Source organism: Dipteris shenzhenensis, chromosome 13 (genome assembly GCF_047967505.1).
Source record: "Dipteris shenzhenensis isolate YYH24624 ecotype China chromosome 13, Dip_SZ_1.0, whole genome shotgun sequence".
NCBI lineage: Eukaryota > Viridiplantae > Streptophyta > Polypodiopsida > Gleicheniales > Dipteridaceae > Dipteris > Dipteris shenzhenensis.
Genome location: NC_141608.1, coordinates 24050321 through 24122409, shown reverse-complemented (window position 1 = coordinate 24122409; position 72089 = coordinate 24050321).

The following is a 72089-nucleotide window of genomic DNA, read 5'->3' as shown; positions in this document are numbered from 1 at the left end:
CAATGTCACGTGCAAGTAACTTACTCTTCACCTAATATTATGTATAATGTAAATGCTAATTTTCCAATTAGTATCTAAGTGCGAGTGGATTTTGACTAGCAAACGCGAGCCCACCACTGGCACTAGATACTTTTTTTAACTTAGGAGGACTAACAAAACTTACAAATTTCTTTGTATCTTTGTTTATCCTCTTTCTTATGCTTCTTGTCTTTCCCAAGACTCCACAACATTCTAGGAATCTCAAATTTTGTGAATAATACAAGCATGGTGCAGGTATATATAACATTAACAACACCAGCCGGTGTCACTAAACACTAGTCGGTGTTGCTAGTTATACCGGTCGATGTATAGAAACACTGGTCGATGCAGGGAAAAACCAATTGGTGTACCTCAAACTAGTTTGTACTATGAAATACCGGTCGGTGTTCTGTGAAGATACTGGCCAGTGTGTAGGTATACCGTGAGCAAGAGCTGGTCCTCGATAAAAATTGCTACTGGGGCATTTGAAAATGCCCCAGAGCAACTTTAAAAATGTTTTAAATGTTTTAATATAGTGTTTTAAAATTGATGTTTTAATACCGTTGCAAATCCCTGTTTGTTCTCAGATAACCAGTCCATTCCAATTATGGCATCACACCTCCCCATGTCTATGGCATAAAAGTGTTCCTTGCACATCATTTGTACTCAGGTAAATTGTAGATCATTAAAAAGACATTTGGTATAATGTATTTTTCCATTAGCTATTTGGACATGTTTTCTTACCTCATTCACAACTTCTAAGTGTAGTGCCCATACGAGTTTGGGAGAGATAAAACAATGTATGCTACCTGAATCAATTAGGAAATTTATGTCATGAGATCCAATCCTTCCTTTTACTCTAATGACAATAGCATGTGCATGAGATGTAGAAGGAATGCATTTCATTGTAGGTTTAGATGGATTACCTCCTTCCTCTGCTTCATCAATGGATGGATTCATCTCGCCCATTTGAACTTTCATCATTGATTCTTTGAAAAAAATTAATTTTTATTTGGTTGGACACGATGCCCTTTTCTTAGATATTTGAAAAAAAATCCAAGGATTCGTGCTTGTTCAAGCAGGGTCATTCTTCCAAGGATCTACTTGTTGACCTCTCTGGTTTTTGACAGCTTTATTAGCTTGATCTTTGTTCTGGCCACCTTGTTGACTATAAGGAGCAAACCTTCTTTGGTTTCTAAAATTTTTGCCATCTTTCTTTTCATTATTCCCTTGAAATTTATTAGTACTAGAAAACTATGGCATATGTTGGCGTAGTGCATCTGACCACATGTCATCGCCCATCCTTTTGCAGCAACTTTGCCCATGTAGATCAGGAAAATTCAAGCTTGGCCTTGAGAGACCACCATGCTGGTTCTTGGAGTTATGACTCCATTACCTATTTTTACTTACTACAGAAGGAGATCTATGATGACCACCGCACTAGCAAACAAAAGGAGATCTTTGACAACCAAGGAAAATGCAAATCTTGGAGTAATATACATAAGTGGACCAAGGAAAATGCATTTCCTTCTGGAACCAAGGAAAATGCAATTGACGATATAGCCCTTGAGGGGTTCCCTTTGGGGATAAGGGCCATATAGACATGCCATATCTATCCAGTGGCATCTTGGATATTGTACAATGCATGTTGATCTGGCTCTTGCACCTAGAGGGCACCCCTAAAGGGCCATATTCTAAATTTCTTTTCTAAAAGTTTAATTATAGTTTCCTAGATGTATCTCCATGCAACCACCATGGTGGGTTGTTGGAGCAATTTTAGTGCTATTTTGGTCCCAAACCAAGGAAATTGTAGTCCTACTTTACTAGTGTTTGAGTCCTTGTTGCAATTGCATACTCAGAGCCTCAAATTGAACAAAAGAGATTACAAAAATGTAAAAACTCAAAAATTGTCGAGAACCTTAGAGACCCAAAGATTACATCTAGTGAGCCAAAAGATCACTGAGAACCTTATAGGCCAAAATATTACACCCATTCATTATACTGAGTGGTTATGAGCCTCGTTAAGCAAGAGGATATTTATACAACTCGGTATTGCCACCAGCCCAGCTTGTTTCATTCGAATTTTTTAGGGAGTCAATGGAGAGGCCGAAGACCATGCACATTGCCAGGACTCAGATTACGACCCCCGCTCTGCTGTGAAAATCCTGAGCACTTTACTAACATCTAGGGGGAATCCATACGATATCTAGCCATATAGAGGCCCTCTGTGGACATGTCATCCAAACTTGTGACATGCAAAGGTGGGGGGTATTGACCAAAGGAGCAAAGGGAATTCAAAAGAGCTAGCATTTCCAATCCTACAGAGTGCAACAAAATCACCTTATATGAGAAAGTAGATAGCATTGGGATCACTGTGCATCAACGGGTGGTAGTAGTTACAATAGACATGTTGAAGACGAGTGGGTGAGCAATGGAGAGTATGAGCAAGGGAGCAAATGGGAGATGAGATTTGGAGGAGGGAGAATGGAGCAAACTAGAGCAGGGGTGGAAGAGAGCTGGAGGATGGTGTGTGGAGGAGAAAATTAGCAAAGCAAGGGCAGATAAAGAAGGGACACCTCATGCTTGCATTGCTTCTGCCAGGGAAGTACAAGGCCAAAAATATGGATGTGTACATGGCACCTTTGATAGAGGAGTTACAGATCTTATGGATTGGAGAGGAGTGTGGGCGAGAGCTCCTAGACATACCAATGACATTTTGGTCAGGGGAATCTTGATGTGGACCATGCATGACTACCCAAGATATGGAGAGTGCGTAGGTACATGGTTGTGTCTTTATAGGTATAATATAGGATGATGCTTTTATGACTCTCTTTTGCATGCATCTCTTATATCAACACATTCACGCACACGTGCAAGATTTTTTACAAGTGGGTACCATGCTTGTCTTGTTTGTGGATCGGGTTTGAAACCACTTGCACGATACTCCAAACATATGAGGAAAAATGTTTATGAAGGTCATGCTCGATATCTTTCACTGGACTATCTCACGCGTGGAGTTCAGCTTAATCCACCACCACCATATTTGAAGGCAAGTGACTAGATTCATGCTTGGAGGGAAAATGGAGAGGAGCCTCCTCATGGTATGAAGAGGCTATCCATCCTTCACAAGCTTCCTTATTGGGGTCAGTTGCAAATCAATCATCTCTTGGATCCCATGCATATGTTCAAGAATGTGGGGGCTACTATTTGGGCACACTTGGTGGGTTCCAAAGACTCGATAGGAGTGTGAGAAGACTTGCGGGCTATGAATAGGATGGCTCATTTGTGGCCCCAAGTGCCTGCTTGCAAGGTTGTCCTCTCGAAAGCAACATGGATCCTCTCCAAGAGAGAGGAGGCAATGGTCAAGTGGAAATTTCCTCTTTTCGAACACTGACAAGGTACATGCATTGCTTGATTTTCAAAGGACAATAAGCTGAGTGGGATCAAGTCCCATGATTGACACAAGGTCTTACAAGTATTCTAAGCTGTAGGATTAGTGTACCGATAATCGTGATGTGTTAGTGTAATTATGTTATTGACATGACTTCTTTGTTGCTTTGATAGTTCATCCTCCGAATTACAGTGAAGGGTGCTTACAAGAAGATGTTAGAAATGCTATATTCAAGATTAGTGGTATTGTGAGGTATGCTTACTATCAAATTGCATTGATTGCATTTTCTTCAATTTAAGTTGAATAATCTATCACACTACTAGCTAGGCTACATGCAAGTGCGGGAAGGCATCCCATGACTGACCGCACTGAGGGTAGACAGAGCATTTTTCGGGGCAGCCCACTCTCAGGTTGCGGGGCCCGTTTGGAGCCCCAGATGATCCCGAATGGCTCTGGGCCAGAACGGAGCCTATAGGTCAGTTGCTCTATTTTGCGCCACGGTTCTAACATGTGGTTGCTAGCCTATTTCGGGATTGACCTCCAGTCGGCCATTTTGGGCCAACTGGGTCGGTCTCCGAATTGGGTCGGTCTCCGAATTGGGTCTAACTGACTACGACTAGTGGCTATATAAGAGCAAGCCCGTGAAGCCCATATTCATCACTGGCTACAACAACCCTGATTCCTTAGCATCCAGCCTCCGTCCTCTACTGTTTCCAGCATGCCATCGAAGCTTCTCACATAAGAGCGCCATCCATTGTATCAGTTTTACAGTAATCAAATTTTTGATTCTCCATACAATCTGCTTTTCTCTCTTGCATACGAGATCCTATTATCTGTTGAGCACAGACGTTGTATTGTTTTCTTACATGGTATCAGAGCTTGGGCTCTAACAAGAAGATCTAGTAGTGTGTTTCTGTTTGTGAGTAGATTGTGAGAGATGGCCCACCCCGCAAGACTACGAATCCCATCGTTCGGTGAAAGCAAAAAGTTGGACGGCACTAACTATCCACTCTGGAAGTTCAAGATGAAGACCATCCTAAGCGCATAGATCTTTGGGATACTTCTACTGGGGTGGACGTGAAGCTGGTTGCGAGACCGGATCCAACCAATGCAGGACAACAGATAGTACCAACTGCGAATCAAATTCTCGCATGGACAAGAAGAAATGCAGATGCGCTGTGTTCTATTGTCTGCAGTGTAAGTGATTCTATCATGGCGTTAATTCAATATGTCACCACAGTAGAGGAGGCATGGACGGTCTTGAAAAATCACTACGAGACCACGAATCAAATGCGAATTCAAAATCTGGAGACTTAACTCGTGAACAAGAAACTGTCTGAGTCTGAAATGGTAGAGAAGTTCATCACCAGGGTGAAGAATCTACACGATCAGATGACTGCAATTGGTATCACCATCACCAGCCAGAATCTAGCATGAAGGTGCATACGGATTCTCCCACCAAAGTACGATGGTCTTGTTATGGCACTGAATACATAGAACATAAATTTGCCCAACTTTGAGGATTTCAGCGTGATGCTTCTGGAGGAGAAGATGCATCAAAAGACGAGGACTAGAGAAGATTCGGCTTTCTCGGCTGGATCAAAGAAAGGTAAGGGTAAGGACTCTAGTAACCCATCTTCTTGTGATGATAAAAAGAGAAAGAAGAAGATCAAGTGCTTCTATTGCAACAAGGCAGGGCACAAGTAGAATGAGTGCCGAAAGAAGATTACAGATGAGAACGGAGTAAAGGAAGAGTCCAATAATAGTGCACAGGCAGTACTAATAGAGCTGTTTGTAGCAATTGGGGAGATTGGCACGGAGGCAATTCATGTACTTGCAGATGAACCTTGGATTATTGACAGTGGTGCATCGCACCACATGACCAGTCATAAGGATTGGTATACCTCTCTACATCCGATAGGGAATGACATCTTGGTAGCAGTCAGCAATGATGCAAAATGTCCAACAAAAGGAAAAGGTACGATTGCTCTCAAGTCAGATGGAGTTGTAAAACAGTTGTCCGATGTTCTTTATGTGCCAGATATCAAGAGAAACTTGTCCGTTTCTGCGATCACGGATCGGGACCTCAAAGCTCACTTCGATAAGAATGGCGCACAGATTTTGGATCTTCACGAGAAGGTCATTGGTAAAGGAGCACGACGCAACAACATCTATGAACTCTCAGCTTTCAGTGCTCGAGCCAATATGAGCAACACTAAGCTGTGGCATGAGAGGTTTGGTCATCTAAACCTTAGTTCTTTAAAGGAGATGCATAAAAGTGGAATGATTGCAGACCTACTAGAAATTACAGATCTGCCCAATGTATGTGAAGCTTGCATGATGGGCATGGAGCATCGGCAACCCTTTTCTAAAGAGGCCAGTAGGGCAAAGGCTCCTCTAGAGCTCGTTCACACGGACCTTTGTGGAAAGATGGAGACAGAAGATTTGGGTGGTTCCTACTACATGACGCTGATCGATGACTACAGTAGAAGGATATGGATATACTTCCTGAAGATGAAAGATGAGGCTTTTAGTAAGTTCAAAGAATGGCATGTAATGGTTGAGAAAGAAACGGGGAGGAAGGTGAAAAAGTTGAGATTAGACAGAGGTGGTGAGTTCACATCAAGTGAATTCAAAAGTTCCTACAAAAGTCACGGGATCAAGAGGCAGAAACCTCCGCCACATACATCACAGCAAAATGGAGTAGCAGAGCGTAAGATGTGCGTCATCTACAAAATGGGCAAGAGTATGATGAAAGGGAAAGATTTGCCAAAGACTTTCTAGGCTGAAGCATGTAACACGACAATTTACATTCTGAATCGTAGCTACACAAAGGCTATGAACGGGATGACTTCACTGTAGGCCTTTTCTAGTAAGAAACCTTCAGCTGCACATTTCAAAGTTTTTGGATGTGACTGTTTTGTGCACGTCCCTGTTGCTAACAGGACCAAATGGGAACCGAAGAGCCGAAAGTGTATTTTCTTGGGCTACAGTACTGAAGAGGCGAAGGGTTACCATCTCTATAATCATGTTACCAAGAAGGTAATAGTAAGTCACGATGTGGTCTTCTCAAAACAGCCACATCAATTGGAGAAGGATGCTTCCTTCCCAGACAACCAGGACTAGGATATCCATCCAGTACAACCACCAACAGCAGACTGAACTCCCCCAACGGTGCTTGGGAGGATTCAAGATAAAGAAGAGGAAGAAGAGCCTGCAGAACCACAATGGAAATGGCCATTCCCGAAGTGGGTAAAGCAGCTTTTGGATGGTAGAGAACCTCCAACCATTGAGGAGGAATCATCGGAACACCGTCGGTCCAAGAGATTAGAGGAGCAAAGAAGGGCGCAGGAACACTTAGTCAACTACGCTTTGATGACAGAGGTGATCCATTCTGAAGAACCCAAGTGTCTTGAAGAGGCACAGGGTGATGATAGATGGATGGAGGCTATGTAGTCGGAGTATGGCTCCATAATGAAGAACAACACTTGGGACCTTGTGGATCGACCACCAAAATGCAAGGTAATCGGCACCAAGTGGGTGTACAAGACCAAGTACAAGTCCGACAGCATGGTGGATAAGTACAAGGCTCGGCTCGTGGCAAACGGATTTGCACAGGTACATGGTTTTGATTATTAGGATACTTTTGCTCCCACAGCTCGACTAACCACAATTCACAGTGTTTTGGCTTTAGCAACATAGGAAAGTTGGCCCGTGTTTCAAATGGATGTAAAATCCACCTTTCTGAATGGAGATCTCAAGGAGGAGGAGGTATACGTGGAACAACCACTAGGTTTTGTGATCCTTGGTTTAAAAGGTAAAGTCTATAAATTGAAGAAGGCACTTTACGGGCTGAAACAGGCCCCACGAGCATGGTACCAGTGGATTGATGCCTACTTTCTGCAAAACGGGTTTAGGAGGAGCCCATATGCAAATTTGTATATCTACAGAGAAGGAGGCAGGTGTATGATCATGTTCCTTTATGTGGATGACCTTGTCATAATAGGGAACCATGAAGAAAAGATCTCGCAGACAAAGCAGTTGCTAGGAAGAGAGTTTGAAATGATAGACCTTGGACTGATGCAATTCTGTTTGGAGATTGAAGTTTGGCAAGAGCCAAAACAGATCTTCATCTCACAGTTAAAGTATGCCGGAGAGATACTGAAGGCATTTGGCATGGCTGAGTGCAAGACAGTTGGCACTCCTATGGAGGTTGACATGAAGCTCTCAAACGAGGATTCATCACCACTGGTGGATGTACAAAAGGCTTGTGGGTAGTTTGATTTACTTGTTCAACACGCGACCGGACATCAGCTTTGTGACTGGTGTACTAAGCAGGTTTTCCAATAAGCCCCAGGAGTACCATTGGAGGGCAGGGATGCGGGTGCTGAAATACATCAAAGGCACACTTGATTATGGCATCACCTATACCAAGGGCAACATCTTGACCAGATTCTATGACTCAGATTGGGCAAGAGATGTGGACAATAGGAGATCAGTGACAGGTTACTGTTTCTCACTTAGATTTGGAGCTGTGTCATGGGTCAGCAAGAAGCAACCTACAGTTGCTCTTTCTTCTACCGAGGCTAAGTACAAAAAATCAGCATGTTTTTCTTCTTGTGAGGTAGTGGTTGAGGAGGATTTTAGGGGACATGGGTGCAGTGCAGAATAAGCCTACACAGTTATCATGTGATAATCAAAGTTGCATGGCAATTGCAAAGAACCCTATGTTCCATGCTCGCACAAAACACATTGAGATCCATTATCACTTTGTACGCAAGCTCATCATGGATGGAGAGGTCGAGTTGGTGTATTGTTCGACTACAGAGAATGCTGCGGACATCTTCACGAAGGCTCTTGGAAGCGACTTGCTGGAGAGGCATCTTCATCGACTTGGCATTGGGCCGAAAAAGTAAGTTCACTTGCAGGTGGACATTGAGGGAGGGTGTTAGATATCAATGCTCCACTCTCGTGCAACTACGCGGGAACCAGCTAACTCTACTTGTAAGCCCCCCATATGAGGAGAAGGCAATTGAGTAGCTTGGTTATCCGGTAGGTCCTGGTTTGGATGCCATGTGTGGCCTGATGGCTGGACAGTTTTAGATAGAGTTGGCACACTGCCAACTAGGCTACATGCAAGTGCAGGAAGGCATCCCATGATTGACCGCACTGAGGGTAGATGGAGCATTTCTCAGGGCAGCCCACTCTCGGGTTGCGGGGCCCGTTTGGAGCCCCAGATGATCCCGGATGGTGGCTCTAGGCCAAATGGTGATTGTAGGTCAGTTGCTCTATTCCACGCCATGGTTCTAACGTGTGGTCGGTGGCCTATTTTGAGACTGCCGACCTCCATCGACCGTTTTGGGCTGACTGGGTCGGTCTCCCAATTGGGTCTAATTGACTATGATTAGTGGCTATATAAGAGCAAGCCCGTGAAGCCCATATTCATCACTGGCTACAGCAACCCTGATTCCTTAGCATCCAGCCTTCGTCCTCTACTGTTTCCATCATGCCATCGAAGCTTCTCACACAGGAGCGCACGGCTGAGAGGCAGTGCCATATATTCTATCAGTTTTACAGTAATCAAATTTTTGATTCTCCATACTATCTGCTTTTCTTTCTTCCATACGAGATCCTATTATCTGTTGAGCACAGACGTTGTATTGTTTTCTTACAGTTTTTTCTCGAGCAATTTATGAAAACTTTGAAGGGATTTGTAAGGCAAAGGGCAAGGCTAGAAGCAATCATGGTAGAGGGATGGCTTGTGCAAGAGTCATTAGTATATATCACAGAGTTTCTTGCATCCATGGATCCGGAAATGTCATACGCTTGGCATAACAAGGATGATGATTGCATCATTGGAGAGGTTCCCCAAGGAAAAGGATTGAAAGAAAGATGAGCGAAGAGAAAATGGAGAAATTCAATAAGCTTTGTATCCTCAATTGCAAGGAGATGCAGAAGTGGATTGAGAGATATGAAGTGGCCAAAGCAGAAAGAATAGTTGCAAGAAAGAGATTCATAGTAATGTACAAGTGATCGCAACCAAAACCATGGGATCTCACCCTTCTCCCCACTCACATGTCACTTGATTGGCTACAACTGGCTCTATGTAAAGCCGAACATGATGGAGAGACAATAAACGAGTGCGAGTGAGAGTTATCATCTGGATGTATGATGCATGTAAGTTTCTTACCTCTTAAAGTAATTAAGTAATTATTTGTGGCAATATATGCTATAAAATAGATGCATCCTCATTGTTTTAATGATGCTCTTTTGCAGTACAAAAGGTACAGTGCATTATGATCATATGGACGACATTTTCACGTGGAATGCATCGATTCAAAGAGAGTCATGTGTGATTTTGGAGTCATGGCTAACTTCACACAAGATAGCTGAGCAAGTGCTTCGAATACCAATCTTCGCTCCTCGCAGTTGGATTATTGTGGGACCATACAAAAAATCTATGAAAATGATTTCAAATGATTTAGTATTTTCATTCTTGATGTAAAATGGTTAAGAACTATTTACAACGGTTCCCATGCGACAATGAGGAAAGACAGTAGCGGTTTCTTTGCAATAGATTCCACCAAATTTTGAACCGATGAAAGTGATACTTTTGTTCTTCTCAAGCATGTGAGCAGGTGCATACTAATGATTTAATTAATTGAAGATTTTGCTTTTAAAGATACATTGGTACACGTACTTAAGCATAATCTCATATATATAATTGATGGCATTTGGCACCCATCTTCAATATAGGTCTGGATCATTCTGATCCAAGATGGTGGTATGTGATCCAAGTTGCACCACAAAGTAAGTAAATTTTTGAAGATAGAGCTGTGGATATGGAGATGCCACTACCACTATCGGATCGAGTTGATCTAGATGGATCCAGCAAAGAAAATGAAGATCACAATATGAGTCAAGAGGAAGATGCATATAATGACATCATACGGGAGGAAGATGGAGATCACGATATTGAGGAAGAAGATGACGATCATCAAGAATCACCACACTTTATTGAAGAAGATCATCAAGTCTTAGGTGAATGTATGATGCCATAGTACGATGATGATATAGGAGATCAACTTGGTATAGAGTTAGAGATAGAGTTGTTTGGTGCGCTAGACTTGGCTTAGGATGAATTTGTTGATGTAAATGCTCTTCATTGATTTTTTTCATCTCAAACTTGGACATGAATATATGAGCTTCAAACTTAATGTACATGCTCTTGTACTTTTATTCTTTCAAAGGATCAAACATGTATGGAACAAAAAAAAAAAAAGTCACTGGGAAAAACTATCTTTAAAGGTCGGTATGGGGAAAAACACTCTCTGTAAAACATCACTATAGGAAACTATCTTAGTGTCGCTATATAATGACCTTCTATAGGTTTGGTAATTATCACTATATATCGACTCTGTATAAACGTCGCTATATAGCGACACTTGTCTAGAGTCGCTATATAGCGACACTTGACTAAACCCACTTTGCTTACCGACAATTAGTGCTCCGCGTGTGCTAAACTTCAGCACATAAGCATTGGAATAGGACCCGTGTGTAGTAGTGATCTCCTCCACTCTTTGCTCACTCCCTGCAATAGCTTCATCTGATTCCCTTAGCATCTCTTGAAGCTATGTAAATTGCTTAAACACATCAACATGGGCCATTTCCAAGACTTCCACTCTAGTTTGAAAATCTCTCATGATAATGGACTCCTTTCTAAAACTTTTGAAAGCCACTGCAAGCTTGTGCACAACCCTATCATAAGATTATTGCAGGGTCTTGTAGTTTAATCTATGAACTTGCAAAAGTGGTTCTAGATAGCAACCCCCACTATGGCAACTACAACGTGCTACACCATGGCTAATCTCTCACAATAACACAAAGCAACTATAGACACGCTTCATAGATGTGCAAAATAACGGGCGCGTCTATAGGTGTTGTTCAAATAAAGAAATTATGGGTGTGTCTAATAGCACTTCTATTGGCACATCTATTAGCATGTCTATTAGCGTGTCTAATAGCATGTCTAATAGCACATCTATTAGCACGTTTATTAGCGCATCTACCAATGCATCTGTATTGTGAATTGGACATGGATTTAGATGCGGATTTAGATGCAAAATAGAGAATACAAAAAGTGAGATTTTGGGGTAGCCTGATAAATGTACATCACTGCTTTCCAAACATTGCCCATGATTACCAAAGCATGTAATTTTAACAAAAGTATCAATGCTTTTTTGCAAACCCATGCCACATATACAGAAATTAAGTGAGGTGAGGAGAATGAGACAATATGTAAAATAGTTTTGCCAATATCAATGATGGGCTACGGTTCAATCTCATCCTCAATGAGATCAGCCCTTGCCAAACTATCTACTTCAAAATCCAAACCAGTGTTGAGATCTACAAATACATTCAACCCACTACTACTTGTGCTACTCATGTGCTTATCGAAATCAGCATCACCAATGGTAGGCTCGTCCTCATGGGTAATGGCCTCAATATCTACATCTCCTATCTCATGATCATCCTCCTCTCTCGTATCATGGTCATCATCACCTCCATGGCCATGATCATCCTCCATACGCTCCATATTAGTAAATGTACTATATATCACTTTAAACATGGCGTAATAGGTATGACATGCCACCATCTATTATTATCCACCATTGGTTGATAGACAACCTAATTCAAACACAAATACAATCATGTTATTTTCCTTGCATCGAAGGTATCAAATATTTAAAAGTCAGTATTTTTATATGTGTGTACAATACATGTTCAGATTGTTATGGTAGTACTAGTGTGTCCTTCTTACTTTGCCGAAACTTTGTGGAGTCAATAGTTACAAAGCCACTTGCATGGCGTTTGATTATTGCATTAGGGCCTCTTTCCACCACATCCTTAAACCACTTTACATCCAAAACATACACAAAGAAGCATCGAAAATCAAGCTTAATGATATCTTGGGTTATGCCACAATAATCATCCATGGCTCCATTGGCCCCCTCAAAGCTAGCAATGATGCCACAATCTTGTGTGTTTCTCTGATCATCAATTTGTTGTGTTCGAAAATGCTTGCCCTCACACCATGTAACATTGAACATAGTACACTACATCAAGACAAAATCAATTAAATAAGCAATCTAAATTATTGAAAGCTTCTAAACTATGCATAACATTCTATATACCGACCTTGCTCATGCATCCCCTAGCATACTCCCATTCTTCCATTGTGATATGCATCCCCTCGTCTCTCTCTGCTCTCTCCATTTTGTCAAGTAGCCAATCCACATGAATATCCTTTGGAAGTGCTCTTAGATACTGAGGGTATGGCACATGAGATTTGTGGTATGTATGAAAGAGGGCCCTTTCTTCTTGTCTTCTTGCCTTTGCATCCTCATATCTTGTCACCCATCTTTTCATCACATCACTATTAAGCATGCAGTAGAGGTTGATATTATTAAGCAACTCCGTGTCTATTACTTTGCTATGTCCTTTCCCTTGAGGAACAATAGAGGTCATCCTTAGGTCTTCATCATCTCTCCATAGTCATGGGAGAGAGCTATCCACATTAACAAGAAACTCAGAAATATATACAAGTGATTCTTGTACCAACCAACCCTCAGCTATGCTACCTTCGAGTCTTGCATTTTGTCTCACAAAACCCTTCAAGGTCTTCATGAAGCACTCAAAAAAGAACAACCATTGTGCATGTATAGTACTGCATATAGCAATCTCATCCACCAAATGCACTATGAGATGTAGTTGGCTTGTGAGAATAGAACGTGGAAATGTCTCTTCCACTAAACAAACCTCCTCCACTGACATAACTCGAGCATTCTCAAGCGTGGTGGGATCTATTTCCTTTGAGCTCACATACCTAGAAAGGAAAAAGTATGCAATACTAGCAATATGAACACCTTGCTCGCCTATCTTGTAAATACAATATTCACATTTTGTATCTTGTAAAGTACCTCATAAGCTCGCCCATCTTGTAAATACAATATTCACATTTTGTATCCTATAAAGTACCTCACAAGCTCACCCATCTTGTAAATACAATCCTTCATGTCCTTCGATGCACTGCAAGAAATGCTAGTAGGTAGTATGAACTGAACACACGAGGAATGGTTGATTAGTTGCTTTTAATTCACTCACAAATTTGGAAGGAAAAATATATTATGCACATAAAATACTTACTTGGAGCATCTTGTGCCAATCATGAGATTTCAAGCCATATAATTGCTCTACACCTATTTTATTGCTCTTTGTGAAGGCCCCCTTCAAACACCTCATGCATCCAATGGGAGTATGAATGATAGAGCGTGCTTCACTGCCACCATCTCTAGCTTTGATAATCTCCACGGTGCACGAGGTAAAGAAACACGCCCATTTGGTCTCTCTTGTGGCCAAGCTTCACGCATCCTCCCTGTGGTGCATAGATCCTCCCTTATGCCTGCGGAATCTCGTGTCCCATTCAAATGTTCCCAAATGTTAGACGCCACATTCTTAAAGATATGGATGGGATCAAGCAAGTGATTGATCTTGAGGTGGGACCAATATGGTAAATGATAAAAGATGGAGTATCTAAATAAATGAAAATGTTAGCGAGCAATCTTTGAGATGTGATTGAGTGTAATTCTGCGTGCACGATACATGTTTCCTCGACATCAATCACACATATATTTGATTTTTTGCTCCAACCATATGTCGCGATGGTGGATACGGAGGGATTCATCCTCACTGGAGCTACTTGTTGAAGATGAAGACATCCTAAAAATAAACAACCCAAAAAATTTGCTCTTGCATGAGTTGTAAATGTTAAAATCTTTGTGGTGTGTCTATACTGTGGTACTCCTTTATAGGCGCATCTAAAACATACTACTGTAGACGTGCTGATAGATGTGCATCTAGACGTGCATATAGATGCTCTTTTAGACACGTAGACTGCGACCTGATTTTTGAACCTACTTTTAGTGCACTTGCTTTTCTTCACATACTTTTAATGTCGTGCGGCTTGCTTTGCTATTCACAGACATAGCTTCGGGCATCCACACTTATCTCCAAGCACCCACACTCATCTCCAAGCTTACACAATCATCCCCAACCCAAGCACACAAGAGACGAGGGTGAATAAGGAAGAGAAGAAAGAGAAGCAGAGGGTGAACAAAGAAGAGAAGAAAGAGAAGCAGCTTTGAAGAAGGACAAGAAGCTTCCATACCTCTATCCAAGGTAAGTCTCTTAATGGTTGATCTTCTTTGGAAGTTCCTCTCTTTGGATTTGTCTTTGTCGTATGCAGGGAACGAATGTTTTTGGTACTAGTGTTGTTTTTTTGTGTTGGGCACATGTCCTTTTCAGGTTCTAAAAAAAGTGTATGTCGGAGCGTGTCTATAGATGCGAGTGCATCTAACAACGTGTCTATAGACACGTCTGTATTTGGAAATAGACATCCACACCTATAGATGTAGTGTTAGACACAGATATAGATGCATTCTGACAGTCTTAGTTTTCTTCATTTTCCTTCCCTTCCCCTTCTCCTTCCACTTCCAAGAAAAGGATTGCATATTGAATGATGGAAATAAGTGATTGCATGAATGAAGAAAAGTGATTCCCCTTCCTTCCCTTCCACTTCCCCTTCTCTTTTCGTCTCTCTTTTTCTCTCTTATCTCCTATCTTTCCTTCTCTTTTCGTCTCCTTTCTCATCTCTTTCCTTCTTTCTTTTTCTCTCTTTCATCTCTTTTCCTCTCCTTTCTCCTCTCTTTCTTTCTCTCTTTTTCTCTCTTTTATCCTCACCTTTTCTCTCTTTTTCCTTCTCTCTTTTCTTCTCTTTTCGTGGTAATTTTCCTCTCTTATCTCCTCTCTTTTTCTCTCTTTTTTTCTTGTCTATTTTCCTCTCTTTTCTCCTCTCTTTCCTTCTCTCTTTTTCTCTCTATTATCCCCACTTTTTCTTTCTTTTTTTCCTCTCTTTTCCTCTCCTTTCCCGTCTCTTTTATCCCCACTTTTTCTCTCTTTTTTTCTCCTCTCTTTTCCTCTCTTTTTCTCTTTTTTTCCTCTCTTTTCTTCTCCTTTCTCCTCTCTTTCCTTCTTTATTTTTCTCTCTTTTATCCTCACCTTTTCTCTCTTTTTCCTTCTCTCTTTTATCCTCTATTTTCCTCTCTTTTCTCCTCTTTTTTCCTCTATTTTCCTCTCTTTTCTCCCCAAATTTTCTCTCTTTCTTTCTCCTCTCTTTTTCCTCTCTTTTCCTCTCTTTTCCTCTCTTTTTTTCCTGTCTTTTCCTCTCCTTTCTGCTCTCTTTTCTTCTCTCTTTTTCTCTCTTTTATCCTCACCTTTTCTCTCTTTTTCCTTCTCTCTTTTATCCTCTCTTTCCTTCTCTTTTCGTGGTAATTTTCCTATCTTTTTCTCTCTTTTTTTCTCCTCTCTTTTTCTCTATTTTCCTCTCTTTTCTCCTCTCTTTCCTTCTCTCTTTTTCTCTCTTTCATCCCCACTTTTTCTCTCTTTTTTCTTCTTTTTTCAGTTCATCAGTAATCTTCTTTTTTTCTTTTCTTTAGCTCATCATGTGGTTAGGAAGCTCTTCAGCCTCACCTGATCTTCGGGAGGCCATCTTTCGGGAGTTATATAACCTTTTTGGGCACCCTCCCAGTCCTAGGGAGTTATACGGCTACATGACGGGTACTCTAAACACCCCCCAAGAGTCGGCACTACAGACTCCAAATCACCCCAACCCCACATCAGCTGAGATTACCCCAGTGGAGTCGAGACAGCCTAGCCGGCTACAGAGCCTAGCACATATGTATTATTTATTAAGTACTCGTTTGGACGTGGCACATATGCATTACTATTGAGTACTTGTTTGGACATGATCATTGTTCCTCGATGTCCATTTTCTTGGTTACATCTGGATGTTCTTTGTAATCTCGGATGCTCATCTTCCCAGTTGTTCGGTACTTTTGGATGCAAAGAGATTGTTATTTCATTCCCGCTATGATTAGGTAAGCTGTGTCTAATCCACACAAGCTTGCCTCTTGTCGTACATGCGTGGCTTATTCTCGTTGTATTTTTGGTTGTTCGATACTTCTGACTCATGCCCAGTTGTTTAGTACCTCTGGGATGCCCAATTGTTCGTATTTTCGATACTTCTAGCTGCTCAGTTGCTCGGTACTTCTGGGATGCTCATATTTCCAGTTGTTCAGTACTTTCGGTTGCCCAGTTGTTTGGTACTTTTGGATGCTCAATTGTTTAGTACTTTCGAATGTCCGAATGCTCGTTATGTTTCTAGATTATTGGTTCCTGATTTGCAGGATCATTATGGGCCTTTCTATTCTGTTGCTATGGCTTTCTTACACTACGCAAGCGACATTTCAGCCTTGGCTTTATGGACATATCAAATCCGATACTTCAGGACGCCTGAATGCTTGTTATATTTTTGGATTATTGGTTCTTGATTTGTAGGAACTTTATGGGCCTTCCTATTGTGTTGCTACGGCTTTCTTACACGACCCAAGAGACATTTCAGCCCTCGCTTTGTGGACATCTCAAATCGTGACCGAAGCAATTTCCTCATACATTCATCTTTGGTACAATAGAAACGGACGCTTGAATATTTGTTGTGTTCATATACACTGCATGAAATCGGTCATTTTATGTGGATGAATTGTGCAAAACATGAAGGCATGATTATAAAGGTTTGGGGAGGTTTGACTAGATTGAACTCAGAGACAACAAGCTCTACTATTTAGATGAAGAGCTCAAACATCGAACTCAAAGATCTCATGCCCTGATTATGCATTACCACTATGTTAAACAAGTTGAGATTTCTAGGAAGATTTTTCTATTTTTCACACATACTTTGCACTGTATCATGCACCAAACATAGTGCATATACTTTGCATTGTACTATGGACAAGTGCTTGTCTTATGCCCTTGTACTAACCATATGTAATTTGCACTGTATCATCCAACATTACACTGTATCATTCAAATTGGCATATGGTCATTCTTTGTATATATTTTTTCACATAGATATATATAGTGGCTCGGTTTTTCCCCTTGTACTCCCCAAGGGTTTTTTTTCATCCTTAGCTAGAGGACCTAATTTGAGTGGGGGTGTTAGAGCTATATATAGCTTGCCCTAACTCAACCTATTCCTCAACTATATATATGCCTATGATCTATGAATAGAATCACTTTCTTGGGAGCAACTCTTGTGTCAGTCTCTCTCCTCTTTCTCTTCCTCTCAACACAACTCTTGTGTTCATGTCTCTCCTCTTTCTCTTTCTCTCAACAACTCAGATGTTGTGGTATTCTAGATGTGTGCTCCATTTGTCTAATTCCTGCAGGGTTGCAGATTTAGATCATGATAATTGCTACAACACTATGGCTACCACGACACTATTGGATTTGGAGGGCAACACTTTGTAATGATTCCATGAGGTAATTTTAGTATTGATCATAGTATTCTTATCTTTATTTATTATTGACACCTTATAATATCATGATGAAGGCATCTTGACCGCACAAGACTTGACATGGTAGTGACCACAAGCACCCCTTTCACTTTCTATTAGGCCATTTCTCAAGTTAGAGAGCATTGCCTCTTGGGCATACATCTCCTGAGATGTTGGCAGGGTTGTTGCTCTACAAACTTTAGGGTGTAGGCTAAAGCTTGTGAAGATTCGAGACTGGTATTCACCTGAATGGTCAGATGTTGCTACCTTGAATGCTCCCACAACTTGGGTTCTTTGCTCCAATGGCAATGATCCAATGCATGCATCTGCAAAACAACTCCTTCGTGCTGCTTCCTACCAGGAGTCTTCTATCTTCTCATTGTTTCTCCCTTCTCAAATGTTGCAAAACTATCTTCCATTGCCATTTCGATACCGTGCCATTGCTTTCCTCAATCCATAATCTATTCCTTGTGTCTTGATCAAGCTTTTTAGCTTCCCTATTTTGCAGCCTCTGTCTACTTCTCTTGCAACCCATAGCGAGTTGCATGTTTTCATTTATGCCATGGCCACGATCAGTCTAAAATAGACCTAGAGAAGCTAGCTTGTGAGGTGAGCAAAGAATAGAAGACCATTTACCCGAAAGAACAAAATGCTAAACCAAATTCTACGCAAGGTCATGTCGAGGTGCATGTGGGTTGCATGGTGTTTGCAGGGTGGGGGCAGGTTGCAAGTACTTAATATTCAAAGATTCGATGGGAGGGATGTGTGAAAATTTAAAATTTGCGGAGTAGAATAATTTTTAGCCGTCAGGTTTCCTCCCTTCCGTGATACACGTCAAAAGAATTAGATATCCCAAACAAGTGTAATATGGCCTAAAATGCTTTAAAACACAAATAGGTCAAAGGGCACACTATCGAGTTTAATACCGTGTATTATGAAATGCAATGAACGTTGGCATGCTTATCATCCATATAGCTGTGGGGGTTAAAGGTCACTGTGCCTTAACCCCAGTTATGTACAATACTCAAACACATATATAAATGAATGAAAAAGAAGATTAGGGTGGTTCTGCACCCACCAAAACTTGTGTGGCTCTCTGTCTCTCTCTCTCGCTCTCTCTCCTTCTTCCATTCTTGCTTCCATTGAGAGCACTCTCAACTGGTATCAGAGCCCGGGTGATCTAGCTGAGCGTGCGTGAATGCTTGGAAGCTCAGCAGCTTTGTGGGAGGAAGGAGAAGCTCTGTGGGAAGCTTTGTGGGTGACTTTACTTGCATCCGAGTGTGCAGAGACCTTGGAGGAACCTTTGGAAAAGTCACTTTGGCTTTGCGAAGTGGTTTTGAGAGCCTGTTAAGAGCTTTCAAAGAAAAAGTCGTTTTTTGAGCTTTTCCCTGTTCCGTTCGATGACAGAGACTCCGTATTGACTTGTAGAGGCAACTATTGCTTGCTTTTGGTATCCACATTACTTCAGGAGCCTGGAAACACCTTCATTCCTGAATCTGGGATCATTTCATTGGATTTCTGAGTCACTGTGTCAGTTCCTGCGTTTTTTGCCCGGGTGTTGGAACTCAAGTTTGGAGCAACCATTTGCAGATCTGTTAGTTCCGGTGGACTCAGGAGGTCCTAAAACTTCTATGTTGCTCATCATTCGCACTCCGGTGGAGTTTACAGATAGCTCTGTTTCCAAAAACGTTTTTCAGTCCGTGTGTTGGACCCAGTGATTGAGACCACGGTTTCCAAAACCGTCTGTCCCATTGCATTCCGGACGCCCAAAAACCCCTACCTATTAGTTCTTACGTGATTCGGTGGAGGATTTTCAGAGTTATAAATCTCTGTGTATTCGATTTCGTCTCTCTGTTATGCATTTTTCATGCTAAGGTTTTGAAACCTTAGATTTATGCCACATGGCAGTGGATAAGTGTTGACTCCCATTTCTCACTCATCGGTTGGGATTTTGGAGTTCTGGCAGAAGAGAGATATTTGCAGATTTTCTTGCTGAGTCCGATTATGCAATGGCGCCCATGTTTTAAAGCATCTCAGGTTCTATTTTCAATAGCGCTCATTACCGTGGGACTATGCTTTCTTGAGCATACCTTATGCAGATCACTCTGGTTGCAGTTTGAGCAGTGTGCGCTCATTCATGGTATGCATTGGGTTGCAGTGGATGATTTATAGGCCATTTGGATGCATTGCGGTCCTTGTTGGATGCGCTGATAGGCCCAAATTGCCTTGTGGGATGCTATTTTTTATGGACGCTTTGCACATGGATGCTATTTTAAGCTGAGGGACAGCTTTGAAACATTGCAGGTGATGCACTGATAGTGCTATGCTCTCTTGGATGAGACATTATTGATGCATATGCCAGTGGACAGTGTTTATGCTTGAGTCATTTGGCACTTATTGGCATTTTCTTTTGGGCCATATGGATGCATAGTATATGCACATGAGTCAGATGCATCTTTTTTGATGCTTTGAGCTTTGAGTCTTTTGTGATATTTCAGTCTATTGTGGCATACACATTTGGGTGCACCTGGTATTTGCTGTGATTCTCTCTTGCAGGCACTAGCATTTGGGATTTTGCTTTATTTGCATCATGGCATCCTCTTCCATGTCTGAAAAGGAGTTTTTCAGCATTAAAAAGTTTGATGGGACAAACTTTTCGTTGTGGAAAGAACAAATAAGGGATGTGCTTATTCAAAAGAAGCAGATTAAACCCTTGGCAGGGATTGAAGCTAAGCCTGCAAATATGTCTGAGGATGATTGGAATGAGTTGGATGCATTAGCAAAGTCTACTATTAGACTTCATCTTGCAGAGTCAGTTTATTTCACAGTAGTAAATGAGCAGACTACGGAAGATTTGTGGAAGAAACTGTGTGCCACTTATGAGAAGGAAACTGCCTCTAATAAAGTTTACCTCATGAAGAGGTTGTTTGAGCTGCAGATGAAGGAAGGGGTCTCCATTGCTTCTCACTTGAATGAATTCAATATTATTTTCAGCCAGCTTCAGGCTCAGAAGATGAATTTTGATGCGGAGACTAAGGCAATATTTCTCTTATGTTCATTGCCATCCTCATGGGATACGTTCCGTACAGCTGTCAGTAACTCTGCACCTGGTGGAGTACTGAAATTTGATGATGTTGTGGGTAGCTTGTTGGCCGAGGAGATTAGACGGAAGTCTATGGATGGCAACAAGCAGGATGCAGCCTTAAATGTGCAAAGGGGCAGATCACAGTTTAGGGGGAAGTCCCAAGAAAGAGGGAAGTCACGTAGCAAATCCAGGGCACGGAACATTGAGTGTTACCATTGTGGCAAGAAGGGCCATATGAAAAAGGATTGCTACAAGCTGAAAAGAGAGCAAAAGGATGAGAAAAAGAATGCAAATTGGGATGCAAATCAAAAGGAAGAGAGTCCAAGGGAGGACAAAGGAAAAGTGAAGATCGAGGAGATCAATGCAGTCACACATGATAGTGACAATGATGTTCTCTTCATGTCTAGTTTATCTGCAGAGTTGCTTGCCACTTCAGATGATGCATATTTCCAGGATTGGATTTTGGATTTTGGTGCTTCATTTCATGTTACTCCCCATAGGGAATGGTTCTCCACTTATGATAGTGGAAAGACAGGTTGTGTGCATCTTGGAAATGACTATGCATGTGACATAGTGGGAGCAGGTGACAAAGTTTTCTTTTGCAAATGGGTCTGCATTTGTTTTGAAACATGTGAGACATGTGCCTAAGCTGACCAAGAGTCTTATTTCAGTGGGTCAGCTAGATGATGCTGGTTTTCACACCACTTTTGGCTTTCAAATTTGGAAAATTCAAAAGGGCTCTATGCTTTTGGCCAGGGGTGCCAAGTGTGGGACTTTGTATCCCTTACATGTATCAGGGGTATTTGATCAATTTGTTGCAATAACCGAGCAGCCAAGCACTTCTTTGTGGCATTGTAGGTTGGGGCACATGAGCCAGAATGGAATGAAACTCTTATGCCGTTTGGGTTATGTACCGCATTTGAGTTTCTCTGATTTTGAATTTTGTGAGCATTGTCTCTATCGGAAGCAGACTAAATCAGCCCATAAAAGAAGGGGAAAGAAAGAGTTTGAAATGCTTGATTTGGTGCATTCAGACGTATGTGGTCCCATGCCTACACGGTCATTAGGCGGGGCCGAATACTATGTGACATTCATTGATGATGCAACTAGGAAAGTGTGGGCTTATGCTATAGCTCGGAAGAGTGATGTATTCCAGGTATTTCAGAAATGGCTGGCCTTGGTTGAGAATCAGTCAGGTAGAATGCTTAAATGCCTATGGATTGACAATGGTGGAGAGTATCTCTCTCATGACTTTCAGCATTTCTGTGATACACGTGGGATTAAGAGGGAGCTCACATCCCCTCGTACTCCAGAGCAAAATCCAGTTGCAGAAAAGATGAATCGTACCATTCAAGAAAGGCTGCAATGCATGCTTTCCAATGCAAGTCTTTCTCGTGGTTTTGGGGCTGAGGCAATGAAGACTGCAGTGCATGTGATCAATAGATCACCTAGTAAGAGTTTGGATGGTGGTATTCCTGAAGAGGCATGGAGTGGCAAGAAGCCCTCTTACTCTCATTTGCGTATATTTGGGTGTGAGGCATATGCACATGTGCCAAAAGAGCTTCGAAAGAAGCTAGATCCTAAGTCTAGGAAATGCATCTTTCTAGGTTATGGTGAAAGTGGAGAGATGGGCTATCGTCTCTGGGATCCAGAAGCAAAGAAGATCATACGCAGCCATGATGTGGTCTTCAATGAGAAGAAGATGCATAAGGCACCCATGAGGGATGTGGAAATGAGGAGAATCACTTTCCAGGATGTGAATCCACCTGCCTATGTTGATAGATAGCAAGCTGTCCATGCACCAAATGTGCAAGAAATGGTACAACCAAGTACTCCCACAGCTATACAATCAAGGGTAGATGATGGATCATCTATTGGTGGAAATGATGAGCCAAATGTGGCTGATATGCAAGTGGGACAGCAAGCTGAAATGCCCTTGAGAAGATCATCTAGAGTGTCTAGACCGCCTGATAGGTTTGTTCCAGGGGTAGATTATGTGATGCTTACTGATTGCGGGGAGCCTTCTTGCTACAAAGAGGCTATGATGCGTGAGGATCAACGCAAGTGGGAGTATGCTATATGCAATCAGAGATGAGTTCACTTATGAAGAATAAGACTTGGGACTTGGTTTCTTTGCCACATGGAAAGAAAGCATTGCCATGTAAATGGGTCTACAAAATGAAGGTCACAGGTGATGATGTGCCTAGGTACAAGGCCCGTTTGGTTGCTAAAGGGTTCAAGCAAGAGAAGGGTGTGGACTTTGATGAGATATTCTCTCCGGTTGTGAAGATGACCACGCTTAGATGCATGCTTGGACTAGTGGCATCAGAGGATATGGAGCTTATGCAGATGGATGTCAAGACAGCTTTCTTGCATGGGGATTTGCATGAGGAAATTTACATGGTTCAGCCGGAAGGCTTTGAAGAAAAGGGCAAAGAGCATTTAGTTTGCAAGCTAAAAAAGAGTCTCTATGGTCTTAAGCAAGCACCTAGAGAATGGTATCAGAAGTTTGATGCTTTCATTCGGTCCCAGGGTTTTAGGAGTGAAATTGATCACTGCCTCTACACTAAAAGGGCTAAGGATAATAGCCTAATAATCCTGGCACTATATGTGGATGATATGCTATTGGCTAGCAAGAATACTTATGAGCTAGATGCATTAAAGGCCAAGTTGCATGAGGCCTTTGATATGAAGGATTTGGGATTTGCAGGTCATATTCTTGGTATGCGCATCACGCGTGATCGGAGTAGGAAACTCCTTTGGCTTTCACAAAAAGAGTATGTTACAAAAGTATTACAGCGTTTCAATATGGAGGGGGGGAAGGCAGTGAGTACTCCATTGCCTCCATATGTGAAACTGAGTCATACAGATAGTCCCAAATCAGATGAGGAGAGGGCCATGATGGCCAAGGTTCCTTATGCATCAGCAGTTGGGAGTCTTATGTATGCTATGATAGCTACTAGACCAGACATTGCATTTGCAGTGGGAGTTGTTAGCCGGTATATGGCTAATCTAGGAAAGAGGCATTGGGAGGCAGTTAAGTGCATCATGAGGTACATGAAGGGTACCAAGGAGATGTGCATCTGCTTTGGTAAAGGAGACATGCGTGTACTTGGGTACACAGATTCAGACTATGCAGGGCATGTGGATAGTAGGAGATCCACTTCTGGTTATGTGTTCACCTTTGCAGGTGGTGCAGTGTCGTGGATGTCTCGTGCACAGAAGTGTGTTGCTTTGTCTACCACAGAGGCTGAGTATGTTGCAGCCACAGAGGGTTGCAAGGAGGCTATATGGCTTGATCGGCTAGTGGGAGATTTGGGGATTCATACAGGTGTACCGACATTGCATAGTGATTCCATGAGTGCTATTCAGCTAGCACGGAATCCGGTCTTTCATGCAAAGACCAAACACATTGAGGTCAGGTACCATTTCATCAGGGAGGTACTTGAGGACAAGCGCATAGAGCTTGTCAAGGTTCATACAGATGATAACCCTGCAGATATGCTGACGAAGAGTCTACCTAGTCAGCGGTTTGAGTATTGTCGTGTATTGATGGGCATTGGATAGTATGCTCACCGGTTGTTCTCCCTTAAAGGCACATTGTCCTTTAAGTGGGAGGTTGTGGGGATTAAAGGTCACTGTGCCTTAACCCCAGTTATGTACAATACTCAAACACATATATAAATGAATGAAAAAGAAGATTAGGGTGGTTCTGCACCCATCAAAACTTGTGTGGCTCTCTGTCTCTCTCTCTCGCTCTCTCTCCTTCTTCCATTCTTGCTTCCGTTGAGAGCACTCTCAATAGCAAGCAAGTGCATAGAAAAAGAAACAATTCAAAATTCTAAATAGTGTTGGATTTATTAAAAGATCTTTGAACATGCACAAATTGCACATTTTTAACTTCTTCCATTTTAGGGTGAATGTGAATACCAATATCAACAATTATTAATGTTTGAAGTAGACCACCATGTAGTAGTCGCACTGGTTTGGATTGCAAATTTTCAATCCATTTTGGTTTTCAACAAATCAAAAAAATGTTATGGAGCATGCCCTCAAATGGTTGTGCATCACTTTAGCACAACAATGGAGGCCTGTTAACCTATGCCTGATGTTCTCACACAACAACACAATGCATCCATAGATGCATTTTTAGACATGTTTATTGAATTAAAAAAAAAGTGATGGGTGCGTCTATAAGCCCACGTCTATAGGCGCATTTATATCATAGAGAGGTGCATATAGACACGCTATTAGAAACTCAAATAGACGCTATATAGAAAATTAAATTAAAACAAAAAGACATGCTAATAGACGCGGTTATAGACACTGCATAATTTATTTTTAAAAAAACAGAATGATGTGTGGTTGTACAGAATGTTGTGTATGCTGTGTGGTTGCAAGAATCCCATTTCTATAGTGTACAATATTGCAATTGTTACAACCAACATCATTTTAACTTATATGATTCGACGCACGTGTATAGTTGATGATTATAATTTTGAATAAAACATTATAACTCGAAAACATTTACATCACAAAGCATTCATTGATAAAACATTGCACGAGGAAATTGAATGCCAAAAAAATAAGCGGAGCATTTATTAATTCATAGTCCCAAAAATACTTGTATATACATATAGCACAAAGCCAAGCCACTTGTGGCTTCAAGTACAAAAAATAAGAGTGTATATTAATTTATAGCCCAAAAAGTGCTTGTCTTTAAATATAGCACAAAGCCAAACCACGTGTGGCTTCAAGTACAAAAAAGATTAGCTAGCACTACTTCTAGCACTACTTACATGACTAATCAGAGGCATCCTTGTCCTCGCTCCCATCATTAGAGCCTTCTTAATTGGCTTCTTCATTGCCTTCTTCCTCCTCAGTATCTTGACCTTCTTCCTCCTCAATATCCCCAGGAGCCTGTAAACTAGGGACAACATGTATCCATGTATGAAAAACTTGCAACATTGACATTTTTTAAGTACTTTTAAATACCTGCAAGGGCTCTGTAGTAGCCTTGATATACTACTCCTCAATAATCAACCCCCCCTTATCATAGAAGTACCTCCAAGTATGTTGCTAGCGATGTCCACGATGGTAGGTTGTCTCGGTAGGACTAAGGTATCTGCCCATGATAGCAAGTTGCAAGATGACACAATTTGCAGAGGGGTTAGTAGAAAGGAACAACCTCCTCATAAACCACATAAACACAATTTAATTTGAGATTGATGCTTACAAATTGGGCCTCCCATTATGCAATACCCCCTACTCAAAATTGCAAGCACTAACATTTTGGACTTTCATTTTGAGTTGTTATATTTATTTGTAGGATGTGTTCATCTTCAACAAGTACCTCCAGTTAGGATGAGTCTCTCCATTTCCACCATCGAGAAATGTGGTTAGAGCAAAAAATAAAATGTATGTGTGGTCTATGTTGTAGGAACATGTATCATGCATGTAGAATTACACTCAGTCACATCTCAAATGGGGTGCGACGGTATCCATGGTAAATGTTAAAGTGTTGAGTTTAATCGAGATACGTATGGGTGTTCAAGTGTTTGATATATTATCCCTTTATAATTTGATACAGGATGTAGTGCCATACCCACATATGTTGTCCTATGCTCATCGTGAGGAGGCGAAGCATCGGTAATATGAGGTGGGATCTTAAGGAGGGACTGTTATGGATGCATGGAGTGATGGTGATAGTAGACCTCCACAATTACCTCATGAGGCCATGGAGGAGGAGTTGTTCGATGAGAAGGTGCGAGATTCATTTACCCATCACTCCTCAGCTTGGGATGATAACATGGAGCAGGACGATATTTTTACTACAACATCGACACCTGTATTTGAGGGGTGCACATTCTCTATTCTACGTGACTCCTTTGAGTTACTAAACTTGCAAACCATTAATGGATAGAGCAATGTAAGTTTGAATACATTACTCAAGTAAGATTTTTGTTTTACAAACATGGTGACTTATGCTAATGAATCAATTATTGAAATACTTTTTCTCATTTATGGTCTTCACATGTAGGCTATTGTCTAAAATGCTTCCTAGGGAGAATAAATTACCGACCTCAAGAGATATGGTAAGGCAGCATGTGACATCTCTTGGAGGGTTGGATTACAAGAGCATCCATATTGCATGCATCAATGGAGCCATGGATCATGATTATTGTGGCATAATCCAAGATATTATTAAGCTTGACTTTTGACGCTTCTTTGTGTATGTTTTGGATGTCAAGTGGTTTAAGGACGTGGTGAAAAGAGACCCTAATGCAACAATCAAACGCCATGGAAGTGGCTTTGTAACGATTGACTCCACAAAGTTTTGGAAAAGCAAGGACACACTAGTACTACTGCAACAATGTGAATAGGTACTGTACACATATATAAAAATACTCATTCATATTTGATACCTTCAATGCAAGAAAAATAACATGTTTGTATTTGTGTTTGAATAGGTCGTGTATCAACCAACGGTGGATAATAATAGGTGGTGGCACGTCATACCTATTACGTCACATTCCAAAGTCATGTATAATACATTTACTAATATGGAGTGTATGGAGGATCATCATAGCCATGGAGGTGACGATGATCATGATACAAGAGAGGAGGATGATCATGAGATAGGAGATACATATCTCATACATATATTCAAGCCATTGTTGATGAGGACGATCGTACCATTGGTGATGCTGATTTCGATGAGCACAACAGCATAAGTAGTAGTGGGCAAAATGTATTTGTAGATCTCCACATTGGTTTGGATATTGAAGTAGATAGTTTGGCAAGGGTTGATCTCATTGAGGATGAGATTGAACCGTAGCCCATCATTGTATCATCCACATTTCTTACATTTGGCAGAACTATTTTATATTTTGTCTCATTCTCCTTACCTCACCTAATTTTTGTATATGTGTGTTTGGCAAAAACCATATTATCGTGTGTGACACGTGCACAACATTTATATTTTTATTTTGCACATTTATAAATGCATCTAAATGCACGTCTATTATACAGTGTAGACAGCTATTAACCGCATGTATAACTGTGCTGATAGACGCGTTAATAGCAGTGCTAATAGATGCACCCGTATTTTCATTAGTTTTATCAGCACTTATAGATGCACTCGCTATTTTGCGCATCTATTAAACTCATCTATGAATGCTTTTTGTTGTTCTGTCATTTAGGTGTGTCCTTGGGTTGAGGAGAAGCTCACATAGTGTAATTTTGAATGATTACTTGGTTGCATGTATGTACAGAATAAAATTTTAATGTTTTTGAATAAATAGCTATATCTCGTAGTCTTCAAGATGCATGCTTCACATGCAATATAGCACTTATAATGCTTTAACGGTCTCATTCCAAATCCTTATTCCATATTTTTTTGGTCTCATGTTAAAGTTTGGAATGTTTACTACAACTTGGAGACAAAGTTTGCTGAATTCCATTGAGCAATGCATAAGCTACAGGTGATCATGCAAGATACCTATATAGAGAAATTTTCCTAAACATCACCAAAAATGGCTAGACACAAGCAAACAATGACCCAACAACGCAAAAATGCAACGCAATACCAACTCAAAGATAAAGAAACTCGTTAAAGATACCCGCCCATGCAACCCACCATGCAGCCAATCATGCCGCCGCCCAGTGAGCTAGGGCAAAGCATCACACAACCCGAGTAAAGTCGAAAAGAACTCAAGTCGTCTTCGAGTTAACGATTTTTCCAGAATTTAAAAAAATACATGGATTTTTACACAACTTTTCCCGAATCTATTCCTAAAGCACTTGACTCTAACCGCCAGTGCTAACAAATAGAAAGAAAAATTCCACTTATTTGCTATTGTTGTCAACTCATATTTGCGACATTTTCAGAACTGCTTAAAGTTTTTATTCATGACAAAAAACAGCTTCCCCCTCCACGGGTGTCCAGACTAGTTAGAATGAAGGAGCACGTCCAGACGATAAGCAAACATCTATGCGAAAGTGTAACCAAACGACAATGCAAATCAGTTAGGTTATCGAATCAGGTGTGCATGTTCGTATGACGCAGTAATCGTGCGGCCTTCGGATGATGGCGTACACTCTAACGCAGAGTGAAAATGGGTAGATGTAGTAGCCGTTGGATTCCGGTGAAATAGCCCCCATTCCTTCTTAAAGAACGGAAGTGGTTTGGAGGTGACATTGATGTGAGAGTTTGTGTGCCCAGGGTGCAGCTGCGGGCATCGTGCTGAGTCGTGGCAGGTTCCCTTTCAAAACGCTGAGAGCAAAACAATGACAAAACCCGGTTCTGCTACTTTAAGCGGCCCAATATTGTGCCGTGGAGTGCAAGGTTTAGAAAAGGGAAGAGGTGCCGCACGATGGAATTATTAGCCGAAAGAGATGCAAGCGCTGCTGCACAGAAAAGCTATGTATATTTTTAGGTGCACAGTCTCCCCTTGACTGCAAAGCAGGCGGTGACTAGCTGATACACGACGATCATGCAGGAAGGTCGATGCCGATGATGGAACAAAGAAAAAGGAAGGAGCCTTGCTTTTGAGCTGGAAAATACGTCTCCGACGGGACAGCATTGGGAAGAGTCAATGGTCGTCGATATGAAGAAATACGTATATAAGCTTGGTACGATGCAGGGGTTGTGCATCAGGGTAAATGAGCCTTGTTCTTGAGTGGTGCATCAGGGTAGACGTTCTAGAAGTGTACAATGAGCAGCACTGCGGTGACTTGCCGTATATCTAGAAGTGTACGATCAGCAGCACTGCGGTGAGACTTTCTGCTACCGATCCACACGCCAGCCCATTTTCCACGATCGGAAACATCGCTATGAACCTGTAATCAGCAGCACTTGGCTCTACGTTATCTTTTCTGCACACTAGAACTCCATCGTCTTCGTCTTCCTCTTCTTGTTCTTCGTCATCACTTGGGCCGCGACGTTAACCAGCCGCGGGGAAAAATGTGCTACTCGGCTTCCTGTTGCTGATATTCGCAGCCAACGTATCCTCCTTATGCGCACAAATGATTTAGCAGCCATGCACACAGCCATCACCCGGCTCAACACCGCCATCCTGCTGGACAGAACTGACATCGGACCCTCCCAAATTAATCCTTCTTGACAAAATCGACATCGGACCTTAGGCTGATTTTGGGGGTTCCGATGTCAGTTCTGTCGAGCATGGCTATATCTCGGCTCCTTTTCGTTTCCCTTTACAATATGATGCGTCGCTGGCTTTTTCAGGCAAGTGCATGGCATGCGAGGATATCATCCAATCCCACTGAACTTGCGCTTATAGGTTAAGGTTTACATCGTCTTCCGTCTCACGCACTCTGTGTGTTGGATCCAGGAGCTCCACCGGTTACCTACATCACATCACAATTCTTTTTCATATTGCGTGGCTTCCTCCAGTAGACAGTACCTGGTTAGGCACAGGTTTCCAAAGCATTAAGGAAGTCCAGGTAGCAAATCGAAACAAACATTTCATAGATTGGACAAAGAGGTCTGAACTCAAAAAGAGTCAGCAAATCCAAGGGTTGAAAGTAAGAATCATACTAATATGATCTCGTTGATACTGTGTGGAAGTTTGATCTGATCCTTGGGATCAGATTTTTGTCAAACCTACATTAAAGTTGGTTCTTCACCTTCATTTTGTGCATTTTTGGGCTGCCACGTGTGGAGGCCTAAGTGAAGCCCATGCCAATTTCAGAGGCGATTTTTTTTTTGATTTCCTTTGGGAAAATTATTCCCACTGCGCCACATGCACCCTGTTGGCTGGGCTTAGGACCTGCGGAGCAGCCTGTTCCACGTGTGCCGCTGATTTCGTTGTACGTGTTGGCGATTCTGTGGGGGGCTACATGGAAGGTGCTTCGTTTGCAGTGAGGTGTGTTTTCTGCTTCATTTGCATGCATGTTGTGGTATCCTTCCCGCACCTCCCGTTGATGATATCTACATTCAACTGTGCTTTGGAGAGACAGTCGATGCCCAAGGATTGGTTAGGCTTAGTGTGCTGCTTTCATGACATGCTCTCGTCTCCTCCTTCGTAGTTGTTTTCTGATTGCACGAAGGATGCTGGACGATTGCATGAACGTTGTTTTGTATCAACACTACGAAGCATGAATTCTTGCGGACGTTTTGCCAGGTATGTATCCATTAATTGGATTATTGGAAAAGTAGAAATGGAGTGGGTTTCAAAGGACAAAAGGGCCGCATTCGAATATTGAGTCGAAGGAAATATAGTGTAAGGTTAATTGCAGGAGGTGGACAAGTGGAAATGCGAAAAATCATTTCCGGGATTGATGCATGCATTCAGTGAAGCGGTTGACGTGTCCATTCCTTCGAAGGTTTCTAGACTCCTCCAGAGAGGGCTTACGAGGGAAAGGCATGGGCAAAGGAAGACCAAGTCTTTAGCCTTCACCAAGGAAAGGTATGGGTGATCATGGGAGTGAAAAATCGAAAGAAACCCGTATGGCGAGCGGATTTCCAAAACGGTCATCAGGTCACTTATAAAAAGAGGATTCTTTGCAACGTCCGTCCATGGGATATTTTTGTTCTTGTTTTTTGTGTATACCCCTTAGGTGGCGCTTTATTTTGTGAGGAGGTGCTAATCAGTATGTCACGAGCGGAGCAAGCGATTTCTGACGATGGACTGGTGGGCTCAGGAGAACCTATGGACACTAGTAGTGCTGAATTTGACAAAGGTCTCTGTTCTCACGGTACTTCTTAATTCTTCTCAGAGTTCTCTTTAATATGTGTACGTGCCTGGTGGAGGACCTGTAGCGATGAAAATGTGCATCTTCTTATATATCCCATAGTCTGTAGTTCAGACAGTTTTCTTTCTGTCGTCCACTGTCTTTCTTGTTTTCTTGTCTTTCTTTTCTACCCTGGTTCAACTGCTTTCCGTTCTTTGTATTACTTCAAAATTGTTTACTGGGTTGTCATCGAAAAGCTCAACTATGAAGATCGCGAGTAATTTTAAATTGTCGTATCTTCTGTGCGGGTGCCAGCTTCAGTGTTGAGAATTTCCATTTTTTGGATCCGATTTGAGAATTATATATTTGAATGTCTGTCTCAAGGTCTGATGGATATGGCAGAATCTAAGAAGACATGTTTGAAGGATGTGCATTCAGTTATGCGAGGTATCGAGAGCTGAGATTCTTCAATTTCAGTACGAATTGTTAATCGGATGTCTTTGTATGCATACTCCGAATATCGATATTTATTATTTGTTACAAAACACGTTGATGAATGTAACACAGAGAATCGTGGAATTGAGGAATGCTTACATTCGAAGGAAAACACGAAGGTGAAGATATACGTTTGGAGATTGGCAGAAGTATTTGTGCGACAGAGCAAGTTCCAAAACGTTTGCATGTAGTTGACGATATATTTTGTTAACCAATTTCTATTTACCATTTCTCATAATGTACTTAGAATACGTGTGGGAAATCCTTCATTAAACCGTTGGTTTGGAAAAATCCATTTCTTTCAATAAACTCATCTTCTTTATTTTCTCATATTAGATGTTCTTGATTATTATCTCATGGATGGGCTTCTCCTTAGATATTTTAATACACATGGGAGTCTCAAAAACATCAGTTGGAAGTAAATTAGGGCCAAGGATTGAATCTTTTGATTCGACACAAGGTGTATGGGATTCTTTTTCATATGTTTGAGCCCCATTGATTGCTCATGTAGAGAAGGCATTTTTTTAATATTCATGTCATTGTAGGTCTTGTCCCAAGGTCTTGGCCCACGAATGAGAGAAGCTCGTCTGAGAGCTTGCGCAATATGGTGTTGTCTCATCTTCGGGCATGTGTTTGATAAAGACCTCAGCCCCTTCTCTAGTCTCGGTTGCAAGTTTTCCTCTAGTGCTAGCCCTAATTAAAGAAGGCGATATTCGTAAGAGCTCCAAAAAATATTGAAGACTGCTTCCTATGCGGCTGCTAAAAGCAAGCTTGTGCTGAAGGTACACCCTTTCTTTTTGCAGGTCTTTTGTTGTAAGTTCTTTGCATATTCTATCGAGGTTTATATTTGGCCTTGGTTGTTCAATTTGGCAAACCATCCGTGACAAAGGATGCAACATAAAATTGAAGTGCCGGACAAATTTATATATAAGGCCATTGATTCCAGAGGAATGGGGGCCCTTGGGAGTCATAGATCCCTAATCTGAACTTAGCAATCTCTATGCTTTTTGTTGCGCATACAACTTATTAATGTCTACACTTCTTGTTGCACAAATAATTTCATTTGAATCATTAACTATGAGAACATAAGTGTTTGTATATACCAATGTGATACTTATGCTAACTTTTCTAAACTACAACGTTATTTCATCCGATTATATAATTTTTGTTACATGTGTAAATTTGATCCCAAGTACTTATTCTGCTTAGATATTTTCATTTCTTTTTTTTTGGGTGAAATGACAGGTGGACGAGTTTGTTGATGAAGGCATCGCGATGAACATTGCAAAAAATATTTCATATATGGATGCAAGGAATGTATTGGGTGCATTTCATTTCACTATACTTCATCGGTTTTCATTTGCTTTCTTTTACTTTGCTTACTGTTGCTATGACTGCATCCTAGTGCCCAATTTCTTTGCCCAATTTCTTATTTGTTTACAAATCCTTGCCCTTGCAAGTAGAATGTACAGCTTGAACCAAGCCAATGAGGTCCCTTGGATTGGAAATACTCCAATCTATAAAAAACTTTGTACAAATGTTAATTGGTGCATTGAGTTTCTATTTTTATTGTATTTGGACATGATGCTTTCAAATTCACATGTGCAAGCCTTGGGGATAGCTTGCCACTTTACATCTTTCTTTTACCTTGTCTACAACCATGACTGCACTTTAGTGCTCAATTTCTTGATCTTGTAAAGAACCTTTTCCTTGTAAGTAAATCTACTACTCAAATCAACCCAGTGAGGGAGCCTCAATTGTGACTACTCCATTCTATAAAAAACTATGTGAAAATGTTATGCAATACATTGCCTTCCTACTGAAGGGAGACTGTTGGCCATCATTGACTATTGTTACGATTTACTAAATCAAACCTCTTGCCTATAAGTCCCATGAACCTAGAGAGGAATCTCGAAAGTTCACACTTTGCAGCGTTTGGTCCCACTTTCAAGCACTATCTTGTCAAGGAGTCATAAATTCCATTGGAAATTTGTATGCTAAAAGGCATCCCTGTTTGTTATCAATTTATGTTTACTTTTGAAAGGAGCATCGAACAAAGAATTTTTTGTAAATAATAACTCCAACTTCACATATACAAGTTATCCTTTGGGAGAAAGCAGATCACATCCACAAGCAACCCTTTGTTGGTACTCATAAAAACATTTGGGAAGATAGCCTCCTGATTGTTCATGACATAAGGCTAAAAAATTTGCATTCACAATGGATTCGACTATTAACTTGAACTCATACAATGTCGAGAGGAACAAAGAATTGATTAATAGAAACCCAAGAAATACCAACTTACTTTGTTGTTTGATATCTCTCCTCTATCTTCAGGTAATGGAATTGGCCAACACAAACCATGAACAACCAAAATTTTTGCTAATAAGTGAGTCAACTGCTCCTTCCAAAATTATGCCACTCACAAGAAAACCAAAGAAAAGAACATACAACATTTGGACAAGAGATGAAGAGTCAAATTTGGTGCATGTTCTACAACAAAACAAGCATTCAACAGTAAGAAGTATTGCTAATCTTTACAAAGAGAACAACTATAGAAGCAAGAACACTATTGAGGCAACATCCAATAAAATATACAAACTCAAAGCTACAACCTTCCATTCTAATGTTGCAAATGAAGCAGAATGCATCATACAAACCGAACAAGTATTGGGACTATATATTAGCAAGACCCCAATTGAAGCTATCAGATGCCATCAACAGATTCGGAACATAGGCAATGCAACCAAAAACTTTCAAATGAGAAATATCTGGTTTCCTACTAGTATACCTCTCCTCTGGCGTCATGCCATGTATTGCTGTAGTGGGAGTCCTGTTCATTATGTAGACTACTGTAGCAACTACTTTAGCCCAATAATAATCTGCCAGGTCTTTTTTGTTGAGCATGGCACAAGATACCTCTTTAATATGCCTGTTTTTCCTTTGTGTAAGTCCATTTTGTTGAGGGGTATGACTGCATGAATATTGCTGCTTTATGCCATGCTCTTACAAGAACCTTGCAAACTCATTTGAGAGGTACTCTCCCCCTCCATCTAACCTTAGGCATTTTATTTCCAGGCCTGTTTCTTTCTTAAGCATAGCTTTAAAAGCTTTGAAATGCCCAAACACTTCACTTTTCTTTTTCATAAAATACACCCAACTTTTTCTGCTGTAGTCATTAATAAAAGTGACAAAATAATGACAGCCTCCAATAGATGCAACTTTAGTAGTCCACACATCAGAGTGGATTAATTCCAATGCTCTCTTGAACATGTCTAGGAAATGGTTTCCTTGCCTGTTTTCCAAATTGACAGGCTTCACATACCTTATGCATTTCTGCAACCTTGAACTTAGGCAAATCCTGTGACAATATTTAGGGCCTACATTAATTTAAGTCGCTGTACATTAACATGACCAATGCGTTTATGCCAGATATCAATATTTGCAACTACACCGGTCCCATGTGCAAACATTGCTGGACTCAATTCAAGCATGTCTACATCCAACGTAAACATCCTGCCCTTCTTCTTTCCTTTTGCTATCAAGTGACCTTTATTTTTCATATCCTCAACAAAGCATCCATGAGGATTAAATCTGACCTGCAAGCCCTGCTCAACCGTTTGACCAACAGAAACTAGGTTCTTGCTGATATTCAGGACATGAAATACATCAGACAGGTATTTCTTTTTCCCATCCTGCATAGACAAAGGAATTTTACCAATATGCATAATCCTCCTATTTCGCAACATTTTGCCCTCATCCATGAGCCTCCTTTTGCAGTTGATGTTGTACTATCCTATCTTCTCTGTCTCCCATGATTGTTGTCTATGTAAAAGAGAGAAACCATCTCAAATCATTAATAGGTTTTCAGCAATTCAAGAAAATGTCACTAACATGTCATCAAGAAACAATGTAAGTTTGCTAGATCTCAAGACAAAGCAACCATCCAATCATCTTGCCCCCTCCTGACATAATTGGATGGTTATACATGTAGTAATATGGCTATGGAAATAGGCATGGGATGGCAAGTTGCCTTTTCCCACATCCCGCTCTTTCTCAAGTAACCATCTATCTGCACTATGATCATTTGCAACATCATTCTCTGTATGCAAATGTCAGTATCTCACACACACTAGTGCAATGGCTATCAATACCTACATGTGCACTTATCATGGCTCTTTGTTAGAATCTATGGAGTAAGGGACACCTACCTAGGTTAGACATACCTAACATGAGTTTAGATGTACATAACATACCTACATAAGTTCAACTAATTGTTCTAAAAAGAAAATATTACAATCTACACATAAATTCATGGTATAGTATGCCACAAATTTCATATTACAAAGATCTAGACAAGTATGGTTTGCAACATTCTCTAGCATGTCATTTGCGGGTTGATACAAGCTATCAATTGCGAGCTACACAACCGGCTAGACTTTCAATGGTTTGTTATCAACTGCTAGAGAATGCGAGCCAAAACCGACAAAATCGAAGTATTTTTATTTTCCTAATACGTAATATAAACTATAATATATCATTTACTATTTCACATCTATGTGCGAGCAGTTACCAGTTGGCTTATGCAGACCACCCACTGGCACATAGTTCAAAGATAATATGTATCCATATGCGAGTAGTTACAAGTCGTTATACACATGAATATAATGAGGATAGTCCCTTATTTCCAAGGGCACGCAAGAAGCAAGAACATGTCTCGAATGTCAAAGATAATAACATGCCAAAAGCTGATCTAGGAGACTATAATTGTGTCTCAACTGATGATAAAATCATAGAAGCTTTGAAGAAAGGGATAAAAAGTGTTGTTGAAAGGTGTACATTGGGTGTGAAGTTTTGCATATGAAGCCAAAGGGTGAGGACTTGAACTGGTGGCTAGAATCTTGGTTTGTTGGATTTGCACGTGTATATGCACAAGAGTCTGATTCTAAAGAAAAAGACTAACAAGTAGATCATGTGTCAAAATAAGAGGAGCACGGTGAGAATGATGCCTCCATAAGTGAAACCAAACTTTTAGTAGATTCTCTCCTAGATCAACAAGAAGCAGTAAACCCAGTTGTTACCATTGATGGTAATACTCTCTCAAAGTCCACATTGGTAAGCCAGCTTCATGGAAATCCCACAATCTCCGAAGATACACCTAAAAGGGTTTGACAAGGAGTGTACTGATGATTGTCATTAAAAAAAGCTTGATATGATGGTAGTTCCATCTTCCACTAAGATGGTGGTAGTTCCATCTTCCACTAAGATGATGAGAATAGTTGATATAATCCCATTGGGTGGCAAGTTTTAACCTCATTTTGTTGTTGATAAAAAAGGTCCATTGAAGTCAGAACTCCAGAACTCATGTAGCCTTGGGTCTCCCCACCTTCTTGAAACCTCAAATATTGCCTTTATATTCTCTGTATATCTTCATCCTGAACTTTACCTACTTATGTTTGTAGCAACATCTTGTAGAAAATCCCATAAGGCAGCGTTACCACCCATAGGTTGGACAAACTTGGGCTTCAATTATGTTGCTGCAAAATATTTTCACTGCATTTTGTGTTAGATTTTGAAGTTTAATGAGTTAGCTTGAAATCGTATTTTGAAATAGAACCAGTGTAATGAGTCAGTTTGAAATTGTATTTTGAAATAGCACTTGTGCATAGCAAATGTATTTCCTTCAGACTTTGAGGAGTGGGAACCAGTCGAGTGCTTCTTAGGTAAGTTTACTACCATTCATGAGGATTTAGAAAGGCAAATGCATGCTGGAGAGAAGTCCTTGACTTTGAAACAGAGAAATATCTATTGGTATAATGCCAAGTACATTACTCCAAGGACGGCATTAGGCTATGGCCATCTTCAATGCATTGCAACACCACAACTTGAAGACATGGATTGCAGCATGGTGGACACAAGAACAATGCAATCATACAAGGAAAAGATTGCAAAGAATGTGGGCATGGCCATGAAGTTTACATTTGGCTCTAAATGGGTAAGGTTGTCTTGGTTTATGCCTCTGCACATTCTTGCATATTGTTTTCATAATATCCAGATGCTATGAGATCTTTGCTTTGGATCATGCTTCTTAGCCTATTAGGGATGCCCTCCCAAGCCTAGGACTGCTACTTTAAACTTTCTTCTTTTTTCATGAGTGAATTGATGTGAGACTTTGACTTTATGTGCTCACTAAGAACCGTGCACAAATTTGATCTTGGAGGACACAAACATAGCCACACATGATCATATTTAGTGTAAGAGACTTAGTGTAAGAACATGGAAAATAGTCCTTGAGGAATTAAGGAACAAAAGATACCTATATTTTTCATCATAAAAGTATGCAACTTCTCTATAGCATCCTCTCTCTCTCTCTTTTGTCATCCTTTGCTGGATGATGCACTAGTTTGGTCATATCTTCTTTTTGTAGTCCTTGAGAAACCATATACTTGATCTCATGATTTTCACTCTCTAAGATGTAAAATCTCATGAAGTTAGAGAAGCTGTTGTAAGCTACATGCTTGGTCTTCGATCAAGCCTTTATCGTAAAGTTCATTACACTCATGACACCAAATCTGTACATGAGGCACGCCATCAAAGTCCTCAAAATGCAACTCGAACCTATCATCCATTGACACTGCCACTTCCATCAACTTTGATCTAGTTCTAGCACATTCCCATTGCCAAAGTTTAAGAATATTGGGCTTAGTAATCTGCTAGAGAGTTTTGAAGACATGTTCACCTGAGCTTCAAGATTCGCTTCTCCAGTTCGTGTATGCCCCTCCATAGGGTCTGCAACTCCTCAATAAAGGGTGCCATGTACACATCCATATTTTTGGCCTTGTCGTTCCCTGACACAAGTAGGGCAAGCATGAGGTGTCCCTTCTTTATTGTTAGCCATGGCGGGATATTGTAGTTCACCAAGACTATGGGCCATGTTGACCAAGATGTGGAGTGTAACCCAAAAGGTTTCATGTCATCCATTGAGAGCTCGAGATGCAAATTGTTTGGCTCCCTCACAAAGTCCGACCACATGTTGTGTATGTGCTTCCAAGTAGCACAATATACTGGGATCTTCAAAGTATCATCGGTGGACCGGTGTGTAGCATGCGACATCATCAATTGTGCAATGGAGCTGCATCTAAACGTGTGCTGTATTTGGGGATGATGTAAAAATGTCTCAAGAACTTCACTGGGATTGTCTCCCCCAACAAGTCATGTCTATTAATCTATGCTCCACACTTCAAGCAATTGACCAAATCACCATACTCACGATGAAACAAAATACAATCATTAGGGCAAGCATGGATGGTGTCATATTGCATCCCAATGATTGTCAACATATTCTTTGCTTCGTCTCTGGAATTGGGCATGGTATTTGGGACAAGCAACATCTTCTGGAGCAACCTATTACAATTTTCATATCCAAGAAACTTGTGAATGAGATACTAACTAATTAAAACAATTAGGAACAAGATACTAAGATCAAGGCTCTAAACCTCATCAAGGTTGAGACACTTGTGTCTCACTCCATACTTTGCTTGAAGATTCAAGATTGAGAGGCAAGCTCATAGTTTTGCTTGGGGGGGTCACTCATCATATATAACCCTATCACATGAGTTCAACAGAAGGATATTTTTTATTTCTAAAATTTACAGAAATAAATATACATAAGGGACTACTTAAAATAGTTTTGGGAAATTTTTACAGATTTGTATAGAAAAGGGGTACATTTTATTAATGAAAAATTTATAGATAAGGGATTTTAAAAATAGGCCTTGAATGCACGTGATATAGAGGGTTTATATATAGTGACCCCCCCGAGTAGTTTTGACATCCTCGCACCATCATACAACAATGTTGATGCCAAATCTTGCATCATGGTCTCACGCACAGACATCTCACCCCCATCTCCCGTGGTGCCTCCAAAAAAAGAATCCATCATGTTTGCCATACCCTCATCCTCCTCTAGAGGATCATCCTCAAGATCATCTTGATGGAACTGTGGTGGTCGTGCACATGCTGCCTTGCTACACTCCTCATCCTATATAATATAATGATGCAAGGTTAGTATGTGCAATAAGGACAAGCAAAATAAATGTGGACAAGAATCATTCAAATATCATTGGTTTACCAATGTTGCACTAGCATGTCTACCAACATCCTCTTCTAGTGGTGCCTCTCCATACATTTGCAAGTGGTGCATGACAATACGGCACTGTCTCGGTGGCCCCCTATTCGATAAGCTATCACTACTCATCCTCTCCTCCTGGACACGTCCACAACCATCCCCCCAAGTGAAGTCAAACACCCAAATACCCAAATCCCCCAAATTCCCTCAAATCCATGTATCCCCTGTATTCCCTCAAAATCCCCCAAATTCCTTCAAAATCGGCCTGTATCCCCCAAATTCCCTCGAAGCCTTGTATTCGATAAGCTGTCACTACTCATCCTCTCCACCTCGACACATCCACAACCATCCCCCCAAGTTAAGTAAAACACACAAATACCAAAATCCCCCAAATTCCCTCAAGCCCCTGTATCCCCTCTGTTTCACCAAACACCTTGGGGCCTAAATCCCCCCTACAACTAGCGCCTTAAGCGTTAGCAAAAGCGATGGGTGCAGGAACTCTTATCCTGTCTTCTCCCCTTTCCTCCGGATCCTCTCTTCTCTTCACTCTCTCTTCTCTTCACTCTTATTTATGTTAGAGTTATATAAAGCTTGCCCTAACTCAGCCTAGTCCTCAACTATATGTATGCCTATGATCTATGAATAGAATCACTTCCTTGGTAGCAACTCTTGTGTCTGTCTCTCTCCTCTCTCTCTCCCTCTTAACATGGTATCAGAGCCTGGCCACACTTTCACGTAAGTCTGAGAAGAAAGGAACATGATTTTTGTCAATATGACAACTCCATCATTCACACACCATTCTTTCTTATCATTTCGAATACTTGATCACTAGGTTTTGAGTTGATATGCAAAAGTTATCAAAGATGCATAAAAAATCATTGCCGTGATCATGATTGATGAAAACGGCCTGCGATGGCTTATTGAAAGAGTATGCGCCAGTTATTTTGACTGGCTAGATTACTATATTCCCATTTCAGGTAAGAAAGTTATGGTTGTTTATTTTGTGTTGCCTACTGTCAATAAATTGGTAGAAGAGTGTTTGGATAGGAAGATGAACACCCATAATTGGAGAGAGCTTGATCTAGGACATGAGAATAGAAAAGGTTCATACTTTTATAGGATCAATAATACTTGAAGCAAAAGCAAAAGCAATGAAAAACTAGACTTAATGATAAGAAGCTTTCTAATATGGCATTGCCCTCCTGCTTTTAGTCTCCACCAGTTGATCACACCATCTTGCACTCAGTATTTGTGTTTTCTTGGATTGAATACACTGGCATATCATGCTTTCACGTTCCCACATAGAGCAATAAGAGGCTCAATCACATAAAGAAAACTCTTCTAGCTACATGAATCCATAAAAGTTTAGATGAAGAGGAGACCCAATGCCCGCCGGTCATATCCATAAAAACCAAGAGCACAGGATCATTGTTGCAAGCATAGTCAATCTTCAGGGATGAAGATCTAATTATCTAATCAATGTCAAGTAAAGTCTCAATATTTTCGTTAAGAGTAAGGCAGCCCAATCTACATGCTTTTGTTGTGAGAATTATATATGTTCAATAGACCAAAAAGTTGATTGGGAAAATCACTTGGATAGTTTATCTACCATATGAAATAAATTTTTTCTTCCTATTAGGTCATTAGCAAAAATAATAGTTTAGCGCTTAGCACTAGTGGATTCATGCTGCTTTAAAAAAAGTAAAAGCCAATGATGCTTCACATCTATTAAGCTAGTTTTTATTTAGCACATCCTTTACTAACCAACTTCTTATTTATTGCATCGCTTATTGAGTCTTTGTGTAAGTATTTTGCTACTTAGCATTCATAGAACGTCCTTCAACCAAAGATCTCTGTCAATATCTATACTCAGGTACCTCACAAAACTTGATTGCTTTTCAGCGAGATGATGATGGTTAATTCCAAGATCACCAATCACTATGACATACATCTATGTGTTGGAGTTTTTCTTTGCATGTTGGTATAGAGATAAACCAACTTCCTTTAATGTTGTACATGATTGGGAACCATGATATCATCATAGTTCATTGCACTACTTTGTCCTTGATATTCCACTTGAAAGGTTATGTTATTTGTATTCCGCTACATTAATATGCTTGATGTTTTATTCGCAATGTTAATACATGTATTATTATGTACGTTCTGCTAACAAGTTGAGCTATAGCTTCAAGTTTTCATGAATCTTGAGGAGACTTGCCAAATATTCTATATCAAGCTTTACTTTCAGCGTGAGCTGATTGATTCAAAGGAGCTTCCAAAATATTTTGTATTGTTTTGAATGCTAGATTTTCTTTGATTATTTTATCATTTACTTTTAATTTCCTAAATGTTTTGTGTTATTTTGAAGATGAGAGTTAATTTTGATTATCTTATGATTTTGAAAGAAGGTTATCTTTCATCTTTTGTCAATCAAGCATGCCTATAGACCATCCATTGTATTTGATTTGGAGTAGGGTAAAGATTTGATATTGAGCTTTTCATTTATTACTGCTTGGAGGTTCCTCATCCTAAACACTTTCAAGATGTCATTCTAGGATGACTTGCTAATCATGTAGGTGTGCTTGATATGCAAAAGAAAATGTGGATCTAATGTTTCTTTAGGTCTTATAAGGTTACATCTTGCTTGACTTACTAGCTTCACTTTCACAAGCTGGTCCATCCTATGGAAGAAAAGGACTTGCCAAATGTTTTGTGTTGTTAACATGCTAACATGTTTTCTTTTAATGTTTCATTTCTATTTAGCTTTGATATCATTACTTCTTGGATGCCTTACTTCACATATATGAAGGCGCTTCTCACGTGTTTCCTTGTCATTTTCAGGCACTCGTTTGGAGCTCATATGTTCTCTTTCATCACACTCAGTTGTGTCTCTGAGTATATGCAAGTTTGCACAGGTACCTGGACACAATTCAATGGATTGAATTTACATAGCATACCTACAAGATGAGTACATCTGCTTTCTTTTTCCTACTCATCTATATTTATGAGTGTATGCAAGGTCTTGCTAGACCAGTGGTTTGTTCCTTCTTTGTTGATTAAATTATTGATGACTTATGGTATGTATTTACTTATTGGTTCACCTTATATCTTCAAGCAAGGCATACTTTTATTTTGCCCTTTTATTCCACCCTTTATGTGGTCAGGTATATGTATATGTCTTTCATGATGAACACATATGCTTGACTTATTGAGCACTTGTTTGGCTGTGGCACCTATGGATTGGATGTGGCAAGGTTCAACATCTTTCAAGTGACAATACATATAAACACATATGGCTAACTGCTTGAGTACTCATCTGGACGCGGCATATGGCTAACTACTTGACTACTCGTCTTGACGTTGTACATGGATTATTATTGAGTCTTCATTTGGATGTGATACATATTTATTTGGCTTTCACGGATGAACACATATGGATTACTTATTGAGTACTTGTTTGGACATGGCACATATGGATTACTTATTGAGTACTCATTTGGATGTGACACATACTTATATGGCTTTCACGATGAACACATATGGATTACTTATTGAGTAATCATTTTGACGTGGCATCTATGGTTTACTTATTGCATACTTTTTTGGACGTGGCAAGGTTCAAGGTCTTCAAGGTGAATATATTTATGAACGCATATGGATTACTTCTTGAGTACTCGTTTGGACAGGCACATACAGATTATTTTTAAGTACTCGTTTGGACATGGCACATATGGATTACTATTGAGTACTCGTTTGGATGTGATCACCAAATTCTCTAATGCCCATTTTCTCGGTTACTTTCGGATGTTCTTTGTAATCTTGGATCCTCATCTTCCTAGTTTTTTGGTACTTTCGGATGCAAAGAGGTTGTTATTTCATTCTTGTTATGATTATGTAAGCTGTATCTAATCCACACAAGCCTACCTCTTGTCATACGTGTGTGGATTATGCTCGTTGTATTTCCAGTTGTTTGGTACTTCGGGATGTGAAGAGGTTGCTATTTCATTCTTGTTATGATTATGTAAGCTGTATCTAATCTACACAAGCTTTCCTCTTGTCATACATGTGTGGATTATGCTCATTGTATTTCTAGTCATTCGATACTTCCACTATGAGGTTGCTATTTTGTTCATGTTATGATTATGTAAGTTGTGTCTAATCCACACAAGCTTGCCTCTTGTCATACATGTGTGGATTATGCTCATTGTATTTCCCATTGTTCAGTACTTCCCAATGCAAAGAGGTTGTTATTTTATTCCCACTATGATTATGTAAGCTGTGTCTAATCCACAAAAGCTTGCCTCTTGTCATACGTGTGTGGATTATGCTCGTTGTATTTTTGGTCGTATGGTACTTCCAACTACCCAGTTGTTCGCCCTGGCTTTGTGGACATCTTAAATCGCCCCTTTGGAGTGGTCGAAGCAATTTCCTCATACATTCATCCTTGGTACTACATAAAAGGATACTTGAATATCTGATGTGTTTGTATACACTGCATGAAACAGGACATTTACTTAAATATTTGTTGTGTTTGTATAGTACACTGCATGAAACCTGTCATTTTAGATGGATGAATGTGTAAAATGTGAAGGCATGATGATGAAGGTTTGAGGATGTTTGACAAGATTGAACTTGGAGACGATAAGCTCTCCTATTCATATGGAGAGCTTAAACATTGAACTTCAAAGTTGACATTTCTAGGCAGAGTTTTCACTACTACACATGGATCCTATTTTGATGTTTAAGTACCGATGTTTAGCGCATGTGGGGTGCTAATCGTCGGTATTGGAAGCGCACCTCGTCAAGGGCCGCTATATAGCGACTTTAGTCAAATGTCGCTATATAGTGACCATTGCTAAAGTCGCTATATAGCAACTTTCATCAAAATTATAAGTGTCGTTATATAGCGACACTGAGATACTTTTTTATAGCGATGTTTTACAGACAGTTTTTTTTCTCATATCGACCTTAAAAGTTAGTTTTCTCCAATGGCAATTTTTTTTAAAATTTTCATACATGTTTGATCTTTTGAGAGAATAAAAGTACGAGAGCATGTACATCAAGCCTTTGAAGCTCATATATTCATGTCTAAGTTTGAGATTTTCTTATATCGACCTTAAAAGTTAGTTTTCTCCAATGGCAAATTTTTTTAAATTTTCATACATGTTTGATCTTTTGAGAGAATAAAAGTATGAGAGCATGTACATCAAGCCTTTGAAGCTCATATATTCATGTCCAAGTTTGAGATGCAAAAAATCAATGAAGAGCATTTACATCAACGGTTTCATCTTCAGCCAAGTCTAACATGCCATTAAACAAGTCTATCTCTAACTCTATACCGAGTTGATCTCCTATATCATCATCGTACTCTAGCATCATATGTTCACCTAAAAGTACTTGATCATCTTCCTCAATAAAGTGTAGTGATTCTTGATGATCGTTGTCTTCTTCCTCAATATCGTGATCTCCATCTTCCTCCCGTGCGATGTCATTATGTGCATCTTCCTCTTGGCTCATATTGTGATCTTCATCTTCTTCGCTAGATTCATCTGGATCAATTGGATCCAGCATTGGTAGTGGCATCTCCATATCCACATCTCTATCTTCAAAAATTTGCTTACTTCATGGTGCAACTTGGATCACGTACCACCATCTTGGATCAAAACGATCTGGATGAAAAACCACCTATATTGAAGATGGGTGCCAAATGTCGTCAATTATATATATGAAATTATGCTTAAGTACATGTATCAATGGATCTTAAAAAATGAAAGCTTTGATTAATTAAATCATTAGTATGCACCTGCTCACAGTGCTAAGGAAGAACAAAAGTATCACTTTCATCGGTCCAAAGTTTGATGGAGTCTATTGCAAAGAAACCGCTACTATCTTTTCTCACTGTCACATGGGGACCATTGTAAATAGTTCAAAACCATTTTACAACAAGAATGAAAATACTAAATCGACTGAAATCAACTTCATAGATTTCGTGTTCAGTTCCACAATAATCTAACTGTGAGGAGAGAAGATTGGTATCCGAAGCACTTGCTCGGCTATCTTGTGTGAAGTTAGCCATGACTCCACAATCATACGTGACTCTCTTTGAATGGATGCGTTCCACGCAAAAATATCGTCCATATGACCATAATGCACTATACTTTTTGTACTGTAAAAGAGCATCATTTAAACAATGAAGATCAATCTATTTTATAGCGTATATTGCCACAAATAATTACTTAATTACGTCAAGAGGTAAGAAACTTACATGCATCAGCTTGCGCTCGTTTATTGTCTCTCCATTGCATTTGGCTTTATGTAGAGCCAGTTGTAGCCAATCAAGTGACATGTGAGTGGGGAGAAGAGCCAGATCCCATGGATATGGTTGCGATCACCTGTACATTACTTTGAATCTTGTCCTTGCATTTATTCTTTCTCCTTTGGCTGCTTCATATCTCTGAATCCACTTCTATATCTCCTTGCTATTGAGGATACAAAACTTATTGAATTTCTCCATGTGCTCTTCGCTCATCTTTCTTTTAATCCCTTTTCCTTGGGGAACCTCGCCAATGATGCGATCATCATCCTTGTTATGCCAAGCTTGCGGCATATCGGGATCCGTGGATGCAAGAAACTCCGTGATATATACTAATGACTCTTGAACAAGCCATCCCTCTCACAACAAGACAAAGCATCTACAGACATGCACACAGACGCGTTTACTGAACTAAATAAAAAACTTATGGGCGCATCTATTTGCGCATCTATTTTCATGTCTAGAGACCCGCATCTAATAGCATGTCTATATAGCAGACACACGACGTATAGATGCACATTTAGACGTGTAAATAGATGCTTTGCTTAAAAATTTAAAAACTAGAACGATGCATCATTAAATGCGTGTATAGATGTGTTTTTAAACGATCTTATAAATGCGTTTATAGATGCACAAATAGACGCTTCTCGAATAGACAGACACGTATATAGACACGTTTATAGACGCACTAATAGACGCTCTTTATAATATTTTTTTTAAATTTACAGAATGCTGTGTATGTTGTGTATGCTATATAGTTACAAGAATCCCATTTCCACATTGTGTAATTCAATTCTTACAGCCAACCACATTTTAATTACAATTCCAAATAAAACATTACAACTCCAAAACGCAGTAAAATTGAAAGCTCAAAAAGTGCTTGTATGTACATATAGCACGAAGCTAAGCCATGTCATGTGGCTTCAAGTACAAAAAATAAGAGGAGTGTATATACAAGAGACACGAAGCCAAGCCAGTGGATTTAAGTACAAAAAAAAGTAGCTAGCACTACTTCTACGACTAATCGTTGCTCCCTTCCACGCTCCCTTCTGTGCTCCCTTCTCCGCCTCCTTCCTCGTCTTCTTCCTCGTCGTCGTCTTATGCAGGGACCTGTAAACAAGGGACAACATATATCAATGTATGAAAAATCAAATCTTTACTTATAATATTGACATTATTTAATTACTTTCAAATACCTTGGGGACTGCTCCAGTAGCCTGGATATACTACTCCTCAGTAATCAACCCGTCATGATAGAAGTGCCTCCATGTATCTCCTCTGCGATGGTGGCAGTGGTAGGTTGCCTCGATAGGAGTAGGGTATCTGCCCACGATATCAAGCTGCAAGACGATACAATTTGCGGAGGGATTAGTACAAAGAAACAACCTCCTAATAAACTACATAAGCAATATAATTTGAGATCGATACTTACAAATTGGGCCTCCCATGAATCAACACGCCTTGCTCCAAAATGCATGCTTCCATATTGCTCCATCTGGATTCTTCGTGCCTCCACATGCTGCAAACTGGGGTCCTCCCTCGCTGACTTCATTGCTTTCTTCCACTCACGCTTGTGAGTGGTGTGGGGTGTGCCCCTTGGTGGTTGACCTCCCTCAAGCCTGGCAAGCTCCACTAGTGCCTGCCTCTTAAGCGAAGATCTTTTATTGCCAAGTATCGTAACAATCTTTGACTTGGCCCATTTATTTATGAACTGGCGATTGGGGGGGTTAGGATACCTAGAGCGAACAGCAACGAGGGTCTCATCAGCCAACCTCTTTGGCTGGTCTTTGTAGTGGATAAAGCAATCTCTGTAATTATTAGCAATTATAGAGCACATGAAGGCCATGATGTCCTTCCCTTGTGCATCCATCAAGATGCCTCCTGTCTGAGTGATGTCATAGAATATCATACCATCACTCGGAGGCACGTCTAAATCATCTGAATCATCATCGTCCCTACCACCACCCCTCCCAAAGCACTGTGCCATGCATCCCCCACCACTCTCCCTACTACTACGCTTGCTACCGTGTCGTGTCGAGCTAGTACATTGGCCACTCATAGCTCGAAACTGCATGGGACTACATGGACCACTTGTAGTTGGAGAACCGAGTCTCGACTGCACAGGAGTACGCCGATGGCTCTGGGAGACAGAAGGACCTCTTGACGGCATGGGGGAAGGGGCATAAGATGGCATGGTAGAAGGGGCATAAGACGGCATGAGGGAAGGGGCATAAGATGGCATGGGAGATGGGCCCGCGCTGTGTAGCCGGCTAGGCTGTGCTGACTCTGCTGGGGTGATCTCAGCTAGTGTGGGGTGGTTTGAAGATTGTAGTGTTGACTCTTGGGGGGTGTTTAGAGTACCCATCATATACCTGTATAACTCTGTAGGACTAGGAGGGTGCCCTAAAAGGTTATATAAGTCCCTAAAAATAGACTCTCAGAGATCAACTGAGCCCGAAGCGCTTCCTGGCCACATGATGAACTGGAAAAAAGAAAAAAAGGTGATTACTGATGAGCTGAGAAGAAAGGGGAAGGGAGGAGAGGATTAATGTCGGATCGCGTCTATAGATGCGTCTGACTAACATGTCTATTTTTGTGTATAATAGCACGTCTATAGATGCGGCTTTCTGTGTCTGCAAATAGGCTAGACGCGCATCTAAATGTGTTTGTAGATGCGGTTTTAGATGCGCTCTGAGACGCGCCTATAGACACGCTTCGATAGGCAAACTTTTCTAAAAAGTAAAAAAGGACATACGCCTGACACAAAAACGTAACACTGATACCCAAATCATGCATTTTTTGGATACAAGAAAGTACAAATCCAAAGAGAGCAAACTTCCAAAAAAGATCAACTGTAAAAAGACTTACCTTGGATAGAGGTATGGAAGGTTCTTCTCCTTTTTCAAAGTTGCTTCTCTTCCTTGTTTGCCCTCTTCTCCTTTAAGCTTGGAAGTAAGTGTGAGTGCTGTGACATGAAGTTGGGGGTAATAAACTTCATGCACCTCTTCACTTCCTGCTGCTTTCAAACGGACTGCCAAAGATATTTATCATTGAGAATGGGACATTAGAAAGAAGCTTTTATGCCAAGATACCACACCATACTTTCCTCCCTCATATGAGAATGAAGATGGTAACATCCCAAGTGATGTTGTAATCAAGCATAGGGAGGAGGAAAGGATCAGCAGAGGCCATAATCTCAGCGAGCCAGTCTGCGCCAAAGAGAAGAGCGATACGTTGTTGAAAGAAGATCTTGCGGTTCAACATGACACGAACTAATATACATCGAGGAGTTTGAAGGGGCTGATTGGGTCGGATGGGTAGATTCCGAGGAAACATTGCACCTCCTTCATAGACACCTTTACACTTAGCTCAAAACACACTACAAACTGTCATTAGACACAGAGGCCTATAACTTTTAGTAGAGACATGATATCAGAGAGTCAAACACACAAAGAGATGCATCTTGAGATGGGCTTTGAACTGATATAAGTTTCATTGAAAACAGATAGACGGTTGAAGAGATATGGACAGTTTACTGGAAGGGGGTAAAAACTGTCATGAAAACAGACTGTCAAACACAGAGACTCATAACTTTTTGTAGCAGTATTTGATTCAAGATCTTATCACATAGAAACTTGCGCCTTAAGAGAGCTTCACGCTGTAAATTTCATTACAATTGGACTACCGAGCATAAAGTTATGAGCAAAACACTAATAGGGGGTCAAACTATCATGAAAACTACCCTCCAACCAGGCTAATTTCGCTTAAGGAGGATGCTCCCTCAAGACTCCACCTTCATCAACGATCTACCCCTTATAGATTTTGCCTAGAAGAGGGGAAGAATTTTGCATGGTGGCTCAGAAAAGAGAGGGACCATGTGTGCACAGTGAGCAGCCGAATAGAAAGAACTTTTAAGGATTTGAAAGAAAGAAAAGGGAAGAGACACTCAAGAGAGAGAGAACCTGAAGTGACCGTCATTACAAATAGAGTGAGAATCCACTCCAACACTACAAACACAAGGGAGAAGAAGAGGTTTCATACATACAAGATGGAGCGGAAGCTCCAAGACTACTCATAGAGAGAGAATAAACTAGAGAGAGATGGACTCAAGAGTCTACATGAGAGAATATCTACAAGAGGGAGAGAAGGCTCATGGAAGAGGCTTGGGGAGACTAGAGCTACAGCAACATGAGGCCTAATGGTGGAAGAGATTGATGAACAAGGGAAAGGAGGGATCCTTTTATAGAGATTTTGTTACCCTCCTTCACCCATTTACAATTGCTACCTGTAGATTCCTTTCCCCATCAATCACATAAGCACGTATGTCACCATCCATGTCCTTTTTGGCTACTCTTGCCATGTGTCCCATCAAAAGATGCTCAAGACTCTTAAAATATTGAGAAAGTCAAGAGTCTCCTCACATGGAGCTCATAGGGACCCTCTCTTTTCCACATGTCCACATCCTCCTTATTCCACATAGGAGTTCTAGAAGGATTCATCTTGACTTCACACTCCTCCACATGCCTTCCACACGCTTGGCATGTGGCCTCTCTTATATTATTGGAACACATGGACATGAGCCCACCTCTTTATATGACTCACTCTTCCTATTTTCTAAAAACTCATAATATCCCATACACAAATAACTCTCACCCCATACCAAGGTATTTATAATTCATACCTATGGTATTTACAATGAGCCATTCCACTCATCCTCTCCATCCCATACAATATCATAGAAAATAGAAATAAGTGAGAGCCGCTAGGCTATCACTTGATACTCAAACTCTTATCAAACATAGAGAAAAACAATACCAATGCCAAATTAAAAATATAAATTTTTGGCGTCACATCTTTCCCCCCCAGCAGATCCTCTCTAGTACAGAGAGGGTGTGCTGGCCCTCAAAGTGGTTGAGCAAGAAGAATTTAAGGCAATACTCATTGGTGCATCCAGGTATCACCATGCCATCAACATCCTCAAGCTGATAGGTTCCATTTGTGACATTCATATACATCCTTATGGAGGCATGGCCAAAAGTAACCAATCTCTGCCTCCGTTGTGGTGTTAACCCTCGAGGAAACATGCCTTCTTCCACATATTGCTGAACATCTTGTAGTTTTGGCCATCCAGTGTCTACCCAAGAAACCACCCCCCGGTCTGGCACTACAATGGCTTTAGCTAACTCATTTGCCCTTTGATTTTCTTTTCTATTTATATGAACAAACTTGCAAAAGTCAAAGCGACTGCATTGTGCCATAGCCTTTTGATTAAGCTCCTTCAAATGAGGACTTCTTGTCTTGTAATGCCCTTGCATTTGCTTTATAATAAGCTGAGAATCTCCTCTTACTTCCAATTCTTTAACTTGACTTTGAAGACAACCCTCCAAACCAAGAATCAAAGCATTATACTCAGCTGCATTGTCAGTTGTGATACCTGGAAGTTCTTGTCCTCTTGCCCATACCTCAAGCTTGACCTTCAGGATTCATCAAGACTATCCCCCCGGCTCCTTGTTGGCATGAAGGACTAAAAGCCCCATCAAAATACAAAACAAAAGCTGTTGGTGGTGTATCCCTTTCGTCTTTAATGTTCTCCTTACATTTCTTTTCTTCTCCTAGATCCTCCCGACTTGTGAGCAAATCTGCCATAGTGGACCTAGTGGTATTTTCAGTGACAAAAGAGAAAGAGAACTCTTGAAGCTCTGATAACCATTTTGCAAATCTCCCCCTAGGATTAGGCTTGCAAACTAGATATGCTAATACAGACTGAGAGGTAAGGAAGAAAAATGGTCGAGGTAATAAATAGGAGCGAAACTTTCTGACGGAAAACACCAAAGAGAGAGCTTGCTGCTCCATTTCTTCATACCTTGTTTCTGCATCTATAAGCTATCGGCTGGCATAATAGATGGGTTGCATTCTACCTGCCGCTCCTTTTTGTAGTAATACAGCACCAACTGAATGCAAAGATACACTTGGATTTACATAAAAGTCTTGAGACCAATCAGGGGGATTCAATATTGGGCCCTTACTCATGGCCTCCTTAAGTAGCTGGAAAGACTCTTGTTGCTCCACACCCCATTGGAAAGAAACTCCTTTTCTTGTCAACAAGTTCATGGGATGCACTATCTCCGTGAAATCATCACAAAAGCGTTGATAATACTTGCTCTTTCCTAGAATTCTACGAACACTAGTGACACTCTCAAGACTTGGCAATGCCATGATTGCTTGAACCTTGTCAGGATCCATTTGCAGGCCTTCTTGAGACACAATATGCCCCAACAAGACTACTTTTGTTTGAGCCAAATGACACTTGCTAGGATTTAGACACCCTTTTGCTTCATCAATCCTAGCTAAGGCCATCTTTTTCTTCTCCATGTGATCTATGCGTCGAGAATAAATGCAAAAATCATCCAAAAACACCCGTATGAACTTTCCCAAGTAAGGCTCTAGGACTTGACTCATGAACCTTTGAAATATAGCTGGTGCATTGGTCAACCCAAAAGGCATCACTCTGTAAGCAAAAACTCCCCAAGGTGTGACAAATGATGTTTTCTTTTGATCTTCCTCCCGAATACGAATTTGAAAGTACCCAAAATACCCATCACATATAGAATACATCTCATGCCCTGCTACTTGGTCTAGTATTTCATCTTGAAATGGCAAAGGAAAATGATCCCTCTTAGTGCATGCATTCAAAGGATGAAAGTCCACACAAACTCGCCACTTATTTCCTTTCTTTGGTGTGACAACTATAGGAGATATCCATTCTAAATCATCAAAGGAAAGATGAATCCCGCCTCAAGTAGTTGTGTTACCTCTTTCTTTAGTGCCTCAGCTTGGATCACCCCCAATCGCCTTAAGCGTTTCACAACTGGCTTACTTTCTGGCTTCAACTCAATCTTTTGCTCCACAAGAGAGACTGGTCGAACCTGTGAATAGCTTGTTGCAAAGAGACATGGAAAATCATCTAGCATATCCAAGTACTGGAGCTTCTCACTACCTGATAGAGAATCACCAAGAAGCTCTTCATTGCGTTGGTGTCGTTTAGTGTGCTCCACATCCTCCACATGAAGTGTCTCTACAGGATCTTCTTGCACCACCACCTTGTTCCTTCCTGACTCATCCCGATCAACACCAAGACAAAGACCAAAGGCCACTCCTTCCACCTCACCCTCTGAGTTGGACTCCTCGGAGCTACACCCTATCTCTTCTTCTTCATCGGTTAAGTGAGAGCTTGAACTCTCTGATGTTGAAGACTCCTCCTTGACAACTTCCTTTTTGCGGCTTCTGATGTTGTAGCACACCTTCTTATCATTTCCCTACAAAGTCAATTCTCCAGTATCCCACTTTTGAACAGCCTTCACCTTGCGTAGCCAAGGCCTTCCCAAAATCAATGGATAGGCACGTGCATCTGGCTTGGTAGGGATCACCTGAAAAGTAGTCGGCACAGAAATTCCACATACATCCACTTCTAGATTCTTCACAACTCCCAAGGTCTTAACCCTAGTGTTGTCAGCCAATTTGATGCGATAAGGAGAGGTAGTACTAGAGTATTTTAAATCAGCATCAATCATGGTCTTCTCACTAATGACATTAATCGATGCACCTCCATCAATGTACACATTAGAAATCACTTGACCATCAATGATCACATCAACCACAGGTACATCATCACCAACATCTACATCTACCTTTTGAACAACAGGATTGGCACTTTTCTTCTTTTTCTTCTTTGACACCCTTGTGCTTGCTAGTTTTCCCCATTCCTTCCATAGTTTTGGAGACAAAGTAAGTAATTGACCAAAGGTAATATGAGCTTCCTTTTCTTTAAGGTCGGACAACAAGTCATAGCTTTGAATTCCTTGTCCTAAAGGAAAGTCTGACTGGCTAATTCTCCTTCTAGATGCCTTCTTTTTCTTACTACGGTGTTCCTCTTCCTGATGTTCCTCATCTACTTCTTCCTTGCTTTCTTCTTCTTCTTTTGCTTTACCACGCCCCCGTTTAGCCATCATTATGTCTCTTTCCTCATCCCCTGAAGAAGCTTCTAACAAGGATACTTGTTTTTCTTCTTTCTTTCTCAATCTAGGACACTCGGGGCGATAGTGACCTTTTTCATTACATTCATAGCAAGTGACCCCACTCCTATCTCGAGGCCTATCTTCACTCTTTGATGCTCTAGGTTGTCGTGCATTAACCAAATGCAATTTCAAATAAGCAAACTCTGCCATCAATTGGGAGATATTATGATCTAACTCAGAGGACTTTGGTACCTGAGGAGTGCCCATTACCTCCGCCTTAGAAGTTGAAGCTGTTGAAGACACAAAAGAGGATTCGATCTTTAGAGAAGCTTCTTTCTTGGTCGCAATGCGAAGTGCCTCCACGTATGTTGTTGGATCTTTACTCATTACTTTTGAGCAAAGACGAGGCTCCAAATCCATAACAAATTTGCTCATCTTTAAGTGCTCCATCCTTGAGAGACTTTGAGGGGCCGATGATGCCGATGCTACAGCTCACAAAGCTGCCCTTTCATACTTTGTCCATAAAGTTTCATATCGGATTGCCAATGCAGAGACCAACTCACCCTCTCCTTGACAGAACTGATCCAACTGCAACATCAAAGCATTTGGCGACTCCACTGCCCCAAATCTTTGCTTCATTGCTGCCACCACTTGGTCCCAGTCCTCCTTGGTAGAGTCTGGCAAGGTCTCATGCCAACTCAAGGCTACACCTTCAAGAAAATCAGGCAAAATCTCCGCCCGATCCTTCATGGACCATCCAGAAAGTCGGCATCCTCGAACAAAATCCCGAAGATAAGACTCCGGGTCTTCCCCTTGGGTCCCTCGAAACACTGGAATCTTCACCATGATGAAACACAAAAAGGAGACACCAAGATCCAAATAATATCCCAAACAAGATCCAAACAAGATCCCACAGAGCCTTAGTATACCAAGAACAACTTATTATATGCATAACCACTTGTTGAAAACCCTCCACAATGTGATCCTCAATAAAATCTTCAAAAATAAGTGACTAACCAGCACCATGAAAACATTGTGTATATATGCATTCTAGAATCACCCTTCTCACAATAGGAAGTGCACATAAAAGCTTCAAGATATTGTAATCTTCATCATTTGCATAGCAAAAGAAGTTGAAAGCATTAAGAATCACCACTCCACTGTTATAGTCGAAAAAACTACCCAAAGACTCAACTCTTCTTCACACCAAGCTGCCAGTGCATGGAACAATCCCCAATCTATCATTGTGCCTGCTGCCAGCATTGTTGATTCACCAACATATTCAACAATGCAAACATAAAGGATATGATCATGGTGACTGTGCGAATAGCTTGAGCATCACCTTCACAATCTTCAAGTTCTCTTAAACGGGTTGCAACTCGGTTGCAATCTCTTCTAAAGGAGTTCTTCCAGGCATCTTCTTTATCTCATCAAAACACATGCCTCTTCTGGGCATAACATGCAATCAAGTACACCTGAGACCGTTTAGTAAGGTGGGATGAATCCAATACCAAATGTACCCGGCGTCTCCACCAAAAGATGTGACATGAAGTTGGGGGTAATAAACTTCATGCACCTCTTCACTTCCTGCTACTTTCAAACAGACTGCCAAAGATATTTATCATTGAGAATGGGACATTAGAAAGAAGATTTTATGCCAAGATACCACACCATACTTTCCTCCCTTAGATGAGAATGAAGATGGTAACATCCCAAGTGATATTGTAATCAAGCATAGGGAGAAGGAAAGGATCAGCAGAGGCCATAATCTCAGCGAGCCAGTCTGCGCCAAAGAGAAGAGCGATACGTTGTTGAAAGAAGATCTTGCGGCTCAACATGACACGAACTAATATACATCAAAGAGTTTGAAGGGGCTGATTGGGTCGGATGGGTAGATTCCGAGGAAACATTGCACCTTCTTCATAGACACCTTTACACTTAGCTCAAAACACACTACAAACTATCATTAGACACAGAGGCCTATAACTTTCAGTAGAGACATGATATCAGAGTCTCAAGCAACAAAGAGATGCGCCTTGAGATGGGCTTCGCACTGATATAAGTTTCATTGAAAACAGACAGACAGTTGAAGAGATATGGATAGTTTACTTGAAGGGGGTAAAAACTGTCATGAAAATAGACTGTCAATCACAGAGACTCATAACTTTTTGCAGCAATATTTGATTCAAGATCTTATCACATAGAAACATGTGCCTTGAAGAGAACTTTGTGCTGATATAAATTTCATTACAATCGGACTACCGAGCAGAAAGTTATGAGCAAAACACTAACAAGGGGTCAAACTATCATGAAAACTACCCTCCACCTAGGCTAATTTCGCCTGAGCACGATGCTCCGTTAAGACTCCACCTTCATCAACGATCTACCCCTCATAGATTTCTCCTAGAAGAGGGGAAGAATTTTGCATGGTGGCTCGGAAAACAGAGGGACCATGTGTGCACAATGAGCAGCCGAATAGAAAGAACTTTTAAGGCTTTGAAAGAAAGAAAAGGGAAGAGACACTCAAGAGAGAGAGAACCTGAAGTGACCTTCATTACAAATAGAGTGAGAATCCACTCCAACACTACAAACACAAGAGAGAAGAAGAGGTTTCATACATACAAGAGGGAGTGGAAGCTCCAAGACTACTCATAGAGAGAGAATAAACTAGAGAGAGATGGACTCAAGAGTCTACATGAGAGAATATCTACAAGAGGGAGAGAAGGCTCATGGAAGAGGCTTGGGGAGACTAGAGCTACAGCAACATGAGGCCTAATGGTGGAAGAGATTGATGAACAAAGGAGAGGAGGGCTCCTTTTATAGAGATTTTGTTACCCTCCTTCACCCATTTACAATTGCTGCCTGTAGATTCCTTTCCCCATCAATCACATAAGCACGTATGTCACCATCCATGTCCTTTTTGGCTACTCTTGCCATGTGTCCCATCAAAAGATGCTCAAGACTCTTAAAATATTGAGAAAGTCAAGAGTCTCCTCACATGGAGCCCATAGGGACCCTCTCTTTTCCACATGTCCACATCCTCCTTATTCCACATAGGAGTTCTAGAAGGATTCCTCTTGACTTCACACTCCTCCACATGCCTTCCACACGCTTGGCATGTGGCCTCTCTTATATTATTGGAACACATGGACATGAGCCCACCTCTTCATATGACTCACTCTTCCTATTTTCTAAAAACTCATAATATCCCATACACAAATAACTCTCACCCCATACCAAGGTATTTATAATTCATACCTATGGTATTTACAATGAGCCATTCCACTCATCCTCTCCATCCCATACAATACCATAGAAAATAGAAATAAGTGAGAGCCGCTAGGCTATCACTTGATACTCAAACTCTTATCAAACATAGAGAAAAACAATACCAATGCCAAATTAAAAATATCAATTTTTGGCGTCACAGTGCCTTCCTATTAAGTGTAAGCTTGGAAGTAAGTGTGGGTGCCTTCCTCTTAAGCATCGAAACTGTGGATCTGCTAATAGCGAAGCAAGCAAGCCGTGCGAAGTATAAGTAATGTGAATAAAAGCAAAGCGAGCATGACAAAAGCAGATTTAAAAGCCGCGTCTATAAACACGTCTAATAGCGCGTCTATATACGCATCTAAATACATAGATTAGACATAGTTTTAGACATGCTTGTAGATGTGCACCATAGAATAGACAGATGCGGTTTTAGATGCGCTTGTAGACACGCACCACAGAACAGACACACACGGTTTTAGACGCGCCCGTAGACGTGCTACAGAGTTTAAAATTAAATATTTAAAGAAAAGCAGATTTTTTTGGGTTGTTTGTTTGTAGGATGTCTTCATCTTCAACAAGTAGCTCTAGTGAGGATGAATCCCTCCGTATCCACCATCGCGAAATGTGGTTGGAGCAAAAAATCAAATGTATGTGTGATCGATGTCGAGGAAACATGTATCGTGCATGCAAGATTACACTCAATCACATCTCAAAGTATGGAGAATGGGATGCGAGCGTAAACATGGTAAGGGTTTGTAAGTTAAGGTTGATTGAAATACCTATGGGTGTTCATATGTTTGAGTCATGATCCCATTTTAATTTGATATAGGATGCAGTGCCACACCCGCATATGTTACCCTATGCTCGCTCTGAGGAGGCGAAGCATCGACGATATGAGGTGGGATCTTCAGGAGGGACCGTTACGGATGCATGGAGTGATGGTGATAGTAGCCCTCCGCCATTACCTCATGAAGCCGTGGAGGAGGAGGTGTTTGATGATATGGTGCGGGATTTATATGTCCATCAAGGGAGGGATGATAGCATGGAGCAGGATGATCTTTTTACTGCAGCATCGACTCCACTGTTTGAGGGGTGCACATTCTCTGTTCTACTTGCCTCCCTTGAGTTACTAAACTTGCAAACCATCTATAGATGGAGCAATGCAAGTTTGAATGCATTACTCAAGTAAGCTTTAAAGTCTATTTTGCAAACATGGTGAATTATGCTAGTGGGTCAATTACTCGAATGCTTTTCCTCATTTATGGTCTTCACATGCAGGCTATTGTGTAAAATGCTTCCAAGGGAGAATAAATTACCGACCTCAAGAGATATGGAAAGGCAACATGTGACCTCTCTTGGAGGATTAGATTACAAGCGCATCTATGCATGTGTCAATGATTGCGTTTTGTTTCGTGGACTACATAAGGATGCAAGAGAGTGTCCTACTTGTGGAGAGGCAAGATATAGAGCAGATCTTAAAACTTTGGATGTGCCTCGTAAGGTTCTGCGACATTTTCCCATAATCCCTCACATCCAGCATATGTTCAAGTGCAAATCTATTGCAGAGCTCATGTCATGGCATTCCTCTCATCGATCAACCGATGGCAAGTGAAAAACTCCCGTGGACTCTCCTGCGTGGAAGCATATTGAAGAAACATGGCCAAGCTTCAAGGAAGAACCTAGGAGCTTGAGACTTGGATTGAGTATGGACGGTGTGAACCCATTTGGTCTCAAAAGCACCTCTTACAGTGTATGGCCAGTGATATTGGTGACTTATAATCTTCCACCCTCTATGGCTATTAAGAAAGGACATGTTATGCTATCCCTTCTAATTCCAGGGAAACATAATGTCAAAAACCTTGATGTTTATTTGGAGCCTTTGATTGACGAACTAGAGATACTTTGGAGAGGTATCGAGGTGCATGATGTGAGCAGGCCTCCCTTGTCATGAGACTTCAACTGCAAAGCAGTCTTGATGTGGACGAGATGCATGACTTCCCAGGCTATGGCGAGTGTTCAGGTAAGCATTGCACTTCTAATTATGAATAGGCAAAGGATGTGGCACCCTAAACGCACCTTCAACTCTTAATTGTGTCTATTGTTCAGGTCTCACTACATCGGGTTACCATGCATGTCCTATTTGTGGTCCTTCGCTAGTTGCCTCACGGGCAGACGCATTGAATAAGGTCATCTATGAGAATCACCATCGATTTCTCCCACCTGATCATCCTAGATATGTTGCCCCTTGGAATGAAGTCCTCCCACAATCACTCACCACGGGAGATTGGATGAGAATTTGGGATGGTTCCATGATCCTCCACCACTTGGCATGAGCCGGTAAGGGTTTGTAACTATTCTGTGCTATATTGGCTGGAAATAAATATTGCCCGCTAACACTTTATTTTGTTTAGATACTCCATCTTTTATCGTTTACCATATTGGTCCCACCTCAAGATCAATCACCTGCTTGATCCCATGCATATCTTCAAGAATGTGACATCTACCATTTGGGAGCATTTGAATGGGACACGAGATTCCGTAGGCATAAGGGAGGATCTACGTACCACAGGGAGGATGCATGAAGCTTGGCCACAAGAGAGACCAAATGGGTGTGTTTTTTTACCTCGTGCACCGTGGAAGTTATCAAAGCTAGAGATGGCGATAGTGAAGCACGCTATTACTACAATTCATACTCCCACTGGATGCATGAGTTGTTTGAAGGGAGCCTTTACAAAGAGAAAGAAAAGAGGTGTAGAGAAATTATATGGCTTGAAATCTCATGATTGGCACAAGATGCTCCAAGTAAGTATTTTATGTGCATAATATATTTTTCCTTTCAAATTTGTGAGTGAATAATTATAAGCAACTAATCAACCACCTCCTCGTGGGTTCAGTTCATACTACCTACTAGCATTTCACGTAGTGCATCAAAGGACGTGAAAGATTATATTTACAAGATGGGCGAGCTTGTGAGGTACTTTACGTGATACAAAATATGATGCGTATCAATGCTCCATGCAAGGTGTTCTTATTGCTAATATGCTGTACTTTTTCATTTCTAAGTATGTGAGCTCAAAGGCCCACCACGCTTGAGAATGCTCGAGTTATGTTAGTGGAGGTGGTTTGTTTAGTGGAGGAGACATTTCCACGTTCTATTCTCACAAGCCAACTACATCTTATAGTGCATTTGGTGGATGAGATTGCTATATGCAGTACTATACATGCACGATGGTTGTTCTTCCTCGAGCACTTCATGAAGACCTTGAAGGGCTTCAGAGTATATATTTCTGAGTTTCTTGTTGATGTGGATAGCTCTCTCCCACAACTATGGAGAGATGATGAAGATCTAAGGATGACCTCTATTGTGCCTCAAGGGAAAGGACGCAACAAAGTAATAGACACATAGTTGCATAATAGTATCAACCTCTATTGCGTGCTTAATAGTGATATGATGAAAAGATGGGTGACAAGATACAAGGATGCAAAGGCAAGAAGACAAGAAGAAAGGGCCCTCTTTTGTACACACCACGGATCTCGTGTGCCATACCCTCAGTATCTAAGAGCACTTCCAAAGGATATTCATGTGGATTGGCTACTTGATGAAATGGAGAAAGCAGAGAAAGACGAGGGGATGCATATCACAATGGAAGAATGGGAGTATGCTAGGGGATGCATGAGCAAGGTCGGTATATAGAATGTTATGCATAAGTTAGGAGCTTTCAATAATTTAGATTGCTTATTTAATTGATTTTTTCTTGGTGTAGTGCACTATGTTCAATGCTATATGGTGTGACGGCAAGCACTTTTGAACACAACGAATTGATGATAAGAGAAACACACAAGATTGCAGCGTCATTGCTAGCTTTGAGGGAGCCAATGGAGCCATGGATGATTATTGTGGCATAATCCAAGATATTATTAAGCTTGACTTTCGACGCTTCTTTGTGTATGTTTTGGATGTAAAGTGGTTTAAGGACGTGGTGGAAAGAGGCCCTAATGCAACAATCAAACTCCATGCAAGTGGCTTTGTAATTATTGACTCCACAAAGTTTTGGCAAAGCAGGAAGGACACACTAGTACTACCGCAACAATGTGAACAGGTATTGTGCACACATATAAAAATCCTCGCTTTTAAATATTTGATGCAAGAAAAATAACATGATTGTATTTGTGTTTGAATTAGGTTGTCTATCAACCAATGGTGGATAATAATAGATGGTGGCATGTCATACCTATTATGCCACGTTCCAAAGTGATGTATAGTACATTTACTAATATGGAGCGTATGGAGGATGATCATGGCCATGGACGTGATGATGACCGTGATACGAGAGAGGAGGATGATCATGAGATAGGAGATACAGATATTGAGGCCATTACCCGTGAGGACGAGCCTACCATTGGTGATGCTGATTTCGATGAGCACATTAGTAGCACAAGTAGTAATGGGTTGAATGTATTTGTAGATCTAAACACTTGTTAGGATTTTGAAGTAGATAGTTTGGCAAGGGTTGATCTCATTGAGGATGAGATTGAACCGTAGCCCATCATTGTCTCATTCTCCTCACCTCACTTAATTCTTGTATATGTGGGCCTGCAAAAGGCATTGATGTTTTTGTTAATATTATGTGCTTTGATAATCATGGAAAATGTTTGGAAAGCAATGATGTACACCAAAATCTCACTTTCTGTATTATCTGGTCTAAATACGTGTCTAAATACGCATCTAATTCCCTGTGTAAACACGCTAATAAACACCCTAATACATGTGCAAATAGATGCATTGATAAATGCAATGTTAGACGGGCCCATATTTTCTCAATTTAGATGCGCAAATAGACGTGTTAATACATGCGCAAATAGACGCGCTGATAAATGCAATGTTAGACGGGCTAGTATTTTCTCAGTTTAAACGCGCAAGTAGACATGTTAATACACGCGCAAATTGACGATCTGTTAGATGCACTATTAGACACGCCTGTAATTCCTCTACTCAAGCAATGCCTATAGATGCGTGTGCTATTTTGTGCATCTACCAAGCGCGTCTATAGTTGCTTTGTGTTGTTATGTCTGCCATGCTTGCTTCTAGTCTTGCTCTTTGTCTTACAAATCCCTTCAAAGTTTTCATAAACCGCTCAAGAAAAAACATCCACCGACTATGAACGGTACCTACAATAGCCACCTCATCAACTATGTGCACAAGCAAGTGTACTTGAGTTGTCATAATGCTTGAGGGAAAGTGCTTCTCAAGCAAGCATACGGCTTCGATGGATTCCACCCTAGCCTTCTCGATGCTCGATATGGAGATATTTTTTTGAGATATCCACCTATTTCACATGCCCATGTAAGATATTTTCATAATCAGTCTACAGATTATTCAGCTTAAATTGAAGAAAATGCAATCAATGCGATTTTATAGTAAGCATACCTCACAATACCACTGATCCTGAATATAGCATTTCTAACATCTTCTTGTAAGCACCCTTTTATTGTAATTGGGAGGATGAACTATCAAAGCAACAAAGAAGTCATGTCAACAATATAACATAATCATAATTATGCTAACGCATCATGATTATTGGTACACTAATCTTACAGCTTCGAATACCTGTAAGACTTTGTGCCGATCATGGGACTTGAGCCCACTAAGCTTATTGTCCTTTGAAAATTCTCCTTTCAAGCAATGCATGTACCCTGTGGGTGTTTGAAAAGAGGTAATGTCTACCTTGACCGCTGCCTCCTCCCTTGTAGAGAGGATCCACGTTGCTTTCGGGAGGATAACTTTTCCCGAAGCATGCATTTGGGGCCACAAACGAGATCCTATTCATAGCACGCAAGTCTTCTCACACTCCTCTCGAGTCTTTGGAACCAACCAAGTGTGCCCAAATAGTAGCCCCCACATTCTTAAAGATATGCATGGGATCCAAGAGATGATTGATTTGTAACTGACCCCAATAAGGAAGCTCGTGAAAGATCCATAGCCTCTTCATACCAGGAGGAGGTTCCTCTCCATTCACCCTCCAAGCCTGAATCTAGTCAGTTCCCTTTAAATATGATGGTGGTGGATCAAGCTGACCTCCACGCACGAGATGGTCCAGCGGAAGATATTGAACATGACCATAAACATTTTTCCTCATATGTTTAAAGTATCGTGCAAGCGATTTTAAACCCGGTCCACAAATAGGACAAGCATGGTACCCACTTGTAACAAGTTGTGCACGGGTGCATGAATGTGTTAGTATAAGACATGCGTGCAAAAGAGAGTCATAAAAGCATAATCCTCTCTTCCCCATGTAGAGACACAACCATGTACCTGCGCACTCTCCATATCCTTAGTAGTCATGCATGGTCTACATCAAGATACCCCTCACCAAAATATCATTGGTATGTCTAGGAGCTTTGGAAATATCAAAGACCCGCACTCCTCTCCATAATATCTGTAACTCCTCTATCAAAGGTGCCATGTACACGTCCACATTTTTTGCCTTGTACTTCTGTGCTTGTACTTCTGTGGCACAAGTAGTGTAAGCATGAGGTGTCCCTTTTTTATTGTTAGCATATGCTTTCTTTCCTTTTCTCTTATGCTTATGCTCTTTTTCCCTTTTCCTTCTCTTATGCTTATGCTTATGCATGAGCATATGTCTCCTTCTCCTTCTCCTTCTCCTCTTTTCCTCTTTTCCTCTCTCTTTCCCCCCCTCTTTCCCCTCTTTCAATCTCTTTTCATAAGCATATGTATTTGCCTATGCTTAAGCTTTCTCTCTTTTCTTTTATGCTTATATGCTCATACATAAGCATAAGCATATGATTTGTTTCCTTTTCTCTTATGCTTATGCTCTTTTTCCCTCTTTTTTCTCTTATGCTTATGCTTATGCATGAGCATATGTCTCCTCCTCCTTCTCCTTCTCCTCTTTTCCTCTTTTCCTCTCTCTTTCCCCCCCTCTTTCCCCTCTTTCAATCTCTTTTCATAAGCATATGTATTTGCCTGTGCTTAAGCTCTCTCTCTTTTTCTTTTATGCTCATATGCTCATGCATAAGCATAAGCATATGCTTTCTTTCCTTATGCTTATGCTATTTCTCCCTCTTCCTTCTCTTATGCTTATGCTTATGCATGAGCATATGACTCCTTCTCCTTCTCCTTTCCTTCTCTTCTTTTTCCCTCTCTTTTTCTCTTTTTTTCATAAGCATCTGCCTATGCATGTCCTTCTCCTTCTCCTTCTCTCTTCTTTCTCTTATGCTTATGCATAAGAATAAGCATATCCTTTCCTTCCCTTTCTCTTATGCTTATGCTCTTTTTCCCTCTTCCTTCTCTTATGCTTATGCTTATGCTTATGCATGAGCATATGTCTCCTTCTCCTCTTCTCCTCTCCTCCTCTCTCCCTCTCCTTCTCCTTTCCTTATTTCAATCTCTTTTTCCCCTCTTCCTCCTTTCCTTCTCTCATGAGCATGTCTCATTTTCCTCTTTTCCTCTCTTGTTTCTCTTCTCCTTCTTCTTCTCTCTTCTTTATCTTCTCCTTCTTCTTCTCCTTCTCTCTTCTTTCTCTTCTTTTTTCCTCCTCTCTTCTTTATCTTCTCTCTTCCTCTCTTTTTGTCTTCTTTTCATAAGCATATGCCTATGCCTATGCCTATGCCTATGCTTATGTTTGTTCTTTGTTTTTTATTTTCGTGTTTATGTCCACGTTAGACATGGGATCACATCACACGTCCGACAAGTACGGACAGCCTCATAGGAGGAGACATCACGATCTCTATTCTCCAGAGGACTTTGATTCCTCTCAGGTGACACCTCTGGGGCCTACCCCTGGCCCAACTCCTCTTGGACGTAGCACTGCAATTACCCCTGGCCCGGACTCCTCTCGGATGTAGCACTGCGACTACCCCTCGGGGAACTCCTTTGCCAACAGCCCATGGCTTTGTCGGGAGTCTTGATGAGTTTGTAGCACAGATGACGGATGAGGAGGCACCGAGATTCTTCTCTTTGCTATCTTAGAGGACCTCGGCAATTCCCTCTCCTACATCGATGGCTGGACCTACTGCCCAACCATCCCCTTGTGCCCCTTCGACCGAGGGGTCATCACCTGCGCATGCTTATCGTAAGGGAAGGAAGAGTAGGAGGGGTTGCTTATGTTATGCTGACTCGAGAGATGTAGATGAGTCAACACACTCACATCCCTAGCCTACAGGTTTCCACTTGGTCCCGAGACATAGTATCAGTCAGGTCCCTTATCCTCTCCTACTCCCACTACTACTCCTCACTCCAGAAGCGCTCGTACAGCTTCCACTCGCTCTGACTCTGCCACTACCATGAGTCCTCCTTACCCAGTCGAGGACCTCTCCTATCAAATCATGGCTGTTGGGGAGATAATAGAAGATAGAAAGGGAAAAGCAGTGATGGCCACCATGAGGCAGTTGATGAGCCACCACTTCAAGAGCGGCATTACTACTGATTGGTGGTATCAAGATGACCAAAAGAAGCAGGCGGTCATGGATGAATAAAAAGAAAAATACCCTAATCCACCAAATTGGGAGTTCAATGAGAATTGTGGGGGTTAAAGGTCACTGTGCCTTAACCCCAATTATGTACAATACTCAAACACACATATAAATGAATGAAAAAGAAGATTAGGGTGGTTCTGCACCCACCAAACTTGTGTGGCTCTCTGTCTCTCTCTCTCCTTCTTCCTTTCTTGCTTCCGTTGAGAGCACTCTCAACTGGTATCAGAGCCCGGGTGATCTAGCTGAGCGTGCGTGAATGCTTGAAGCTCAGCAGCTCTGTGGGAGGAAGGAGAAGCTTTGTGGGTGACTTTACTTGCATCCGAGTGTGCAGAGACCTTGGAGGAACCTTTGGAAAAGTCAATTTGGCTTTACGAAGTGGTTTTGAGAGCCTATCAAGTGGTTTGAAAGAAAAAGTCGTTTTTTGAGCTTTTCCCTGTTCCGTTCGATGACAGAGACTCCATATTGACTTGTAGAGGCAACTATTGCTTGCTTTTGGTGTCCACATTACTTCAGAAGCCTGGAAACACCTTCATTCCTGAATCTGGGATCATTTCAGTGGACTTCTGACTCACTGTGTCAGTTCCTGCGTTTTTTACCCGGGTGTTGGAACTCAAGTTTGGAGCAACCATTTGCAGATCTGTCAGTTCCGGTGGACTCAGGAGGTCCTTAAACTTCTTTGTTGCTCATCATTCGCACTCCGGTGGAGTTTACAGATAGCTCTGTTTCCAAAAACGTTTTTCAGTCCGTGTGTTGGACCCAGTGATTGAGACCACGGTTTCCAAAACCGTCTGTCCCATTGCGTTCCGGACGCCCAAAAACCCCTACCTATCAGTTCTTGCGTGATTTGGTGGAGGATTTTCAGAGATATAGATCTCTGTGTATTCGATTTCGTCTCTCTGTTATGCATTTTTCATTCTAAGGTTTTGAAACCTTAGATTTATGCCACATGGCAGTGGATAAGTGTTGACTCCCATTTCTCACTCATCGGTTGGGATTTTGGAGTTCTGGCAGAAGAGAGATACTTGCAGATTTTCTTGCTGAGTCCGATTATGCAATGGCGCCCATGTTTTGAAGCATCTCAGGTTCTATTTTCAGTAGCGCTCATTACCGTGGGACTATGATTTCTTGAGCATACCTTATGCAGATCACTCTGGTTGCAGTTTGAGTAGTGTGCGCTCATTCGTGGTATGCATTGGGTTGTAGTGGATGATTTATAGGCCATTTAGATGCATTGCGGTCCTTGTTGGATGCGCTGATAGGCCCAAATTGCCTTGTGGGATGCTATTTTTATGGACACTTTGCACATGGATGCTATTTTATGCTGAGGGACAGCTTTGAAACATTGCAGGTGATGCACTGATAGTGCTATGCTCTCTTGGATGAGACATTATTGATGCATATGCCAGTGGACAGTGTTTATGCTTGAGTCATTTGGCACTTATTGGCATTTTCTTTTGGGCCAGATTTGCTCATATGGATGCATAGTATATGCACATGAGTCAAATGCATCTTTTGATGCTTTGAGCTTTGAATTTTGGTGACATTTCACTCTATTGTGGCATACACATTTGGGTGCACCTAGTATTTGGTGTGATTCTCTCTTGAGACACTAGCATTTGGGATTTTGTTTCATTTGCATCATGGCATCCTCTTCCATGTCTGAAAAGGATTTTTTCAGCATTAAAAAGTTTGATGGGACAAACTTTTCTTTGTGGAAAGAACAAATAAGGGATGTGCTTATTCAAAAGAAGCAGATTAAACCCTTGGCAGGGATTGAAGCTAAGCCTGCAAATATGTCTGAAGATGATTGGAATGAGTTGGATGCATTAGCAAAGTCTACTATTAGACTTCATCTTGCAGAGTCAGTTTATTTCACAGTAGTAAATGAGCAGACTACGGAAGATTTGTGGAAGAAACTGTGTGCCACTTATGAGAAGGAAACTGCCTCTAATAAAGTTTACCTCATGAAGAGGTTGTTTGAGCTGCAGATGAAGGAAGGGGTCTCCATTGCTTCTCACTTGAATGAATTCAATATTATTTTTAGCCAGCTTCAGGCTCAGAAAATGAATTTTGATGCGGAGACTAAGGCAATATTTCTCTTATGTTCATTGCCATCCTCATGGGATACCTTCCGTACAGCTGTCAGTAACTCTGCACCTGGTGGAGTACTGAAATTTGATGATGTTGTGGGTAGCTTGTTGGCTGAGGAGATTAGACGAAAGTCTATGGATGGCAACAAGCAGGATGCAGCCTTAAATGTGCAAAGGGGCAGATCACAGTTCAGGGGGAAGTCCCAAGAAAGAGGGAAGTCACGTAGCAAATCCAGGGCACGGAACATTGAGTGTTACCACTGTGGCAAGAAGGGCCATATGAAAAAGGATTGCTACAAGCTAAAAAGAGAGCAAAGGGATAAGAAAAAGAATGCAAATTGGGGTGCAAATAAAAAGGAAGAGAGTCCAAGGGAGGACAAAGGAAAAGTGAAGATCGAGGAGATCAATGCAGTCACACATGATAGTGACAATGATGTTCTCTTCATGTCTACTCTATCTGCAGAGTTGCTTACCACTTCAGATGATGCATATTCCCAGGATTGGATTTTGGATTCTGGTGCTTCATTCCATGTTACTCCCCATAGGGAATGGTTCTCCACTTATGATAGTGGAAAGTTAGGTTGTGTGCATCTTGGAAATGACTATGCATGTGACATAGTGGGAGCAGGTGACATAAAGTTTTCTTTTGCAAATGGGTCTGCATTTGTTTTGAAACATGTGAGACATGTACCTAAGCTGACCAAGAGCCTTATTTCAGTGGGTCAGCTAGATGATGCTGGTTTTCACACCACTTTTGGCTTTCAAAGTTGGAAAATTCAAAAGGGCTCTATGCTTTTGGCCAGGGGTGCCAAGTGTGGGACTTTGTATCCCTTACATGTATCAGGGGTATTTGATCATGTTGTTGCAATAACCGAGCAGCCAAGCACTTCTTTGTGGCATTGCAGGTTGGGGCACATGAGCTAGAATGGAATGAAACTCTTATGCCGTTTGGGTTATGTACCGCATTTGAGTTTCTCTGATTTTGAATTTTGTGAGCACTGTCTCTATGGGAAGCAAACTAAATCAGCCCATAAAAGAAGGGGAAAGAAAGAGTTTGAAATGCTTGATTTGGTGCATTCAGACGTATGTGGTCCCATGCCTACACGGTCATTAGGCGGGGCTGAATACTATGTGACATTCATTGATGATGCAACTAGGAAAGTGTGGGCTTATGCTATAGCTCGGAAGAGTGATGTGTTCCAGGTATTTCAGAAATGGCTGGCCTTGGTTGAGAATCATTCAAGTAGAACGCTTAAATGCCTACGGACTGACAATGGTGGAGAGCATCTCTCTCATGACTTTCAGCATTTCTGTGATACTCATGGGATTAAGAGGGAGCTTACATCCCCTCGTACTTCAGAGCAAAATCCAGTTGCAGAAAAGATGAACCGTACCATTCAAGAAAGGTTGCAATGCATGCTTTCCAATGCAAGTCTTTCTGGTGGTTTTTGGGCTGAGGCAATGAAGACTGCAGTGCATGTGATCAATAGATCACCTAGTAAGAGTTTGGATGGTGGTATTCCTGAAGAGGCATGGAGTGGCAAGAAGCCCTCTTACTCTCATTTGCGTATATTTGGGTGAGGCATATGCACATGTGCCAAAAGAGCTTCGAAAGAAGCTAGATCCTAAGTCTAGGAAATGCATCTTTCTGGGTTATGGTGAAAGTGGAGAGATGGGCTATCGTCTCTGGGATCCAGAAGCAAAGAAGATCATACGCAGCCATGATGTGGTCTTCAATGAGAAGAAGATGCATAAGGCACCCATGAGGGATGTGGAAATGAGGAGAATCACTTTCCAGGATGTGAATACACCTGCATATGTTGATAGATAGCAAGCTGTCCATGCACCAAATGTGCAAGAAATGGTACCACCAAGTACTCCCACAGGTATACAATCAAGGGTAGATGATGGATCATCTATTGGTGGAAATGATGAGCCAAATGTGGCTGATATGCAAGTGGGACAGCAAGCTGAAATGCCCTTGAGAAGATCATCTAGAGTGTCTAGACTGCCTGATAGGTTTGTTCCAGGGGTAGACTATGTAATGCTTACTGATTGCAGGGAGCCTTCTTGCTACAAAGAGGCTATGATGCATGAGGATCAACGCAAGTGGGAGTATGCTATGCAATCAGAGATGCGTTCACTTATGAAGAATAAGACTTGGGACTTGGTTTCTTTGCCACATGGAAAGAAAGCATTGCCATGTAAATGGGTCTACAAAATGAAGGTCACAGGTGATGATGTGCCTAGGTACAAGGCCCGATTGGTGGCTAAAGGATTCAAGCAAGAGAAGGGTGTGGACTTTGATGAGATATTCTCTCCGGTTGTGAAGATGACCACACTTAGATGCATCCTTGGACTAGTGGCAGTAGAGGATATGGAGCTTATGCAAATGGATGTCAAGACAGCTTTCTTGCATGGGGATTTGCATGAGGAAATTTACATGGTGCAGCCGGAAGGCTTTGAAGAAAAGGGCAAAGAGCATTTAGTTTGCAAGCTAAAGAAGAGTCTCTATGGTCTTAAGCAAGCACCTAGAGAATGGTATCAGAAGTTTGATGCTTTCATTCGGTCCCAGGGTTTTAGAAGGAGTGAAATTGATCACTGCCTCTACACTAAAAGGGCTAAGGATAGTAGCCTGATAATCCTGGCACTATATGTGGATGATATGCTATTGGCTAGCAAGAATACTTATGAGCTAGATGCATTAAAGGCCAAGTTGCATGAGGCCTTTGATATGAAGGATTTGGGATTTGCAGGTCATATTCTTTGTATGTGCATCACGCGTGATCGGAGTAGGAAACTCCTTTGGCTTTCACAAAATGAGTATGTTACAAAAGTATTACAGCGTTTCAATATGGAGGGGGGGAAGGCAGTGAGTACTCCATTGCCTCCATATGTGAAACTGAGTCATACAAATAGTCCCAAATCAGATGAGGAGAGGGCCATGATGGCCAAGGTTCCTTATGCATCAGCAGTTGGGAGTCTTATGTATGCTATGATAGCTACTAGACCAGACATTGCATTTGCAGTGGGAGTTGTTAGCCGGTATATAGCTAATCCAGGAAAGAGGCATTGGGAGGCAGTTAAGTGCATCATGAGGTACATGAAGGGTACCAAGGAGATGTGCATTTGCTTTGGTAAAGGAGACATGCGTGTACTTGGGTACACAGATTCAGACTATGCAGGGCATGTGGATAGTAGGAGATCCACTTCTGGTTATGTGTTCACCTTTGCAGGTGGTGCAGTGTCGTGGATGTCTCGTGCACAGAAGTGTGTTGCTTTGTCTACCACAGAGGCTGAGTATGTTGCAGCCACAGAGGGTTGCAAGGAGGCTATATGGCTTGATCGGCTAGTGGGAGATTTGGGGATTCATACAGGTGTACCGACATTGCATAGTGATTCCATGAGTGCTATTCAGCTAGCACGGAATCCGGTCTTTCATGCAAAGACCAAACACATTGAGGTCAGGTACCATTTCATCAGGGAGGTACTTGAGGACAAGCGCATAGAGCTTGTCAAGGTTCATACAGATGATAACCCTGCAGATATGTTGACGAAGAGTCTACCTAGTCAGCGGTTTGAGTATTGTCGTGTATTGATGGGCATTGGATAGTATGCTCACTAGTTGTTTCTCTCTTAAAGGCAC